The sequence below is a fragment of the Peromyscus maniculatus genome, chromosome 16 (genome assembly GCF_049852395.1).
Source record: "Peromyscus maniculatus bairdii isolate BWxNUB_F1_BW_parent chromosome 16, HU_Pman_BW_mat_3.1, whole genome shotgun sequence".
NCBI lineage: Eukaryota > Metazoa > Chordata > Mammalia > Rodentia > Cricetidae > Peromyscus > Peromyscus maniculatus.
The window spans coordinates 36377654-36449426 of NC_134867.1; the positions used below are offsets into that span (position 1 = coordinate 36377654).

The 71773-nt window shown below is 42.0% G+C and overlaps 2 protein-coding genes and 3 non-coding genes across 6 annotated transcripts; 4 read left to right on the plus strand and 1 right to left on the minus strand.

The window, feature by feature from the left end:
- Positions 1-968: 968 nt before the first annotated feature.
- On the minus strand, positions 969-33212 carry LOC143268881 (MFS-type transporter SLC18B1). Of its 2 annotated transcripts, XM_076552624.1 has the most exons (14): positions 32829-33212; positions 31520-31659; positions 25157-25252; positions 24749-24822; positions 22574-22721; positions 18622-18778; positions 10941-11077; positions 9130-9231; positions 6567-6658; positions 4905-5000; positions 3574-3648; positions 2547-2640; positions 2393-2445; positions 969-1965 (listed from the first exon to the last, which is right to left on the minus strand). In XM_076552624.1, exons 1-14 carry the CDS (start codon positions 32866-32868, stop codon positions 1899-1901), a joined length of 1371 nt encoding a protein of 456 aa, XP_076408739.1. In that variant the 5' UTR covers positions 32869-33212; the 3' UTR covers positions 969-1898. The 2 variants fall into 2 exon arrangements, with proteins under 2 accessions (XP_076408739.1, XP_076408740.1); XM_076552625.1 differs by lacking the exon at positions 32829-33212 and having other exon boundaries at positions 25157-25248; positions 31520-31641.
- Positions 33213-47463: 14251 nt separating this feature from the next.
- Positions 47464-49822, plus strand: Rps12 (ribosomal protein S12). Its single transcript, XM_006986678.4, has 6 exons — positions 47464-47550; positions 47685-47735; positions 47840-47956; positions 48902-49004; positions 49309-49410; positions 49734-49822. The coding sequence occupies exons 2-6, from the start codon at positions 47722-47724 to the stop codon at positions 49794-49796; spliced, it is 399 nt and encodes a 132-aa protein (XP_006986740.1). The 5' UTR covers positions 47464-47550; positions 47685-47721; the 3' UTR covers positions 49797-49822.
- On the plus strand, positions 48227-48300 carry LOC121823323 (small nucleolar RNA SNORD101). The gene has a single exon (XR_006064733.1). It is a non-coding gene; the product is annotated as a small nucleolar RNA SNORD101 (small nucleolar RNA).
- LOC121823337 (small nucleolar RNA SNORD100) lies at positions 49165-49239 on the plus strand. Its single transcript, XR_006064747.1, has one exon. It is a non-coding gene; the product is annotated as a small nucleolar RNA SNORD100 (small nucleolar RNA).
- LOC121823328 (small nucleolar RNA SNORA33) lies at positions 49512-49646 on the plus strand. The gene has a single exon (XR_006064738.1). It is a non-coding gene; the product is annotated as a small nucleolar RNA SNORA33 (small nucleolar RNA).
- Positions 49823-71773: the final 21951 nt, after the last annotated feature.

The following is a 71773-nucleotide window of genomic DNA, read 5'->3' on the forward strand; positions in this document are numbered from 1 at the left end:
ACACACACCTCATTTATTATTTTCTCCATTTACATTTTACATCTTGACCAACTAGTCTCTTCTGTGAAACTTTTTTTCTGGGAATAGAAATCTAATATACTTAACATATTCACTTTTTTCTTTCTTGTTTTAGACATGGTCTCACTATTTAGTCCTGGCTGACCTGGAACTCACAGGTACTCACCTGCCTCTGTCCTCAAGTGCTAAGATTAAAGGCTTGCACCATATGTCTGGTTTGACACATTACCTTTTAATACCATTATATTAAGGAAATTACTTAAACTTTACTTCCCAGTAGTCCACAAGGACGATACCAGCTAAGTCTCCTAGCAGTGGTGGAGAGAGTGCCTGAACTAGCCTTCTCCTGAAATCAGATTGGTGATTACCCTAATTGTCATCAGAGATACTCTATCCAGGAACTGATGGAAGCAGGTACAGAGATCCACAGCCAAGCACCTGGCTGAGCGCCGAGAGTCTTGCTGAAGAAAGGGAAGAGGTATTGTATGAACTGGGGTGGGGGTGGGGGTCATGACAGGGAACCCACAGACAGCTGACCTGAGCTCTTGGGAGCTCATGGACTCTGGACCAACAGTTAGGGAGCCTGCATGGGACTGAACGAGGCCCTCTGCATGTGTGTGACAGTTGTGTAGCTTGGTCTGTTTGTGGGGTCCCTAGCAGTGGGACCAGTTTCTGTCCCTGGTGCATGAGCTGGCTTTTTGAAACCTACTTCTTATGGTGGGATGCCTCACTCAGGCTCAAGGCAGAAGGAAGGAGCTTAGTTCAGCCTCAACTTGATATGCCATGCTTTGTTGACTCCCATGGGAAGCCTTACCCTTTCTGAGGAATGGATGGTAGAAAAGAAGTAGAGAGGAGGGAATGGGGAAGAGGAGGGAGGGGAAACCGTGGTTAGTATGTAAAATAAATTTAAAAAACGTTAAAAAGAGTGTTTTGAATGAATGCAATGGATAGACAGAAAAAAAAAAATCTTTTATTCTATGCAAAAAGAAATGTAACTACTACAATAAGAAAATGAATCAGGAGGTATAAAGTTGATGTTCTCACTTCAAGTAACAGCAAGGATTTTACGTGAAGCTAGAGGGAGTATCCTTCCAACATGCAGCACACACTCATAGCTGCCGTTGGGGAAGGCAGAGGGCCTGCCCTGCCTAGATGGAACATATCTTCCAAGAGTATGAAAAGTAGTAAACCCAATAAACAAACACAAATTGTGGGACTAAAACAAAGAGATACTAAGATTGGAAATGAATAATGGTATGGCAAATAATATTTATAAATACAAATCATAACTAAAAATGTCACAAAATAGAAACTGCAGGTATCATTATTTTGTGTGTGTGTGTGCCTTCCACAGAAATGTTTTTAGAAAACCTGAAAGCCAAAGAATGTTCTACAGTTTTTATGTGGCAGGCAGGAATTTTGTCTTTTTAATGGATATAAAAATCTCAGTGCAGAGAAAGCACGTCTTTCAAAACTGATTTCATAAAATTATACATTCTGTTGTATATGTTCAATGTATATTAAGGAGCTTCATTTCTTCACATGTTAATTTTAAGAAGTGCATCTGTAGAATTGAAGAACTTAGAATGAAAAACGAACTCAAGAATAAGAAAGCCAAAGAGAGTCAATAATAGCACCCTGAGGGGCAAGGCGGGTCATTTAGAAACACCAGCTTCTGCTGGTTTTCCCTTTCTCATAGATGTTCCGAACTACAGTAAGCACAGCCCGGTGCAGGGTCATCTAAAAGCAGCTTGACACTTCCAGGGTTCAAGTCCAGGATGCAAGGACTTCTGCCTGGCACACAGAAAGCTCCTCCAGCAGCTGCTGTCATGGCTCGAGGCACCTGTCTCCCAGTCTGCATCAATCCAGAGCTTGCGAGCCTAGGTTTCATTGGGCAAGAGCCCAGCTTCTTCCTCCTCTGTGTCAATGATGTTCTGAGCTTTAGACCTACAGTGAGGTTAAAAAACAAAAACAAACAAACAAACAAAAAAAGCCAGACAGTACTGATCATCTTAAAAAAAACTAAACACAGCTAGGTGTGGTGGCACACACCTTTAATCTCAGCACTCAGTGGGCAGGGGCAGGCAGATTTCTGAGTTCAAGGCCAACTTAGTCTACAGAGCTAGTTCTAGGACAGCCAGGGCTACACAAAGAAACTATCTCAAACTCTACCGCACCTTAGAAAAAAGAAAACTAAACCTCAGTACCTACATCTCCACCCAAGCACCTCCTTGGATCTACATGCCTGTCAACCAACAAGGCTTATGTTCCCCAGAAATCTAATAGCAAGAAGGGATGGAAAATAATATTCCTCTTCTACTTTCATGAGATAGCCTTTTTTTAAGGGGAAAGGAGTCCGGAAAGCTGATCATACCTTCTTCTCGTCTTTGAGTGCTCCCAGAGATAAAATAAGCCCATCGCAAGTCCCTTTAACACAACAAAATGCACTGTTAAAGCAAGTCCTCCATGACAAGTATCTCCAAAGTGTAAGGAAATGGAAGAAACCCCACAAATCCAGGATTACTCACACTTATCAGAGCCCATAGGCCTTGTATAGCGGCTGCCCACTCAAAACCAATTTTCTCATACAGAAATCCGCCCAGCATTGGTCCCATGAAAGCACTAACCATGGAAAGAAAAATGGGTAAGTATCTAACAGTGCAAAAACTACTTTATAAGGATGTGTGACATACCAGTCACTGGTCTTCCTTAAACTAAAACAATAAAGGCTAAATAGATAGGGAGATTCTCAGGCATAAGTAAGAGTTCTAGGCCTGGGTGTGGCTCATTGGTAGAGCACTTGCCCACAATGTGGAGGGTGGAGTTTAATCCCCAGATCCAGTGCTGAGATGGGAGAGAGAAGAAGAGAAAGAAAGAATTATGATTATTAGAAAGTTGTAAACAGTGGAATTACAGCTGTGAAGTAGGTGACCTACATAACAATAAAAACAGTAGCACGTGTTTAAAATAATCTATTTTGTGGGTGGGGTGCACGCAACAGCATCATAAGAAAGTCAGAGGACAACCCTGTGGAACAGGTTCCCTTTTTCTTTCTATCTTTCTGTAGGATCACAGGATTGAACTCAGGTCTCCAGGCTTGTGTGGCAAGTGTTTTACCTGCTCAGCCATCTCACTGGCCCACTATTCTTTCTATTCTTAATATCTGAATCAGTTCAGCACATAGGTATTCACTTTGTATGTGTTATATTGCTACTATACAGTGCATTGTCTGATCTATTAGGAAGTAAATAAACAAGCAAACAAGCGAGCAAGTGAATCAATAAAGGAATGCATTTTAAAAGTCTGAGACATGCTTCAGTTAAAGGAATTTTTAAGTATTGCTCAAAGCAAGGACCATGAAGGTACCTTAGCTTGGTATGACATCTACTGACATTCTAGATTTTGGAATCACAGGTTGTGAATTAGAATTCTTGCTCTGCCCTAAATGAGCTTTTGCCTTAGATAATCTCATGGACCTTTTTAGTGTTTTCAATTTTCCATCTGTAACATGGAGAGAGAACATTCCATCTCTCAGGTGCAAATGAATTCACTTACCCAACTGACCACATGGCGCCAGTAAGACCAGATACGAGTCCCAGCGTACTTATTCCCTCTTCAAACCCATTTTCACTGCAGGGAAACATGGACAGATGCATCATGAAAAGGAGAACTTGTGTGGGAAAGTTGTGTGACAGATACATTAAGATAAACCACATATAATCTGAAGAAACTAAATATAAGAGCATTCCATTCTAAAGTAAGAACTCATCTGGGAGCTGGAGATGTAGCTGGATGGTAGAGTGTAGGCTGTCATGCCCAAGGCCTTGGACTGAAACACCAGCACAAAACAAATATCAACCCTACACAAAGATTGTAGGCAACTGAAGAAGGCTGGGAGTGGGAGAGGTACACTTCCCCAGGGAAGAGTACACCAATTGTTTGTCCAGTGCCAAATGGTCAGCCCTGAAAACATACATACATGAAACATTATACTGACTGTACCGGGTATATATATTAGGAATATATATATATATTTATATTTATACAAATGCACATATGCATGCAACAACAACGAAGAAAGAGAACATGAATTGGAGAGTGTAGAGGGGTATATGGGAGGGTTTGGAGAGAGTAAAGGAAGGGTAAAATGTAATTATAATCTCAAAAATTAAAAACAAATAGATAAAATATGTAAATCAAATTTGAAGGCATTTTCATAAAATAACCTGATTTTACTACATCTATCTGTATAATAGCAAGAATCATCACTCATTTGCATTAAATGCTAATTAAGTACATAATTAACTAAGAAATTCTTAAAATAGGATGAAGAGAACAAGGGCTGCTCTAAGAAAACAGAACCAGCTCTTTGTCCTCTGAGTGTCATTGAGAAACCCCAGCACAGTCAAGACCTTAGTGTTCATGAACATGCCATACACAAAGGAACAATGGTCAAGCGACAGATGGCTGGTCATCCTGTGCTCTTGTATGATTCTCTATGCACAGGGGCAAATCTGAAACTTCTTCATTTGGTTCTGGACTTTTAAAACTATTCAACACACACACACACACACACACACACCACCTGAGACATACAAGAAGCCAAGCACCTCCCTGTAATCTATTTTACCTTTTAGTATGTTAATGTCACTATGTTATTTTCAGTATGGTTCCACTATTACTTATATGATTCATGTCACAATATTTGTATGATCTGAGATCATGAAGATTTACTATTGGGCAAATATCCAATCCTCTTGGGTCTGAACAAGTGAGGTGAGACTGATTGCCTATCTCCCACTCCCCACCCCTTCCAATCCCACCCCACCCCACACCCACTACCACACCCATCACTGTGGAGCTTGTCAAACCACTGAGAAACTTACTATGCACAACTAAGGGTCTCCGGGAAAGTTGGGATGATACTCATTCCAGCAGAGATGCCATTTACCACTAACACCAGCACCATGAGCCAGAGCTGACTGCAGAGGAATTGAGAAGAAACGAAAGCGTTAGTATTTTAAGAGACACAAACTTAAAACCGAGGGCAGGGTGGCAGAGAAGTTATCTTCACAGATAGTTCACTTGTTTCGATCCCATTTCCATCTTGTCCCATTCCATTCAGTGAGAGCTCGGGTTAGCACCTTCCACCTCTGCAGCAAAAGCATCTCTTGGGTCATCTACAATCACTTTTGTTCCCTCGTTTCACACACACATGTTTAGTCATACATATTACACATCTGCAACCAGCCGGCCCTCCACCATAACAAAATCATACATATTACATATCTGTAACCATAATTAAATTCTCTCAACATCAATGCTGTTGATCATCTAATCATTTCATCTTGAAATTCAATTAAACAATGACAAAGAGGAGAGGGGGCAAAAGAAGAGACTAGAAACTAACAGATATTCTATGTTGGGCTCTAACTAAATATCTGTCAGACATTATGCATGTAATTCTTTTTTGTTGTTGTTTTTGTACCAGGCTGGCCTTGAACTCACAAAGATCCACCTGCTTCTGCCTCCTGAGTGCTGGGATTAAAGGCAAGCGCCACCATGCCTAGCTTGCCATGTATGTATTAGCTTTAGTTTCTTTTAAAATTAAATTTATTTATTTTGGAGGGGAGATATGCCACAGTGTGTGTGTGGGGAGGGGGGATGGATGAATGGACAACACACATAAATCAGTTCTCTCCTTCTACCATGTAGCTCCTGGAGTTAATTCCTGGAGTTCTAACTCAAGTTTCCAGGCTTGGCAGCAAGTATCTTAGTGGGCTGATCATATTGCTGGCCCTGGTTTCTTTTTATAGACAAGAAAGTGTAGGATCTTGGAAGTTAAGTGATTCATTCAAGTTCCACTACCAGTGATAGAACCAAAATTGAAACCCAGATCCAAAAGACTCCAAAATCACCCTCTTCTCATGATGCCCGGTTTTACCCTAGAAGTATGGGGGTGGGGGGGAGTCCAAGAAGCTCACTTTGTTTCAATAAATAAATTATAGCAAATAAATTCTAATGAGCAACTACTACATGCTAAGGATGACCCAGAAACAATATAAGACTTGGTCACCCTCTCAATAAATGAGAAGAAAGAATCAGAAAACCACAATTGTATTCTCTAAGTATCAAGCAAAGGTTGTTATCAATAAATGTTATTTTGAAAATCATTCCAAGCACCTGTGCAGTTGAAACACAGGAGAAGACATGGTACTGTGGTGCAAGCCTATAATCCTAGCACTTGAGAGGTAGAGTCAGGAGGATTGTGAGTTCAAAGCTAGCCTCAGCTAACAGAACAAAACAAAACAAATACCTTATAGATGAGAATCAACATTTTTCTCATTTGATAAAGATTTCATGTGTTAAGATTTGTAAACTACTGTGAGCTTCTAGTGAATAAAGCATTGTCAGTCACACAAACAGTTCAATACAATCCTAAGTCAAAGTTAACATTTAAATAGCAATGCTTGCAGTACTAAGTCACTTAAAAAAATTAAACAATTACTAGTACTATTTCTCCAAAAACACGGAACAAGACAAGTTACCTTTTAATGTGCAAAATGGGGACAGGTCCTAAGAGCATGTAGCACCCAGCTGTGATTAAGTTTCCAAAAATCAGAAACCATTTCCTGAGATTCTGGTAAAGAGAAAGAGTTCAAAGCTTAAACCAAAGGACCCTCTGTAATCAAACAATATAAAAAATTCATTAGAGTAATGACATCCAAAACCCCAAACACACTGAAGCAAATGAAACTTCACATTTAAGAGAGAACAGGCAGATGAAAAATGTAAAGGAAAGGAGGATATTTTGCAAGATGGTGGGATGAGCAGGGAGTTTCCCCGGGAAGGGGGTACATTACAGAATCTTGGCACATCATGAACTATTCCAAACATGCAAGAATTTAAAAAGCAGTCACGCCAAGCAACTTGCTAATGTGTCATAATACCTAGATAAAACACATTATTTAAAAGTACCTGTGGCAGAGTGAATGAACGACTTCCCTCCCCACCAAGCCCCAGGTTCATATGCTATTCTAGTGCCTAATCTGATGGTGCGTGGAGGTCAGCTTTGGAGAGGTGATGTAGTAGTGAAGGAGGAATCCTCATGACTGGGATCCACCCTCTCACAGGAGAAGTCTCTGAGAGCATTTCCCACTCTTCCACGTGGGGTTTCTGTGAGTCAGAAGTGGCCTTCAACACCAAGCAGGAGCCTGGATCTTGCAAAACTGTGAGAACTAAGTATCCCTTGTTTATGTGTGCTCCAGGTCTTTGATATTTTGTTATGGAAGTCTGAACAGCCTAAGATGGTATCTAATAAAAGTAGCCCTTCTAAACTGCTTAACTCAGGCTATGTCTTTCTTTTTAAAGGAAGGAGCAATGTCTTGCTTGCTATATAGCCCTGGCTGGTACTGAACTAATGATCTCTTAGTCCTCTGGCCTTCCAGGTGCTAGGGTGACTAACATTTGCCACCATACCTGGCTTAAGTGTGGTGATATTTTGTTCCCCAAAATATTGTGTACCCTAATAAACTTATCTGGGGTCAGAGAACAGAAAAGCCACTAGATACTTAGGATAGGCAGTGGTAGCACACACCTTTAATCCTAGCATTCCAGAGTCAGAAATCCACCTGTTCAAGGATACAGCCAAGCATGGTGACTCACGCCTTTAATCCCAGGGAGTGATAGTAGAAGGCAGAAAGGTATATAAGGCGTGAGGACCAGAAACTAGAAGTATTTGGCTGGTTAAGCTTTTAGGTTTTGAGCAGCACAGTTAAATTGAGACCCATTTTGGATGAGGACTCAGAGGCCTCTAGTCTGAGGAAACAAGACCAGCTGAGGATCTGGCGTGGTGAGGTAGCTGTGGCTTGTTCTGGTTCTCTGATCTTCCAGTTCACCCCAATACCTGGCTCAGGTTTGATTTTATTAATAAGAACTTTTAAGATTCATGCTACACTTAAGATTATGTCTTAACACTTAGCTCCAAACATTGTTTAAGATGTTAGCTATCTGGGGTCTGGAGAGATGGCTCAGTGGTTAAGAGTTCTCTCAATATTGTCCTAAGTCAAAGTCACTGTTTAAATATTAACACTTACAATACTAAGGCCATACTAGTCCTCTTCTAAGGACCCAAGTTTGGTTCCCAGCACCTGTGTCAGGGGGCTCACAAACGCTAGAAGTCCAGGTCCAGGAGATCCAATGCTCTCTTCTGGTCTCTGAGGTCACCCATATACGTGTGGCATACACATACACAGACACATAAGTTTACACACAAACAAAAATGAAGGTAAATCTTTAAAAAAGTGAAACCATTAGCTTTTTGTTACTTGGGTTACTAAGTGATTGCCCCATAACATATACATCTTATGAATATATATGCAAAGCTAATGAGAGAAAAATGCAAAATCTAAGCACTAAAGCTGCAGAAGCAGCCACGGAAATGGGAGGTCTAGTTAATGGTGATATTTCTGCTGATCAGTCATGCAGACTGAATGGGTTAGGCCAAACTGAAAGAGAACAGAAGAGATTCGTTTCAAGATGGGTACAGAATGGTTGATGAACACTTGCAGGGTCATTTTTTTCGTAGCCTCTTTCTTAGTCAATTTCCCTCTATTAGGTTTGCGATCTGATCAAGTCCAAGAACTTGCAAGAGCCTTAGACTCTGCTCTTGTGACTGGGATCAGGCTTTCTGTTTTATTTTGCGTTGTCTGGGTCATTAAGGAAGTTTTAGAAGGTATAATACAAACCAGGTTTGGCATATCAACAACAGACTGTGATCCTGACTCTGGGAAGATTCTGGGAAGCAAGGGGACTGAGTTACAGATCAGCCTGGTCTATACAGTGAGGCTCAGTCTTAAAAAAACAAACAAACAAACAAAAACCAAAAACATGGTGCAATAGTTTCCAGTAGATTTAGCACCAGACTCTTCTTCACATGAAATACTAAACTTGAGTCTGCTGAGAGGAACAACTGAGGCTGAGAGTTACTGGACTTTCTCTACCAGGCCAAATGAAAGTGTCCCCTTTAAGGAAGGGACCTTTAAAATTCTGGAGAAGTGACTACAGATCTAAACATGCAAAAGAAACTCAAATATAAGTCAGGATACATACAGGCATCCTATCACAGAAGAGACCAAACAGTGGTGACGAAATGGTGTAGGATAGAGCTAGACCCAGGAAGACCAGTCCCACGTATCCAGCTGGCAAATTGAACTGGAAAAGAGATTCCATGTTAGAGCAGCATGTGAAGTCCCTCTTTAATATAAACACACCCATTTCTGTCCTTCTCTTCCTCAGCTCTATTCACAGAAGTCTATCAGTTACACCCAAGTATCTGTATTGTTTAGCTGTCCATAGCTGTGACTAAGACACCCAAGAGAACAATATAAAGGAGTGGATTATTTATTTTGGCTCATGGTTTCAGAGCATCATGGTAGGTATTTATTTGTTGACATTATTTCCTGGGCATGAGAAAATACGAGGTACAATGGAACCCACTATAAGAGTTTTTATCAGGGAAGAGAAAGAGTGGAAGTGGGTAGGCATACTGAAAAAAAGTGTGTGGGGGGGGGGTGGGGACGGGGGTGAGAGAGAGAGAGAGAGAGAGAGGGGTACATGCCACCTCTGGTGAGAGGGAGAGAGAGTGGGAGCAGGTCAAGCCTGCTTTTATATATCACCTAGTGCTTGCATAAATGAGCTTACGTAGCTACGCCATGCATGTGCATAGATTATGTGATCACGATGCATGTAGATTACGTGACCACACTTTACGTGGATTATGTAGGATGTAAGCTTGACTACTGACAGCGCATGGGCGGTCATGTGACTCCAGAAGTGGCTAAGAATAACAGTAGGGAGGGTGTGGGAGAGCAGAGAGCTTACAGGATAGCAGCCAGGAAGCAGAGAGAGAGGATGCCTGTGTTAACTGGCTTTCTCCATTCTTCCCTTTTTTCATCCCAGCCCCAGCCTCTGAGATGGTACTGCCCACAGTCAGGGCATTCCCGGCTTAGTCAGTGCTAAGTAAACTCAGTGTACCCAGAGGTACACTTTACTAATTTCCTAGGCACTTTCCCATCCAATCAAGTTAACCATCAAGATTAGCTTTCCTAGAATTCCTCCTAACTTTGTCTTACTTTGTACTGGGAATGGGTAAATACTTTTTTTAAGAGGGGAAAAAAATTCCAACCACTTATTGGACATCTTAGAAGTTTGGTATTGTAGCATTTGATAGTAAACATATAATTTTATTTCTACAAATTGCATTTTCATATACAGTGTTTCACAATTTTATGTATACAACGATTCATACACAGAGCTTGTTAAGTGATCATCTTGGATCTTAGCCCCAGGTTTGGTGTTGGTGGGGGTGGGGCATGCAGGAGGGTGGTGTGTCACAGGGAAAAGCAAATTAGCTAGTATGAATTCAACATTTATGTTTCAGCAGTGGAGACTCTTGGTTCCTTTCTCCTATTCTGTAGTATAGAACATAGTCATCATATTATAACAAATAGCTAAAAGTTAAGTGGACCCAGAGGACATTGGGGAGAGAAGGATATCTCACATCAAAAGACCTAGTGAGTACTCCTAATGCCTCATTACAACTCACAGAAGAAGAGAAAATGTATCATAGTTAAGCAACATGGGAGATGCCCTCGTAGACATGGAATGCCGTGAGCAAGGTCTTGGGTAGGAGGAGACATTAGAGGAAGATTCTTTCTTTCTTCCTAGTGGATCAGACCCCCAGATCACAGAGTCATACCCTAGCTCAAAGGAATATCACTGAGGGAAAATATAGTTTACCAGAGAACGCAGCTGCCTGTTTACCTCCTTCTCCCAGCTGAAGGTCTTCCCCTAAAGGAAGAGCCCAAGGGCACCATAATCATGGCCACCTGTACAAAGCAGAGCTCCAGCAGGCTGCTTACCTTCTCCAAGATGAAGAGAGAGAGGATTGGCTCGAGGAAGCCGAAGCAAGAGCTGAGGGAGATGATGACGAAGGCTATGAGACCGACCTTGGGTAATGAGACAAGTTTCCAGAAGGAGTGTTCACCTGGATCCGACTCTGTGGGTTAAAGATAAAAACAGAAATACACCATTGCAATCCTTATCTCTTAGCTTTATCGTTTAACTTACTTTGAGAGGCAAAGCTGTTAAGACTGTCTGGTAGTAGAAATAGCTGCACCTCTGAATTGTCTGGAATTAAATATTATCATCTACCCTAACCCTCTTCAGCTGTAGAAGCCACAACTGATTTCATTTAAAGGACTGACTTTTATCCTGGCATCTCTATACTTGTAGGGTAGGAGGGTCAGGAATTCAAGGTCATCCTCAGCTCCACGGTGAGTGTGAAGTCGTCCTGGGCTACATAAGACTCATCTCAAAAAACAAACAGCAAAATCCCCAATTAAAAAACAATCCTTGAGCTTTCAAATACAGATCCTTAAGTTTTCAAATACAATGAGAAGCAACTGGAGTCAGGGTGTGCAGGGAAGTTTTTAAGTTACAGTCTGGAAGTAAGGTCATCTGAAGGGGATAGTGCAAGACACCCCTGCAGAAAAAGAGCCGTCCAAGCTTCGCCCAGTCTGTGTGTGTATGCTTAAGGAGGGACTCACCTTTGTTTTGTAAAACAAGACATAGTTATTTTTCTGAGGTCAAAATAAACGCTACATTGAGGGACTGGAAGGATGTGTTACTGAATCTTGTGTGAACTACTTTTATCATTTAAGATTAGTACTTCCATTCTCCTAACAGTCAGTAATCCCTGTTCATGCCTCTCTGAATAGCAGGCATGGCTACCTGCAAGCCTCTGGGCATAGTGACTGCTTTATTCTCTCTTTAGGAAGTTTTCAACACTGACCTCAGGTCCTGGGAAGACCAGGAAGTGCTCTAAACCATGCCGTCATCTCTCCGGCTCCCCAGGCATATTATTTAAGAAAGAGATCATTGTGGAAAAGTATGTGGTGACTGTGTGGTTCTTAAAATACGCTTAGGAGCCTGAGAAATCACTGGGGAGTCCACAAAGAGAACAGCTCAGACACTTGGCGCAGAGTCCTGTCACCCGCCTCTCAGGAGCTTAGTTAGAATTGGTTACTGTGATCCGGTACAGAGACAACACTGGCTGTGAACACGGAACTTCACTGAGGGTCGGGATCAGCCCTCACAGACCCCCACTTTGCCCACCCACAGCATTCATCATCATCATTCACAACGACCATGCATATGCAAAGTGCAAAAATTCAAAGTGTTAGTATTCTGACCCGCCCCTTGGAGACCCGCCCAGCTTCCTGATGCAAAGTCCCCTTTAAAAAAAGAACTGCCTCTCCCTCCCTTTCTCCCCTCCTCCCCATTCCCATGAGGTGTGCACCCTTGACTCCTCACCTCCCGCCCCCTTTCCCTGTCTTTCTCATCTCTCTATTATAATAAACTTATTTCCACCGGGATGCATTGCCTGGGGTATGAGTGACTGCCGCTGCATCTGCCCCGTGTGTTTCCCTGCGTGCGTGGGATACCCTGGCCCAGCCAGCCGGGGTCGCCCTCGGGCAATATCATAACACAAAGACTGTACGAACTTATGCTGTTTTTGTAATATTCTCAAGAAATTTTCAGAATATAGAGATTTAGTCAAGACTATCAGCCTGTTACTCCAAAGCACAACCCTAAATTCAGCTCCTAAACTGCAGTATGTATTTCAACTTAGAGCGAGATCAAGTGCCCCCTGGTGGCACAACGGAGATATTGCCAGCAGGGAGTCAAACCAGGTGTGGGTTTTGACCTGTATTAAATTTGAATTGAAAATTGCAAAAGATGGGCTGGAGAGATGACTCAACAAGCAAGAGGACTTCTCTTCAAGAGAACCGGAGTTCAGTTTCCAACACCCACATATGGTGTCTCACAATCACCTGTAGCTCTGGCTCCAGGAGATCCCAGGCCTCTGGTCTCTGTGGGTATCTGCGCTTACATGCACATACTAATAACACCCACACACATAATTCAAAATGATGATAATAATAACAATGAAGTGTGGTGCATGCCATTAATCCCAGCACTGTAAAAGTAGAGGAAATCAGATCTCTGAGTTCCAGGCAAGCTTGGTCTACAGAAAGAGTTCCAGGATAGCCAGGGATACACACACACACACACACACACACACACACACACACACACACACACACATCTTGAAAACCAAAAAAGTTAAAAAAGCCTCAACAACTAATAAAAATTAAAATTAAAGTAATTTTTAACTATAAAAGATTTTAGTTTTAGTCTATTACATTTCTTGTGCATACAAAATGCATTATCTGCCAGGTAGTGGTGGCGCACGCCTTTTAATCCCAGCAATTAGGAGGCAGAAGCAGGAGGACCTCTGGGAGTTCGAGGCCAGCCTGGTCTACAAAGCAAGTTCCTAGGACAGCCAAGACTTCACAGAGAAACTCTGTCTCAAAAAACCAAACCAAACCAAACCAAAACAAAACAAAACAAAATTATCTGTTAACCATATATGGCTCAGTGGTTAGGAACACTGGCTGTTCTTGCTGAAGACGTGGGTTCAGTTCCCAGCAGCCACGTGGCAGCTCACACCCATCTCTAACTCCAGTTTTGGGGGATATGGTGCCCCTTTTTTGACCTCTGTGGGCACTGGCAGGAGACATGCACTTAGGGGTTCCCTGCAGGTGTCATACAGGGAAGCTCACCATACAAAGAGAGAAGAATGACGACCCAGTGCAGACTGGCTTCATCAGCCTGGATCAGACTTCAGGGAGTCTAAGAACAGGCAGTTTATTCACCATAAGTCCAGCGTCATTTGGAAAAGAAAAGGTTTCCTGGTGGAATGCAATCCCCCGTGCACAGGAAGTGTAATTACATTGAAACTCAAGGCAGGGTACATGTCATTTCTTCCAAGAAGATAGGTTCCAGAGGTACACTGCGTGTACTAGCTTAAGGTTCTAAGGGTCTAGCCTGGTCTTGGTCCTATAAATAGCACAGAAATCGTTTGGGCTATTAGCCACCTTTGGTCCTGGTTGTAGGAGCTTGGGGGAGCTTCCGTTTGTGAGGGTCATTTAGAGTATTAGCCACCTCCTCCTGGTTGTAAGAGCTTGATATGGCCTGCCCCAACAGATAATGCAGATCACCAGACTGTTAATCACTCCCAATTCTCTTCTCAGATTTCTGGATGGAAGAACAGGTTTTTCAGCTTTCCCCTTGGAAAGACCATCCTGTATGCTTAACATTCCTGGGTTCTCTGGAGATTCCTTGGCTCAAGGACCTTTGTGCTATGCTCCCAACAATGCACATGGTACACACACACACACACACACACACACACACACAAAAAAAAAAAAAAAAAAACTCTGATATACATAAAATAAGTAAACTTAAAAAATAGTTATGTTTAAAATAAAAGAATGTATAAAAACACTTATGAAAAGGAGCTCTTCATTGGTTTAAGTGAAAACTCTGTATAGAACATAGAAAAATCTCAGACTGTTCCCAAGGTACTTGGGTATCCTCATGTTTCCTCCAAATCCTGGTGGGGGGCTCTTCTCCTTGGAGAGATAGAACTGGCTGGTTACCAACACCTGCCCTGAACGGTGTCAGAGACAGGGGTGTGTGGGGGTCCCTGAAAAGAGTGGAACACGTGGTGCCACCTGATGATACCTTGTCCTGTAAAGGAGAGGTCTGGGGAAGCTATTCAGAAAGGATGACAGAGACAGCACAGGCCGAGTCAGCAGAGGAGATGGAAGTGTGCGGAGTCCACACACCACGTGACCGCTCTACTTAAACCCAGCAATTGCTCCAGTGGCTTCCAGGTGCCTTGCTTGTTTCGTGGATATAAAGATGGTATTTTGAGTTTGCCTGCAATCCCATCGTATTGCAGGCAGAGACAGGAGGGCCAGCCTGGCCTACAACGTGAGTTCCGGGGGCTACATAGCAAGATCCTGTCTCAGAAAACAAAATTTTTAATTTCCAGGTAAAAATGTTGTTTATCAGTAGTGAATGACACTGATATTGCACATATGTGTGCACGTGTACATAGTAGAAAGAGTGAATCCGAGTATTTAACAAATGCATTACACCTTACCTCACATACTTGTCATTTTTTGACAATGAGAACATTTATAATCTACTCCCGTAGCAATTTTCAAGTACAACAGCTTTGCTTTCTGTGATTTCATTTCTGTACTGCCAGCAATAATAAATACAATAATAAACAAAGCTGGGCCGTGGTGGCACATGCCTTTAATGCCAGCAGAGACAGGTGAATCACTAAGTTTGAGGCCAGACTGGTCAAGGATGGCCAGGGCTACATAGAGAAACCCTGTCTCAAAAATACCAAAATAATAGTAATAATTAAATAAATAAATAGAAAGTTCTAGAAACAAAGAATTTCTCAGCTTTAAATAACTTAAATTATAGTAGTTCTAATTGTTTTATACTTTTATTATTATTGCTGATCTCTTTTTATAAATTATTTATTTTATGTGTATGAGGTGTTTGCCTGTGAGTATGTCTGTGCCATGTGGCTGTCGTTTGTTCCTGGTGCTGTGGAGGCCAGAAGACAATGCTCTATCCTGGGACCGGAGCTACAGATGGTTGTGACCCACCATGTGGGTGTTCAGACTTGAACCCTGGTCCTCCGCAAGAGCAGCCAGGACTCTTAACTACTGAGCCATCACTCCAGCCCCCTATTATTAGTCTCTTAATTGTATCTAATTTTAAATTAAACTTTATCATAGGAATGTGTGCATACATAAAAACGTAGTGGGGGGGGGGCTTGGTGTTCTCTCTGATTCCAGGTACAGGTACCAGTCTTGCAGCATGTGGGACACAGGGAAGGTGGGACTTACTGCATGACACATCGATCTGTCACCAAGATGGAAAGCAGACCTCTTCAGGTTCTCAGACTTAGGGTTTTAATGAGAGGAGTGATGTGCACACGACTGTTAGCGTATAACAGCAGGCAGAAACAGGAGCGTGGATAGAAGAATGAGCAACAGGGCCTCCTGACACCCAACACCAGACATTGGCCATGGATGTGGAAGAAATCGGCAGAGTGCATAGAACACACAGTCCCCCAATATGTCAAAAGGAAATTTGGTTACTTTCCTAGATGTTGTCTGCATTAAAACTTTCAATAACTTAAAGAGTATTCTTCTTTTTGTTTTTGTTTTTCGAGACAGGGTTTCTCTGTGTAGCTTTGCGCCTTTCCTGGAAATCACTCTGTAGACCAGGCTGGCCTTGAACTCACAGAGATTTGCCTGCCTCTGCCTCCCGAGTGCTGGGATTAAAGGTGTGTATCACCACCACCACCACCACCACCACCACCACCACCACCACCACCACCCGGGTTTAAAGAATATTCTTAAATAGGAATACTCAATCCGAATTATAGGCCTAATATTATTGACCTTAGGGATTTTTTTTTCAATTCCAGTTTTAAATAGCCTGTCTTAGCTGTCTTTTCCCATTTCCTAGAGTAATAAAGAATTAACAATTTTTTTCTTCTGACCTGTTTCTTTTCTTTTTTTTTTTAAATTAAACTTGTTTATCTTATATGTGTGACTGTTTTGCCTGTATGTATGTATGCAAACCACATGCATGATTGGTGCTTGAGGAGGTCAGAAGAGGGCACTGGATCCCCTGGAACTGTAGTCATAGATGCTTGCGAGTCACCATGTGAGTCCTGGGAACTGAACCCAGGTCCTCTGCAGAAGCAGCCAGTGCTCTTAACCACTGAGCCATCTCTCCAGGACTGTGGCTGACTACTTCTTAATTCTCTGTCCAATATCCATCATACCAGGACACAGCCTAGGATGCTAAACCAAGGAAAAACCAGTTCCTTACACGTGCAGAGGCGATCAGCACCACCTTGTGGTTCACTGTGGTATTGTCTCTCTTTGGCTCTTTTTCTCCCTGGTTGCCCAGCTCTCTTGCAACCTCTCCAGCTCAGTTATACAAGATTGATGAACCCTTCTGAAAAACGGTGCTTACAACGACCATAACCCTGGTGGTAATTTTTATCTGGACAAAGGGAACTACAAATGAGCCTTAAGTACCAGTACGTACTTAATGGTGACACGGTGTTCTTGCCTTGGTCAACCCTGCTCTGGTTGACTCTTACCAGCATGTGGCACCCTGACAACAATATATATGCCCTGTCACAGAGAAGGTTGATTTATACGGGAAGGGAAGCTTTGGACCCAGATTGATTCTCATCACTGCTACCAGAGACCTGTGTCCCTGTAACTGTTACTGCTACATGGACATGTGGAAGGCCCACTGGGAAGGAAGAACTGGCCTTGCCCTCCTATATTGAATGTTTTTTGACAGAATGACACGTTGTCTCACTGTGCCCCCGATGGCCTAGAATTCTCTGTGTGCACAAAATTGTCCTAGAGTTGAGGGTGGTAGAAGCAGAGGATTTCTGTGAGCTCAAGGCCAGCCTGGTCTACATAGTGAGTTCCAGGACAGCCAGGGCTGTTGTGGAATATTCCTTTACACTGTGTGAAGATGTGTCACTGTGGTTGGTTTAATAAAAAGCAGAACAGCCAATAGCTAGGCAGGATTTCCGGGCACAGAGGACACTGGGGAAAAGAAGGGCAGAGATGCAGAGCAAACAGGATGTGATATATGGAGGTGAGGTAATAAAGCCACAAGACAAAAAGTAAATTAATAGACACAGGCTAGCTTAAGATATAAGAGCTAGTTAGAAACAGGCCTAAGCTATTGGCTGAAGTTTCATAATTAATAGTCTCCATGTTTTTTTTTTGTTTGTTTGTTTGTTTGTTTTTTTGTGAGCTGGAGGCCCAAAGAAATGTCTGTCTACACAGGGCTATGCAGAGAGACATCAAAAGAAAGAAAGGGAGAGAGAGAGAGAGAGAGAGAGAGAGAGAGAGAGAGAGAGAGAGAGAGAAGGAGGAGGAGGAGGAGGAGGAGGAGGAGGAGGAGGAGGAGGAGGAGAAGAAGAAGAAGAAGAAGAAGAAGAAGAAGAAGAAGAAGAAGAAGAAGAAGAAAAGGAAGGAAGGAAGGAAGGAAGGAAGGAAGGAAGGAAGGAAGGAAGGAAGGAAGGAAGGAAGAGAGAAAAACAATGGTGGTCTAGAATTTGTGGGAATCTTCTCTTGTTTTCACAGCTTTGCAGACAAACTGTGTTGCCCACAGGATTTCTGGTGAAAACTTAGTTCAGCCCAATGATAATGGCTCGTGAGCACAAATTAAGTATTTGTTTCTCCTAAACCTGGAAATTTTTGTGGTATGCTTTTTTATTTTATGTATTTAAGAGAGGGCCTCATGCATCTCAGGCTGGCCTCAAACTCACTACGTAGCTGAGGATGCTTTAAAGGCATGCACCACCATAATCTGCTTATGTGAAGTTGGAGGTCAAACCTAGGGCTTCATGAATGCTAGAAAAGCACTCTACTGATTGAGCTATATTCCTAGTCCTTTGTAAGCAAAAATCATCATCAACTAATTACCGACATTTTAGGAAACAGAACCAGCTTTTGAGGGGACTACAAAGAGGTGTTACATAATATACATGGTAAATGTATCATTTACAAAGACATAAAAGTAAAGGTAAAATTCTAGAATGAGTATGAAATTTGAACTTACCATAACTGGGCAAAATACAGAGGTTGAGTGGTATCATCAATAGAACTATGCACCCCAGAAGAATAAAAGGCACCTCATAGCCAAAGGACTGATACAAAAAGCCACCTAAAGGGGGACCTACTATCAGCCCCAGTCCAGAAAAAACCTCAAGGCTTCCCTAAAAGTGAAAAAACAACAGAAATTTAATGTATTATAGTTGAAGAATTATGAATATCAGGCATAACAGCACACATCTTTAATTTCAGCACTTGGGAAACAGAGGCAGGTAGATCTCTGTGAGTTCCAGGCCAGCCAGGGTGATATCTTGTCTCAAAATGCCTGGTACTGTAAACCTAGCCTACCTGTAGCTGGAGAGATCGTGGACAGTAGAGGAGACCCTACTAACTGCCATTTTCCCAAACAAGTATAATTAGTAACCACAGTCAAAATATGTATCCTTCTATCCACAGGTAAGTGTAGCTCCTACCCTTTACCACATTCAAAATATGTATCCTTCTATCCACAGGTAAGTGTAGCTCCTACCCTTTACCACATTCAAAATATGTATCCTTCTATCCACAGGTAAGTGTAGCTCCTACCCTTTACCACATTCAAAATATTTATCCTTATATCCACAGGTAAGCATAGATCCCACCCTTTACCACATTCAAAATATGTATCCTTCTATCCACAGTTAAGTGTAGCTCCCACCCTTTATTAAAGAAGCTTCTTTCTGCAGCTGCTGGAGACCATCACAGAAACCTACAACTGGTCATGATGCAAAGCGCAACCGACCTCAGGTGCAGACTGACACATCTGCATCCCAAGCCCGATAACTCCCAGGGAACACCAAGGAATTAGGGGCAGAAAGACTGTAGGAGCCAGAGAGAGGCCCAGGATGTCTGCTGTGAGATAGTGTCCTCTACACATGAAAGGGAAGCTGCATCCATGAAATCTCGATAATACAGTCACCAAAACAAGACAAGAAATGACTACACCGACTGACGTGCCACATGGATGAGGAAATTTTCCAAAGCTTTATCCCCAGATGAAGACCTATAGGCAAGCAATGGCTCCTGAGAAAGCTAGAATCAGTTTTGTCCAGGGGTGAGGCTCCTTTTAGACAGCCTAAGCCAACTTAGTGGTCAGACCTGAACACATACACATAAAAGCGACTAAATGGACTCAGTTGGTTGATGCTGTATTTATGCACGTGCACACACACACACACACACACACACACACACACACACACACACACGCCAGTAATTTAAGAGGGCAGCAGGGTGGAAATTATATAAATATTGGACTCATGTGTGAAATTCTCAAAAGACTTAAATAAAAAATGAATTATGAGATTACTACTTGAAAAAAAAGATTGTATCACAATTTACACACACATGCTTGTTTATACATTGACATGGTAGCACTGTTTGCGATGTTAAGCTAGGCATGGTGACAGACACCTGCAATCCCAGCACCCAGGAGAAGAAGATGCAGGAAGCAAGACCAGGAGTTCAAGGTCAACATTTGAGAGTTCTAGTCAGCTTGAGCTATGAGAGACCCTGTTCTAAACAAACTAACTAACTAACTAACAAAAACATGCAGATGATTTACATACTCACTAACAATTTAGATAAAGTAGGTTACATCTATACAGTGGAATTTCACACAGTCAGTGAAGAAAGAATAAGAATGTTTCTTATAAATAGATACAGAAGATGTCAAGTGTGAACTTGTCAGTATAATCAACCATTTGTTAAATGGTGTGAGGAATATGCCATCACACATGTAAAGAAAAGAAGGGGGAATCATGTTGTCACTCCATAGGCGTATGCACATGTGTGTACACATAGATATGTCATGTTGGGAAGAAGCCTGAGATGTTGGCTGCCCGCTTGGAGCAGCTAGGGCTCTGGGTGCCTGGACAGCAGATGTGTACATAAGTCAGAATAGCAATGGTATAAGTCAAACATTTACTACATTCTATATTCCATTTTATAACTTTTGAAGTTTATTCTGCATAAAATTAACTGGAGGTAAACAAGGCAGTCCTAGGGAAAGAATTTTACTGTTAAGGAAATCGTACCATTTTAAATCTTTTTTTTTTTTTTTTTTTTTGGTTTTTCGAGACAGGGTTTCTCTGTGTAGCTTTGCGCCTTTCCTGGAACTCACTCAGTAGTCCAGGCTGGTCTCGAACTCACAATGATCCACCTGGCTTTGCCTCCCAAGTGCTGGGATTAAAGGCGTGCACCACCACCTCCCGGCTTCCATTTTAAATCTTTAAATACACCCATGGCTTACAATCTCACTGTCTTAAGATCCACAGAGGACATAGAGCCATCATGATTAACTAATGTGTGGGATGTGTTGGCTTCGGCTGCAACTTTATGCAGAAGATTGAGAGGGCAAGTCTACTTTCTCCTGCCCGATCTCAAATGGTGACTGCCTCCACAACAGGAATTTCCTGAACAGCACTGTCCAGGGTATTCTACAGAACACCAGCTCTTTAAAAGGGCAACAAGTTGTATATGGAAAAAACTGGCCCATGGCCAAGCTGACACATTCAGTAAAGTCAAAATTAGATGGCACCCTCAGATAAGACACAAGTGCTTTGACCATTGTCAAGACGACCTCTGAGACATATCTGGGGAAAGTGGAGGAAAGATGCTCATGAGGTAACCATCTATCACGAGGGGAAACTTGTAGAGTAGAGGAAAGCTATGAGCCATTCAGCCAGGCCCTACTCACAGGATCACAGGGGGACAGCAAAATGCTACTCAGAAGAGTGTAAAGTGATTTTTAAAAAAATCGAGAGATGGTTCAGTAGTTAAGAACACTTGCTCTTTCACAGAGGACCTGGGCTTTGTTACAGCACCCATATGGTGGCTTACAACCATCATAACTCCAGTTCCAGGGGATCTGATCCCCTCTTCTGATCTCTGTAGGCCCTGGGCACATATGTGGTATATATATATATATATATATATATATATATATATATATATATGTATGTATGTATATATATATAGGCATAAAACAATAATACACATAAAAAAGAAAACAAATCTTTAAAAATGATTTTAAGGGTGATTTTAAAAAAAAATGGTTGGGATCGTGTTTACTCATCAAGTGCCCATGCAGACACAGAAAGAGCACCTAAGAGACACTCAAGGTCACTGCTTTTTTGTTTTTTTCTTTGGATAAGGGTCTCACTGTGTAGCAGTGTCTGATCTGGCACTTGCTGTGTGGACCAGTCTGACTCAGACTCACAGAGATCCACCTGCCTCTGCTTCCTGAGTACTGGGATTAAAGCCATGAGCCACCATTCCAGGCTTCTTCACCTTCTTTTTAAACCCTCTCCTCCTGAGGTAGAGTTGTCACAGAGAGTTGTTGTGTGATATTTTGTTCTCATTCTGACAATAAAGTTTGCTCTGAATCAGAGGGTGGAGCTAGCTACTAGCTGACCAAAATTAACTACAGAGGTTTTGGAGGACTCAGGACAGATAGAAAGATGGGAAGTAGTAGGGCGGGATTTAGAGAGGGTCTTGGCCTTTTGGATGTAGGAACAAAAGAGATACGAGGTCACTGGTCACTTTTCTGCCGCTTCGCTGATTATTCAGGTTCTTACCCCATATCTGACTCCCGAGTTTTTATTGATAAAGAATAATTAAACATTTCAGACAGTCGTCATTTCTTTGTTTTTGTTTTTCAGACAGTGACTCATTGTGTCACCCATGCTGGCCTCAAACTTTGATGCTCCAGCCTTCACCACCTAAGTAGTGCATTACAGGTGTGTGTCACCACACCCAGCAATGATGTGCTTTTTATTTTCTCACTTTACTGCAGGAAATCGAAATCACAACAAAAGGGGGGACAATACACAAGAGAGTTGGGGAAAGCATGTAAGAACATGTTAAACTAATGTTTTGGCCACATCAAAGGAAAATAAGAAAAAGTTAAAATTACATACCAGCACAGTAGCCACGTTATTTGGGAAGGCCTTTGCGAGGATAGAGGACGATGCTGTTATGGCTGCACCAAAGCCTATGGCATCTACTATTCTCACCAGAAAACACATGACAATAAATATGGGTCCATCTGGAAGTTGGTCCAAGACACTAAAAAGAAATACAACTGTCAAGTGTCAAACTGGTTTTAATTTTTTAATTCGCTCTACTTTTAAAAATAGCTATACTACCTAAAGTTATTAGTTAAAGTCTCTCTAGAAATCTTTTAAAGAGTTGTGTTGTGCCAGGCGGTGGTGGCGCACGCCTTTAATTCCAGCACTCGGGAGGCAGAGCCAGGCGGATCTCTGTGAGTTCGAGGCCAGCCTGGGCTACCAAGTGAGTTCCAGGAAAGGGGCAAAGCTACACAGAGAAACCCTGTCTCGAAAAACCAAAAAAAAAAAAAAAAAAAAAAAAAAAAGAGTTGTGTTGTGATACTTTCTATAGGGAATTGCTGTTTTTAATTTTTGTTATAATTCAAGTCATCATAATAATAGCTTAGCTATCCCCTTCTGTTGTTATAACTGATTTCTGAGATGATAATACTAAGGAGGTCTCTTTGGAATATAGTGGTCCCCTGAACCCAGAGAATAGTGTGATGGTAGAATCTGCCTTAGGTATCAAAATCAGAAGATGCTCAAGTCCCTGACACAAAACATGTTACTGCTATAACTGATGCTCATCTTACCAAATGCATCTCTACTTTTAATTATCTACTTCTTTACTATGGTGCTGTGTTGAACTCAAGGCTTCACCCATAGTAGTGGGCAAGTACTCTCTTTGGTGCAGAGCTATGCTTACAGCCCTTAAGTTACTTTCTGGATACTTTTGATACCTGGTACAATGTAAATGCTATGTAAACAGTTGTTACACTGTTATTAGGTAATAGCAAGAATAGTGAGATGAAAGAGCAAAGGAAATGCTTTTAATCTCAGCATTCAGAGGCAGAGGCAGGTAGATTTCTATGAGTTCAAGGCCAGCCAGGTCTACATAGCAACTTCCAGGCCACTCATGGCTCCATCGTTATACCCTGTCTCAAAAACAACAAAAGAAAAGGAAGGTTCTAGGAGCTTGTGAAGGAACATTGCACCAGAAGAGGAGAGAAAAGCAGGAAGCTAAGAACGATTTCTGATAATGCTATTTCATCACCTGTAGCCAGGTGTCTTTGAGTTGATCCTGTAAGAAATAGATTGTCTTTCCTGTTTAAGCAAAGAGTTTCTATGACTCAGAAGACTATTATGTTCCCGTCATGAGCAACCACAGGAGTGCTGGTGGATGCACTCAGGAGCCACTGTTATATTTTTCTGTATTGCTGTTTTGAGATAGGGTCTTCCTGCATAACCCAGGCTGGCCTCGAACTGAAGGTCCTTCTCCTTTGCCTCCCCATGCCAGGATTACAGATGGGGAGCACCATGTCTGGTTCAGCAGACAGTTTAGTAGATGGTCTTGGAGAACTCTCTTCTTTTTTTTTTTTGTTTTTCGAGACAGGGTTTCTCTGCCTCTGTAGTTTTGCGCCTTTCCTGGAGCTCACTTGGTAGCCCAGGCTGGCCTCGAACTCACAGAGATCCGCCTGCCTCTGCCTCCCGAGTGCTGGGATTAAAGGCGTGCGCCACCACCGCCCGGCCAGAACTCTCTTCTTAAGACCAATGATGTTTCTGTTTGCTGTTCACCACCTTCCTCCACCATTAGTCACATGCCATTCATCTGACAATATAGGAGTGACTGATACTGATGGGTTTAAAAAGCCATTAATTTCTGTGCAGTAGTGGCCCATGTCATTAATCCCAGCACTAAGGAGGAAGAGGCAGATGGATCTCTGTGATCTCTGTGAGTTTGACACCAGCCTGGTCTACACGAAGAAACCCTGTCTCTAAAAACAAAACCAAACAAAGAAGAGCCATTAATGGGCTAGTGACAAGGCTCGGTGGGTAAGGGGCTTGCAGCATATACCTGGCAACCTGAGTTCAATACCTGGAATCCATGTAAAGGTGGAGCAAAAGGAATGATGTACTGCACTGTCCTCCACGTGGACAGAGCCTCCATCATACAAATATAATCACAAGACAATTTTATGAAAAACTTCAAAGCCAATACACTATGATATCCGCCCATGTTTCCAAACATATTAGAAAGCTACTTACCCAAAGAGAATTGTAACTCCTCCTGAGATAAACATTCCGGATATAAACATGAATTTGGCTCCAATTTGTACAAGCTATAATGAAAGTCAAAGGAGAGCAATAAATGGATTTGCTCCAACATGTCTACATTCCCATAAACAAACCCACTGTATCAGAATATATACAATTGCAGGAAAGCATGTGTCGTTAATATCATATTAAAATAATCATTTAAAAGAACTGTGTTACAAACAGTTTATAAGCATGGGAGGGACTAACTAATCAACCACAATGATAGAGCTGTAGCATAATTTATAAAAATGGAATGGTATCATTTCCATGTCCATAGACATTCTAGATTAGTAAGTTATAGTAACGCACCACACGATTTTTGAAAACTAAAATATGCAGATGAGTGCCAATACTTACATATTTTCCAAACACTAAAGATGCCAGCAACTCAAATAAAGCATAGCATCCGAAGATCATCCCAGTCATGGTGTTGCTGGCCCCCTTCTTTTCTGCCTTAGAAGAAGAAGAAATGGGAACAAAATTGGAGAGACAAGACAGCATTGGTAGGAAGACAAGAGGAGGAGGTCAGAACATGACCTTGTGACTTCCATGTATGTATAGCAATTTCCAAGATTTGGGAAGGCGTTACAATGTCCATATAATGGACATTCTCTTTGTAAAATTAACTTAGCAAGTAGCACATTCCTTGTAACATTTTTATACATGCCTAATTTTGATTGTCCCTGCTCCTACTCTATCTCCCTGCTCAAACCTTCCTATTTCTGGTATTTAAAACTTTTATTTTAAAATAATGAGGGTAAGGAAAGACAGGAAAGTCAATGGTAAAATCTAGACCCTGATGTGAAATAATTCACTTAGTATGCCTTTAAAGAATTCCCTTTATCTGGATAAAAGTCAGTATTACAGAATTTTAAAACACACACACACACACACACACACACACACACACACACACACACACACATACACAAAATGCTTCGGATGAGGAAATCTGGACTCTGTCTCAGTCATGGGGCTCAGGAAACAGTTGATGTAGACAGACTTCCTTTTTAGTAGCACTTCGAGTTACAAAATTGCACTCCACCAAAAACAGAAACAAAACAAATCATGTGCCAGTTGTCAGTTCTAGAAGAAAATATACAAATCCAAAAAAAAAAAAAAAAAAAAAAACACCTCAAGAAGAGGAAATGCCATGAACTGGCAAGGGAATCATACGAAAGCCTAACCAGTCTTCTCCACGGCTTCTGCCATGCTTAATCTGGGAAGAGTTTTCCTTCTGATGGGCAGTGCAGACAAAGGATGCTCCCCACCATCCACACTGTCCTGACACCCGAGCATATTTTACTCTCTACATGCTGGAATTATTAATGTTTATAGCCTGTCCCACCAGGGACCTCTGAACTTTGCTATAGACAATACAGCACTTATTCTGAATCTACTTTTGTGTGTGTGCCTGAGTGTAAGTATGTGCCCCCACGTGTGTGCAGGAGTTTGTGGAGGCATGGATCCCCTGGGACTGGAGTGTCAGGCAGTTGTGAACCACTGTGTGGGTGCTGGGAACTGAACTCGTGTCCTTTGCAAGAGCAGTGAGAGTTCTGAACCACTGAGACATTTCTCCAGACCTAAAACCCCTTTTCAAACTGCAAGTATGGCTGCCCTGTGAGTCCCAGTGAGGTGGTGGCCAGAGACTGAGCTCTATGCTGCCCCCTCTAGCATCCTGAGAAGTTCTTTTCAGAGACCCCTACTCAGCTGAACCTAAGATTCTTTTTATTTATTTATTTATTTATTTATTTATTTATTTATTTATTTATTTATTTTTATGGTTCCTCGAGGCAGGGTTTAATGTAGCCCAGGTGGGCCTAAGACTTGCTATGTAGATGAGGCTGGTTTTGACTTCCTCCTGGTCCTCCTGCCTCTGGCTCCTAAGTGCTGAGATTACAAGCATGTACAATCACACTTGTGTATGTGATGCCAGGGATCAAAGACAGGGCTTTATGTGCGCTAGACAAACACTCTACCAACTGAGCGGTGTCCCCAGCCTGCAGCCAATACTCTTTACTTCACTACAAAGAAGAACTTCAAGACAGGTCAATATGGACTAACATTGAAGCTTCTTATGAGGTACAGATGGAGTTTATTGTATTTTAAGTAGATTTAAGCATTGATATTGGAGAGAGAAAAAAGGGATAGGACCAAGGGGTAGAGAGAGGCACTTATGAAATGGTAGTACACACCCAAATGTGGGTGTGTGCTTCTCAAGAGAGGAGCACCCTACTGTCTTTACAATAGCCATGCAAATATTCCCTTAATTCTCCCTATCTTGCCTCACATCCTAACATTGGGCTGTCGTTATATCCATTTAAGGGTTAAAAGATGCATTTAGCTGAGCATGTGTTGCACACCTTTAATTCTAGCTCCTGGGAGGCTGAGGCAGAGGGATCTCGGTGATTTTGAGGCCAGCCTGGTGTACTAGGCCATCGGGAGCTACATAGTGAGATCTTGTATCCCCCCACCCCCCCACCCCCACCAAAAAATAAAAATAAAAAACCAAAAGAACAATTTTTAAGGAACTTAAGACAACTTATGCAACTTAGGTGTGGGATGGTCTTTCTATATGTCGTGAATATGTGTTGCTATGATTGGTTAGTAAAGAAGCTGCTCTAGCCTATGATGAGTCAGGTTATAGCCAGGCAGGAAATCCAAAAGAAAGACAGGAAGAAGAATGGCAGAGGTAGGAGAGACACCAGCCTGCAGTCGAAGGAGCAACATGCCAGCAGACCACTAACACCATGGCCACATGGCAATACATAGATTAATAGAAATGGGTTAATTTAAGATTATAGAGATAGCTAGCAAGAAACGTAAGTCATTGGCCATACAGTTTGTAATTAATATAAGCCCCTGAGTGATTATTTTATAAGCGGCTGTGGGACTGCAGGGCTGGGTGGGACTAGAAAAACCTTCCGGCTACACAACTTGGTTTGAAGTAGAGCATGAAACCTGACCCTCACGTGGCTATCCTGTCCCCTGAGAGTCAGCAGTCACCTTTTACATACCTTCTTTTCTGTGACAGGCTGTTTGTTACCCATGAATATTCATGGTCAGAAGAGTGCTTTCCATGCATCCTTTCACCCGAGCATCAAACAACTGTACACAGATGCACGTACCTGAAAACCCTCCAGAATGCATCCTTGGACCTGGGGAGATGGATGAGCAGGTAAGAGCAACTGTTGCTCTTGCTTGGCTCACAACCATCCATAACTTCAGTCCCAGGGAACCTACCTTCTTCTGACCTCTGAGGGTACGGCATGTACGAGGTACACACACATACATGCACAAAATAAAATAAATAAGTCCTAAAAAATTAATATATGTACACATTTTAAAACTGTATTCTCTACAATTGCATTTCTTTTCCTTTTTCCCTCTAACTACAGGTTGTGTGTCCGTGCATGTGAGTACACAAGCATGTGACTGTACAGGTGCATTCAAATAGGAGCACACACGGAGGCTAGAGCAGGACACTGGTGTCTTATGTACTGCTCTCCTCATTGCCTGCAGACAGGGTCTCTCACTGAACCAGCTTTGCATCCCACTGAACTAAGCTGACCAGTGAGCCCTTGAGATCCATCTGTCTCTGCCCCCTAGTGTTGGGTTACAAGTCATGTACAGCCTATGCCTGGCTTTTCGTGTGGGTGCTGGAGAATTAAACTCAGGTTCTCACACTTGCAGAGCATGTTCTTACCTACCGAGTCATCTCAGCCCCTCCAGGCACGATTTTAAGAAAAACAACTCCTCCATCCCTTCCCATGTAAGCTATGTGAGAGTTACGAGCCAGGAACTGGGACACATAACAAATGCTATGTATCCATCTTATTGTAATGTTGTGATACACATATTTTGTTTTTTTTAAAAGATACTGTTATTGCACTTACTCACTGTGTGTTTATGACGGAGGCAGGGGGCATGCATGTACCACGGCACACATGTAGAAGTCAGAAGACAACTCTCAGAGTCAGTTCTCTCCTTCTGCCATATGAGTTCAGGGGGATGAACTCAGTGCCTTTACCCACTGAGCCATCCTACCAGCGTGTGTGTGTGTGTGTGTGTGTGTGTGTGAGAGAGAGAGGGGGGGGGGAGGAAGAAGAAGAAGAAGAAGAAGAAGAAGAAGAAGAAGAAGAAGAAGAAGAAGAAGAAGAAGAAGAAGAAGAAGAATTAGTTCTTGGCTTGTAACTCATCTAGCTTGTCTGACAGGTTACAAGATATTTCTCATTCCAGATGGGTTCTCATATCCTGAGGGGAGAAATATTATGAAAAGAACAAAAGAACCTGGACTGTCAGGCCTGACCAAATCTCTACACCCAGTCTTTAAATGATCATGTCCACAAAACCCCGAAGGCACAGGGCTCATTGAGTGTCTACAGAGCTGAAAATGTGAATGTTCCTAACGGGCAACATGTCACCCAGTGCATTGCCTCATGTGTGTTCTTTATAGTAAAACCCATACCCTTAAGTGTTTACCTTAGTTCTGTGGCCAATTAAGCAAATCAATTGAATCCAAGGAAGGGTATGTGTAAACCTTAACTTAAGCTCCAGGTTAGACAACATGGGATCTGCACCTGGGATTTGAAGGCAGGGAGCAGTCCTGGGACTGAGAAATCTCCAGAAGACAGAGTCACAGTTGTCCTGGATTAGAGGACACCACCGTGTCTGCTGCTGAAGAGTTACTTGCTTGCTGGAGAAAAAGGAGACATCACTATGCCTTTTGAGGCCACAGAGGTAATCTGTGTTGTGAATGCACAGCAAAAGAAATTGAATTTCTGTTTGTTTTTCCCTCCTGTGCTGGCTATTTTTATACCAAATTGACACATACTAGAGTCAACTGGAGAGGAGGGAGTCTCAATTGAAAAAAATGCCTTCATAAGATCCAGCTGTAAGGCATTTTCTTAATTAGTGATTGATGGGTCAGGGCCCAGTCCATGGTAAGAGGGGCCGCCCCTACTAGGTTCTACAAGAAAGCAGGCCAAGCAAAGCATGAGGAGCAAGCCAGTAAGCAGCACCCCTCCACGGCCTCTGCATCAGCTCCTGCCCCCAGGTTTCTGCCCTATTTGAGTTCCTCTCCTGACGTCCTTCAATGATAAACAGTGATATGGAAGTGTAAGCCAAATAAGCCCTTTCTTCCCCAACTTGTCTTTTGGTCATGGTGTTTCATCACGGCAATAGAAACCCTAATTAAGATACCTTCTATAACCTTAGAGCAGTGGTTCTCAACCTGTGGGTCACAACCCCTTGGGCAGAAGTGGCACACCAAATATCTTGCACATCAGTATTTACATTATGATTCATGATAACAGTTATAAGGAGGAACAAAAATAATTGTATGGTTGGGGGTCACCACAACATGAGAAACTTTATAAAAGGGTTATAATATTAGGGAGGTTGAGAACAACTGCTTTAAAGGATCCCATCAGTATTTTCTCACAAAACCCAAATCTGACCAACCACTCTGATGCCCTCCCAGCAATCAAGTCCTGGGTATACATCCCAGGGTTCTTGCATTCCAGCCAAAGCTTGCCCCTCAGAGCCTCAGCCTTCTATCAAGGTCTCACTGTGCCCTAAGTGTAAGCCCCAGTGAGCTGTGTCCTGTTCTGTAAGAATATGCCATTCACTCTGCTCTTCCCATGACCACATCTGCAACAATCTTCAGAGACAGTCTCACTATATGACCATGTCTGCCTGGAACTCACTTATAGACCAAGCTGGTCTCAAAACTCCTAGAATCTGCTGCTTACCTGTGCTTTCTGAGTACTCTGATTAAAGGCATGAGCTACAAACTTGCTACAGACAACCTGATTCTAAAATATATATTAATCCCAACACCAGAAGACAGAGTTCTAGCCTTCTGGAAGCATTGGTATCTTAGTCATTTGGTGAATCTCCTTTTTCAGTCATAGACGCCAAGGAAAGATTAATCAAACTACATGGAAAATAAATAACACTTAGGAAGTCAAGTAAATTTGGGGAGAATTATCCAGCAGGAAGATGTTCTTTTTGTTTTGTTTTGTTTTGTTTCCTTATTAAACATTAAGAAATACTCTCTTAGTGGAGGAGGAGGGCTGGGGAGATGAGTCTAGGTAATGTACCTGCTGTGTAACCAGGAAGACCCGAACTGAATCCCCAGCACCCACATAGAAAGCTGAGCTTGTTGACACACATCTGTAATACTAACCCCAGGGAGGAGGAGGCAGGAGGATCCCAGAGGCTTGCTGGCTAGTCAGTCTAGCTGAACTGGCGAGCTCCAAGTACAGTAAAAGACCATGTCACAAAGAAGATGCCTGATACTGACCTCTGGCCTCTGTGCACAGATAGACTAATGTCCCCCTCCCCACGTACACACAATACACACACCACCATACAAAACACACCAATATTATCTATACTGTAGGCACATTTTTATATTTTATTTTGAAACATTTTAATTATGTGTATGCATATGTGTCTGTATGGAGATATTTACATGTGAGAACTGATGTCCACAGAGGCCAGAGGCACCAGAGTCCTCTGGAGCTAGAGTTGGATGGTTATGAACTTCTTGATATGGGGGCTGGGAACTTAACTCGGGTCATCTGGAAAAGCAGAGCACGATCTTGACTGCTGAGCACCCCCACTGGCCCCATATTCTCACATTTTATATCCTCTAAGATTACATAACTGAAGGGCTTTCTAAAGATTAGTCTATGCAGATACAAAATGTTTTACCTCCTTGGGGAAAAACGGTCCAAGGATGGAATAGGCCATCATGCACCCCAAGTTTAAGGAAGCTGCCGACACCAGTACACAAAGCTGTTCTCTTGAAAGTCTCCTGGATGTCTCTCCTGGACTTCCTCCACAGCCATCATCTTAAATGAAAACATACTGCTGTTACAGGAGTGTAAGTGGGATTCTGGGTAAAACACACAAGGGACATTTACTGTGGAGTTAGAAGACTCTAAAAAACACTTGTTGAGCTAAAAGGCTATTCTAAATAGAGCAGTTTGTAGCCGCTGTGACCCAACACAAAACAATCCTGGAATATCACTGCAAATTGAAACTTTGTTTTCATGCATAGACTCTTGTATCAGAATTTCAGTACAGAAAATACTAAGCCTTCGGATCTACCTTGACTTACAATGAGATGGACCAACCTGCCCACTCTTTCAAAAATCCCTACAATGATGAGCTCCAGGGTGCTTTATCCAGGGCATCAGGCTCTAAAGAATGACATCTCATTTTCTCAAGCTCCTGGTTTCACATGCTACCTAGATTCAGTCAGGGCTTAAATGTTTAAACGGGTAATGCGAGGTCTTTACCAGAGTCATGTTGGCTCATTACCAGTCATTCAATTGGTAAACTTAACATTCTGGAAACACAAGACTCACAAACACTTAAATGAAGTCATAATCAAGTCATCGTCAATACTAATTACTAGTCTTTTGAATCAATTGCTCATTAAGTATTTGTTTCCATATTTAAACTTCAAAGAACCAATCAAGTGACTCAGTTTCAAAGGTCCAAGCAGATTCCTTAGCCATTTTTAAATTGAATGATTCTGAGGGGGAACAAAAGAGAAGAAAATGCATTTGATCTGCTGATTTTTCCAGAGGTAGCTACTGTGGGCCAGGAGGAAAAATCCTGTGCATTAAGTTGAGGAAGTCTTAAGAATCCTTTGAAATATGCCCGAGCTGAAGAAGGAAAATGAGAAAAAAATGGAAAGTAAGGAGAACGCCAGCAAATACCCAGAGACCAAAGAAAACAGTTTAGGCCTGATGATATGGTGTTAATTTGAAGGGATTCTGAAAGCCCCTACTTAAAAAGCATAGCTTTGGGAAGTACCTATACCCAGTCCTCAAACCAGAGAAAAGAAATGCTGGCCTGGACCCCATAGTCAAGTCAGGCCCCGCCCTAGTTGAAGGGCTCAGGAAAAAAAAATAAACAACAACCAAAAAAGCAAAAGTAAGCCTACTGGATCCTAGTTAAAGAGACAGGCCCGAAGCAAGCAGCAGCGCGCGACTGCACGGATCACAGTCACCTCCTGTCCCCGCAGGAGCCTGGGACTCCGCTGTGTCCATGAGCCGCTGCTTCGGTTCGCCGGCGACTCGGGGTTCAACCGCCGCGGACTGGATGCGCAGACAGCAGACGCTCAACCGGGCCTGAACTCCACATTCCCGGTCCAGAGGCGGAGATCCACGCCGGCTGCGTGAAATCCTTCCAGATCCCGGGAGCCCGGGACCCAAGGGCGCGAGGGCGGGCAGGGGCGGAGCTGGGGTCCCCGCCCGGGCAGATCGCTGACTCAGCTGCTGGGTTCCGAATAAAAAGGAGAAAAATCAGATCTTGTGCTCTTTAGAGAAAACTAGGCTCGTGCCTAAAGGGTGGAAATGGCAGTGTGTGTGATCGCTGAAGGACAGACACTAAAGAAACGGAAGTGAACAAAACTGTGTAACACCTGCAGAAAAAGGCTTGCAAGAAGGTTAAGGAATGGGCAGTGGTGGAGCATATCTGTAATCCCAGCACTCCTGGGCTGGCAGAGGGCGGATCTCTGTAAATTCGGGGCCAGCATGGTCTACAGAGCGAGATCCAGGACAGGCACCAAAACTACACAGAAAATCCCTGTCTCAAAATTTGCCCCCTCCCCTCTAAAAAAAGAAATATAAGAAGCGCCAGCAAGCCTGGCTGTGGGAACTTTCAGTGGATGCAGGTGTCTGCTTTACAAACTCTTTGCTCTCTTGCTGTGTCTTTCTTTCGAGGACAAGGTCCGGTTTTTTTTTTTTTTTTCATCTCCACAACTCGGGTCTTAAGGCTTGTATGAACTAGTTGCCTGGTTGTGCGTCTTAGAGATAAGAGGTACAAGCACATGTTCCTTTTCTCGCCACTTAAAGTATCCAACACAAATCTAGCTTCCACTTTGTCTTTTCCTTGTTTCTTATTTGGGAAGGGCTTAAGTTTGGAAATCTGGGCCAAGGCGAAGAGTCACACTCCTGCAGTTGATGGGATTTTAATTTGAATGAACCTCTTAAACAGCACGCCTACCCACTAGCAGATATGATAGACATGATTAATGTGTTACTACGTGCTACCAGTTCTACAATAAAGTCGTTAGGAAAGGACTGTACTTTGACCTAGCGAGAGAGGGTTATTGTGTGGGTCTGTGTGTATGTTCCAAAGGAGGCTGTTGGATCCCCTGGAGATGGAGTTAAAGATGGTCATGAGCCACCTCCACACAGGCGCTAGGAATTGAACTTGAGTCCTTTGGATGGACAATAAGTGTTCTTAACCACGGAGCCATTTCTCCAGTCCCGCCAATGCCACTGAAGTGTGTTCTCATTCCGACCTAACCTCTACCCACAGATTTTCCTCCAATTGTTTCGTTTATGATCTTTCTTCTTTCTTTTATAAAATTCAATTTCTGTACCGATATTAATTGCAGGTGTTGGGTCACCCAAACTGGTCCTGTCATTTATTTTTCTTCCTCCCCTCCCCTCCCCTCCCCTCCCCTCCCCTCCCCTCCCCTCCCCTCCCCTCCCCTCCCCTCCCCTCCCCTCCCCTCCCCTCCCCTCCCCTCCCCTCCCCTCCCCTTTTCTCCTCTTCTCCTCTGCTCTCCTTCTCTTCTCTTCTCTCACTCTCTCTCTCTCTGATTCTCTCTTTTGGAACTTTTCTTAAATTTATCTTAGCAACCTTTCAGCTAATTTTCTCATATCTATTGACATCCATTTTTCTCTAATTTCCCTCTCACATCAGCACCCATTCTTACATACAGTGTGTGTATCTTTTTTAAATTATATCCTTGGACCTGCAAGATAGCTGAGAAGGTAAGTGTACTTACTGTCTAGCACTACCACCCAAGTTCCACCCCTGGGATCCACATGGTAGGTGAGCACCAAATCCCCGATATTGTCCTCTGACCTGCACGTGAGTGCTGTGGCACTTGTGTCCCCCTCAAATGTGTCTACCTATCCCTGGTTCTTAGGGTCTGGACCAGGTGATTCCAAGTTCTTGCTCTTTGATTTGAGAGTTAAATAAAACTCTTAGCTTAGCAACCTGAATTGGCTTGGATTTTACACACACTTTTCTTTGAGTAATGCACCTGGCATTGTTTGGGAATCTGGGACCTCCCTGTGCATTAAGCTGCACATATCCTCCTCTCTCAACAATGGGATTATGGGGGTATTGTGTTCCCCAAAATATTGTGCACCCTAATAAACTTATCTGGGGTCACAGACAGAACAGCCACTAGATACAAAGGCTAGAAAATGGTGGCACTCACACCTTTAATCCTAGCATTCCAGAGACAGAAATCCCTCTGGATCTCTATGAGTTCAAGGCCACATTGGAAACAGCCAGGCATGGTGACTCATGCCTATAATCCCAGAAAGTGAGCCTTTAATCCCAGGGAATGGTGGTAGAAAGCAGAAAGGTTTATAAGTCATGAGGAGCAGACACTAGAAGTATTTGGCTGGTTAAGTATTTGGCTGGTTAAGCATTTAGCTGGTTAAGCTTTCAGGCTTCAAGCCTCAGTTCAGCTGAGAAAGAGCCACTGGGAAAAGGACACAGAAGCTTCCATTTTGAGGAAACAAGACCAGCTGAGGATCCAGCGAGGTGAGGTAGCTGTGGCTTGTTCTGGTTCTCTGATCTTCCAGTGTTCACCTGGCTCAGGTTTGATTTTATAATAAGAACTTTTAAGATTCATGCTACATGGAATAAGTTTCTTCTTGCTTTCCCAACCATCAAAGTTAGACATATTCCAATCTTTTGTATTCAGTTTATATAGGGGACTGATCTAGGGTGAACTAGTTTTGGATATGTACATGAGGCAAGCTTACGTTTTCAAGAGAACTTTTAGGTGGAAATCTACTTGCCACTTTGTGCCTTTGTATAATTGTGTGTACCTGACTGAAATATATGCGCTGGAGAGATGGCTTAGTAGTTAAGAGCACTGGCTATTCTTCTAGAGGACCTGGGCTCCATTCCTAGAACCCCCATGGTGGCTTACATCTAGCTATAACTGTAGCTGAAAGTTTTCCTATGTCCAGCCGGGTCCTGCAGCCACTCAGACCCCAGTAAACACATAGAGGCTTATATCAATTACAAATTGCACGGCCAATGGCTCAGGCTTCTCTCTAGCTAGCTCTTACATCTTAAATTAACCCATTTCTATAAATCTATACTTTGTCATGTGTCTTGTGGCTTACTGGTACTTTACATCTTGCTTCTCCTGGTGGCAGCTAGCAGCGTCTCCTCTGCTCTCTTTCTCCTTCCTCCTCTCTAGTTAGAATGTCCCGCCTAAACTTATTCTGTCTCACCATTGGCCAAACAGCTTTATTTATCAACCAATCAGAGCAACACACATTCACAGCATACAGAATGGTATCACCCATCATATAAATCCAGTTCAAGGGTATCTAACTCCCTCTTCTGGTTTCTGCATGGACATGGTGCACAGACATATACGCTGGCAACATTTATACATATAAATAAATAAATTTATAATTTTTATAATAATAAAAAATAAATAAAATTAGATGCATTATGGGGAGGGATATATATAAAGTAGAAAATTCATTCTATGACTAAATCTATCAATCAAAATAGAGACTCCACCCTCACTGTAATATGTACCAGCCCAGATTCTCTTCTTTAATTCCATAAAAAGAAACCCCAAACAATAATCAGGACCCTTGAGTATCTTGACTCATGTAGCCTGCTTTTCTTCTCCTATTACTTTGCTTTAAAGATAATTTCCTCACTGCTTTATAATCTGTGTGGACTTTTGATTCATTCTTGAATAAGAGACCAAGAATCTGGGGATATCCAGCCTTGGCCCCCCGAACACCTGTACGAAGCATGCTGAACACCACAGCTGACCAGCACTGCACACTGTAGTGGCCACTGCTTCCCCTGGGGTTGTTACAGGAAATTTCAGCTCTATGCTGTTGCCTAGAACCTCAAGAAGGCAAATTGCTGGTCAGAAAAAAATCCAAATTCCAAGTTCAATTTCTGTTGAGTGAATACTGCTTTCATACCATCTTTGAAAGAGGAAATACTGAGTGGGAGGGCATGCATGCATGTACCATGGTGTGCATGTTGGGGTCAGAGGACAACCTTTGGGAGTCACTTGTCTCCTTCCACCATGTGGGTCCCACCTCCTATGATGTATGTCATCACCTTGGCTTGTAAGTGCCTTTGTCTCCAGAGCCATCTTGTCAACCCTTTCACACCATCCTAAAGCTAACGTAATTATAAGTTATGATCCATCTTTACTTTATTTAATTTTCTGTGGTGGTTATAACAAATTGCTACAAACTTTTTAGTAAAAAGAAAACAAGGGCTGGAGAGATGGCTCAGCGGTTAAGAGCACTGGCTGCTCTTCCAGAGGTCCTGAGTTCATTTCCCAGTACCCACATGTGGCTCATAACCGTCTGTAATGAGATCTGGTGCCCTCTTCTGGCCTGCAGGGACACATGCAGGCAGAACACTGTATACATAGCAAATATTAAAAAGAAAAAGAAAAAAATTTAAAAAAAAAAAAAAACCAAAAACAAATAAACCTCACTTTCTATAGGGCAGAGGCCTAACCTCGGGTTCAGTGAGGTGGAATTAACGTGTCAGCACACTCCCTTCTAGTCTCAACATGTAGAAAATAGAATTTTATTAGATGGTGTTTCTGAATATTTTATGAAAATGCTATCATTTCATTAACATGGTAAATGACAGTGGTCAGTTATCTACTGTTAATATGATGCTGCATGCTTGGGACAAATCTAATTTGGTCAGGATGCATTCTCCTTTGTATACTTGTTTATTATACCATTTAGTTCTATCAGAGTTTCTAGTTCTGGTGTATACATTCACAACACACACACACACACACACACACACACACACACACACACACACACACGCACACACACACAAGTGATTCTTCTGGCTTTCGTACAAAGTTACTTTTGCCTGTGCACCATATCATTAGTACTATTCCTGAGCTATATTTATCTAGTAATAGCAGTCATGACAGTTTCCTGAAATTGTTAGTTATATGGTAGTCCTTTTCTGTCCTTTCACTTTTAGGGTACTTCTTTATGTTTAAAGTGAACAGGGGCTGGCGAGACGGCACAGTGGATGAAGGTGCTTGACATTAAGCCTGATTGACAGGAGTTCAATCCCCAGGAACCACACAGTAGGAGAGAATTCACTCCCTCAGGCTATCCTTAGACCTGTACTCAAAACCCAAAGGGCCTGTGCCCACATACAAAAACACACACAATAAATACATGTAATAAAACATTTTTTAGCCGGGCGGTGGTGGCTCACACCTTTAATCCCAGCACTTGGGAGGCAGAGCCAGGTGGATCTCTGTGAGTTCGAGGCCAGCCTGGGCTACCGAGTGAGTTCCAGGAAAGGCACAAAGCTACATAGAGAAACCCTGTCTCGAAAAACCAAAAAATAAAAAATAAAAATAAAAAAACATTTTTTAAAGAAAAGGAATTATCTTATAAACAGAATAGAATTTAGAAAAATTCACCCTGATTGTCTTGACTTTTAATGAAATCAGATAATCTATTTATATTTAAAGTTAGCACTGACATGACAGAGCTTAAGTTCTCCATTTCACCATCTCTTGTGTGTCATTTCTGCCTCCCAGTACTGGGATGACAAGTGTGCTCCATCCCAGTTGGTTTCTTCTGTGTGCAACTGAACTCAGGTCCTCGTTCTTGTGTGACAGGCCTTCACTGACTAAGCTGTCTCCTGTTGCACAAATCCTAAATGGTCTTAATACAAAAACCCAGAGCCAGAGATTGACGCAAATGCTGAAAGATTAGAGAGACAAAGAAACAAGTCATGGTCACCTCTTACCTCGCCAACTACACTAATCCTCTGTCTGAATGTGCCTGAGTCCTCAGCTGGAAGGCCTAATTCCTGTCTCCTCCCACCTTATTTATATTCCTTTCTCTGCCCAGCCATATCACTTCTTGTCTCAACCTTCCTAGTGCTGGGATTAAAGGTGTGTGACTCCCAAGTACTGGAATTAAAGGTGTGTACCACCACTGCCTGGCTGTTTCTCTTTTAAATGGGATTAATCTTGTGTAATCCAGGGTGGCTTTGAACTCACAGAGATCCAGACGGATCTCTGCCTCCCGACTGCTAGGATTGAAGGTGTGTGCCACTACAGCCTGACCTCTGTGGCTAACTCTGTGGCTGGCTCTGTCCTCTGATCCTCAGGCAAGTTTTATTAGAGTACAACAAAATATCCCCCACGGTCTCCCAAAGCATTGTTTGGTAGGGGCAGGGAATTGCCTGGGCATCACCATACCCAGTTTTAACGTTCCTGGTCTACTTAGTGGTGATATTACATCACTTCCCGAACAACTCTGCCATTTTACACATGGCCCTCATTATGAACCTTGAAACTTTATGAGTCACTTTACCCAGGACCCACCTCCTCTTCCTCCATTCTTTGGGCTCCAGTTGTCCTGTGTATCATACCTACCAAGACATAAAGTCCGTTATGTGATACTACAGTATTTGTCTTAAAAGATCATTTTCTTTTTTAAAACAAAAGATAAATCTTTTTTATGTGCATTGGTGTTTTGCCTGTATGTATATGTATGTGAGGGTGTTGGGTCCCCTGGAATTGGAGTTATAGACAGTTTTGAGCTGCCATGTGGGTACTGGGAATTGAACTCAGGTCTTCTGGAAGAGTAGCCAGTGCTTTTTTTTTTTTTTTTTTTTTTTTTTTTTTTTTTTTTTTTTTTGGTTTTTTCGAGACAGGGTTTCTCTGTGTAGCTTTGCGCCTTTCCTGGAGCTCACTTGGTAGCCCAGGCTGGCCTCGAACTCACAAAGATCCGCCTGGCTCTGCCTCCCGAGTGCTGGGATTAAAGGCGTGCGCCACCACGCCCGGCACGTAGCCAGTGCTTTTAATGAATGAGCTATTTCTCCAGCCCCTCTCCTGCCCCCATTTTCTTAACTGTGAGGAAAAAGAACTTGTTACATGTACCTTCCTACTTACCATTTCCAATGCTTGTCATTCTGGAACTTTCTATCCCATGTTACTTCCCTCCAACATGAATTATTTTCCTATATCATTTCAAGTATGAGTCATCTGGTGGAGAATTCTTTCTGTTAGTTTCTTTCTGGATGACTTCATTTCTGAAGGGTCTTTGTTGAGTATAGAGATATACATAGAAAGCTGTCTCTTGGCCCTTGCAAAATGTGAATCTATTGCCATTTGGTCCCTTTCATTTCTTCAAAGAAATTAATGGAATTTTGTGTTTGTATTATTGTTCTCTTGTATGTAATACACCCATCCCACTCTTATTTAGCTGCTCTTAAAATGTTCTCTTTATCTTTGGGTTTCAATAGCTTACTTTTATGTGCCTAGGGGACATAAATACAAGTGTGTGTTTCTATCATTCTGAGGGAATTGGTACTTCTTTAATCTATAAACTTAAGTTCTCATCAAAGTTGGTATGCTTTTATACAATATTCATTCAAATACCACTACCTCATTCTATTGGCTCCTGGCCCCTCCACTACATAGACCATACATTAAACCTCTACCTTTATGCATAAAGATAAAAGTAGTCGGAACCATTCCTCTCTCCCAGTCTGCATACTCATCCGTATTTATTTTATTTTATTTTTTGCTTGCATTCTCATTTTTCCCCAAATTCTATCAGCTTCTGGTCATGTTCCTCAGTATAATCAGGCAATTGTTTGGTTTTGTTTTGTTTGAACATTTTCAGGGTTATATTTGTCATCTGCAGGACAGGTAGGTCCACAGAACTTGCTACTAATAGCAATGTATTGTTTTAATAATCTAAGCACCTATGAGGGTTAGGATGATAAGTTCCCACCTAGATAATTATTTTAAGATTTTTTTCAAGACGTCCTAAGATTTCCAGGATGATTTTACACTAATGAACCTCAGACCTGACTGGTCATCAAGACTTTTCTGAGATATCTAGTAGCTTTCTAATACGTTATTCATTTATCTGTTTATTTACACACACATATATATATATACGTGTATATATATATACATATATATATTTTTTTCTCCTGTTGGTCATAAACTACTCTCACATGTGAAAAGAATTATAACTAATATAGTATTTTTTGCCCTTCCATTCTTCTCTCCCTGTAGCATGAATCTTTCAGAGTCTTATTAATAAAATCAAACCTGAGGCCAGTTATTGGGGTGTATGGTGGAAGGTAAGAGAAGCAGAACAAGCCACAGCCAACCTCACCTTGCCAGTTCCTCAGCTGATCCTGTTTCCTCAGACTGGATACCTCTGAGTCCTCATCCAGAATGGGTCTCAGCTGAACTGCTGCTCGAAAGCCTGAAAGCTTAACCAGCCAAAATGCTTCTAGTTTCTGGTCTTCATGCCTTATATATCTTTCTGCCTTCTTCCATCACTCCCTGGGATTAAAGGCTCACTTCTTAGGATTAAAGGTGTGTGTTACCATGCCTGGCTGTTTCCAATGTGGCCTTGAACTCACAGAGATCCAGAGGGATTTCTGCCTCTGGAATACTAGGATTAAAGGTGTGTGCTACCACTGCCTATCCTCTGTTTCATCATCCTGAGCACCCTGGTTTATTCCAATAGGCATTTGGTTATTTAATTGCTCTGAGTAGGGGGTTTCCTCTATGACTTCAGGAAAGGTCTGAACTGGATTTGCTGTGGGGGCCTGCCTGAGGCCCCTCTGGGAGTTTTCTGAAGACCTAGGCAAAGTATTACCTTGCCTGTCCCTTATTGATCTACATTCCTTGGTCCAGTGTTTTCCCTTACCACACCTCCTCCTCACTCTGTCCCTCCCTCTCACTCTCTCCCTCCTTCCTTCCTTTCTTTCTTTTGAGACAGGGTCTCTTTCTCTCTCTCTCTCTCTCTCTCTCTCTCTCTCTCTCTCTCTCTCTCTCTCTCTCTCTCTCTCTCTCTCTCTCTCTCTCTAGCCCTGGCTGTCCCAGAACTCACTACGCAGACCAGGCTGGCCTAGAATTCATAGAGATTCTCCTGCTCTGCCTCCCAAGTGCTGGGATGAACCACGCATGCCACCTCCCCTAGCATTTTTCACATTTACTACAAAGACCATGGTTTCTTTGCCTAGCATCGAAAAGATGAAGCCTGGAGTTTACAAATACAGAGATCTTCTGCAATCTGGGCACACAAGGACGAGGCTGGCACTAGCACCAGCTAAGAGACATCAGAACATGAATAGCAGACAGCATATGTGTGCAACACTTACTAAGTTAAAACTGACACAACCAGAAGAATCCCTAAGGGTGCGTCATTCAGTTCCTTACTTCACTCTGTTGAAACACCTGGGGACCGGGATTTTGTTTGTTTGAGACAGGGTCTCCAATTCTACCGTTCATTCCCTACCTCTCCATAAGAGTTTACAATTACATACATCTATGCTATGTGTCTGGCTTTTACCAGAGTCCTGAGGATTTGAACTCAGTTCCTCACACTTGCACAGCAAACACTTTTACTCATAGGGCCATCTTCCAAGACCTCTCTATTTTCTAATATTTTTTTTCCAGTCCAAATCAAAGATGTTTCCTCCTGCTTAATCAATTTTACATCCCTTTCTTCTTTGACACTGGTAAAAGGTGAGCTGTGTTTCCTAAAAATTCACATTGAAAGTCCTAACCCTTAAGCACCTCAGATAAACCTTGATTTTTGAATAGGGTTTATAATTAAGATGAGGTTACCTGGAGCAAGGCAGACCTCCTAATCTGACTGGTATTCTTTTTTTTTTTTTTTTTTTTTTTTTTGGTTTTTCGAGACAGGGTTTCTCTGCGTAGCTTTGCGCCTTTCCTGGAGCTCACTTGGTAGCCCAGGCTGGCCTCGAACTCACAGAGATCCACCTGGCTCTGCCTCCCGAGTGCTGGGATTAAAGGCGTGCGCCACCACCGCCCGGCCTGACTGGTATTCTTACAAAAAGAAAAATTTCAGACACAAAGATAGACACACACACACAGGAAGAATGTGACGTGAGGAGGGTTGGGTCTTTGCTAAGACAGTCAAGGAACCAGACTAACAATGTCCAGGAGCCAGGAAGGAGACATGCAGCTGACTCTCACAGTCTTAGAATGGAGTTAGGGTATGAGGTAATGCATTTGTGTGTTTTCAAACATTAAGTATATGGTTTCTTTTGTTATGTGTGCTCTAGCAAACCACATCTATATTTAGATGATTCTGAAATCTAGATTCCTGCTGCTCTTTTCTAATTGCTGTTGTTTTTGCTCTGTACTCTTTTTGGGGGCTCACTATCCAGTTCTCAAATAAGTCTCACAGGGAGGTTATTATTTCTTATAAATGCCCAGCCTTAGCTTGGCTTGTTTCTTGCCAGCTTTTCTTAACTTTAAATATCCTGTCTACCTTCTACCCCTGGTCTTTTTCCTTTTTTTTTACTTTTGTATATCTTACTTTCACTCTTACTTTGTGGCTGGATGGCAGTGTGACTGTGTGGCTATGTGGTTGTGTGGTTGTCCCCTAGCATTCTCCTCTCCTTGTTCTCTTGCTTTCTTCTTTCCCCCAGATTTCTCCTTCTATCTATTCTCTCTGCCTGCCAGCCCTGTCTATTTCCCTCTCCTGCCTCACTATTGGCCATTCAGCTCTTTATTAGACCATCAGGTGTTTTAGACAGACAAAATAACACAGCTTCAGAGTTAAACAAATGCAACCTAAAAGAATGCAACTCATCTTTGCATCATTAAACAAATGTTCTATAACACAAACAAATGTAACATATCTTAAAATTATATTGTACAACAACTTGCAATGTTTTTCCATCTATGTAAATTTTTAGCACAGTGAGACTGGAGCAGCTCTATTACTGTCAAATTGTGATCTGAAGAGGAATCCTTGAACCACCAATGATCCCCCCTCACATTTAGGTATCATTTAAATGGCTAAGGCATTCAGTGCAAAAGCCTTGGAGTCCACTGTCATGAAAGGCCAGCTTCCTGTCAGTCTGTCCCTGACCTGGGGAACAGAGAAACTTTCTCTGTCTTGATTTCATTTTAAAAAAGTTCATCATCATCATTGTATCATTATTTTTAGTTTTTGAGAAAAGGTCTCATTATGTAGCCCAGACTGGCCTCAAATTTTGTGAGGCTGAAACTCTTGATTCTTCTGTCACAACCTTTGACATTCTACAATTTTAGGCCTGCAACATGATGCTCTCACCTTATTTAATAATACTAATACTGACACTATCACTCAGGGTCTCATTCAAATTTTATTTCTGTTGCTGTGATACATACCTTGACCAAAAGCTACTTAGGGGAGAGAAGGCCTTACTTGGCTTACAATTCCAGGTTTCAGTGCATCATTGAAGGGAGTCAAGGAGGAACTCAAGTACAGTAGTTCATAGAAAAGAAGAGAAAGCATCTAATTCACAGTTCAGGAACCCTGCTCAGGGAATTGTACCACCCACAGTGGGCCCAGTCTTTCCACATCAATTAACAATCAAGACAGTCTCCCAGAGGCCAACCTCATCTAAGCAATTTCTCAATGGGGGCTTTCTTCTCATGTGATTCTAAGTTGTGGGACCTTAGCACTCAAAACCATACAGCATAGGTCTCTATGACAAGGGATGAAATAAAGAAGCCAACATATTAGGTGCTATTTATGAAATGCTAAACAAAACTTCATATCATTAGTCATTCCTATTCTTACTATAGTATGAATGTGAATATGTTACTAGGGTCTGAACCAGGCCAGGCACACACTCTTCTATTGTGTTATATTATAGCCCCAGCCTCATTTTCTTTTTAAAATTATTTTAAATTAATTAATCAATCTTGTTTTGCTTTTGTTTTTTTGACACAAGTTTTCTATATATAACAGCCCTAGATGTCCTGGAACTCAATTTGTAAGCCAGGCTGGCCATGAACTCAGAGATCCACCTGCCTCTGCATCCCAAGTGCTGGGAATTATTATTATTTTTAAAAATAACACGTTTATTTTATTGATACTTTGGGAGAATTTGATGTATCATCACTGTATTACAACCATCTTTCTTCATCAATAGTAAGAGGTTTATTCTCATGGCACTGTTGATGTACAGGCTCCTTTTGTATGCTTAGCAAAAGCTCTATTCAAGAGGGTGTGGTTGTACATGCCTTTAATCCCAGCACTCAGGAGGAGAGACAGAGGTGGATCTCTGTGATTTCAAAGCCAGCCTAGTCTACAAAGCAAGTTCCAAGACAACCAGGCCTGTTACACAGAGAAACCTTGTATCAAAAAAACCCCAAGATTGATTAATTAATTAATTATAAATATTATATAAGTATAAAGAATTAATTATAATATAAATATATTTTTTATGTTTTGTTTGTCAAGACAGGGTTTCTTTGTGAAACAGTCCTGGCTGTCCTGGAACTCACTCTGTAGACCAGGCTGGCCTCATACTCAGAGTTCCACCCGCCTCTGCCTCATGAATACTGGAATTAAAGGCATGTGCACGTACTGCTCGGTTTGGTATATATTTGTGTAAATGCTAGAATATGCTGGGTAAGAGCCACTAACCTCTACATACATTTTCTGCCACCTTTGCCAATATCTAAAATCAGGAGTCTAGCTTTAAAGAGTATAAAGTAGGAGAATCTATATTTAAAACAAAAATCTTCATCACAAGTGTGCCCATTAATTATATAGAATGACTATATAACTAGGATTTAAAAGGGGGAGTTTCAGTTGCTACAGGCTTCCTGCTGACTGAAAGGCATTTATTAGGGTGGACTATTAGGACAGAGAGCCACCACCATCAAAGGTCTGGAGAGAAATCAAGTCTGAACTGGTTTGTACAGCGCGGGGGGAACAGCACTAAAATTTCAGCACTAAGCTAAAAGCACTTAACTATTTTTTTCTTAGTATAAACACATGCCTCATTTATTGTTTTCTACATTTACATTTTCCATCTTTATCAAGTAGTGTCTTCTGGGAAACAAAATCTAATATGCTTAACACATTCACTTTATTTTTGGAATTAGACATAGTCTGACTATTTAGTCCTGGAACTCACAGGTACGTACCTGCCTCTGTCCTCAAGTGGTAAGATTAAAGGCTTGCACCATATGTCTGGTTTGACACATTACCTTTTAATACCTTTATACGAAGGAAATTACTTAAACTCTACTTACCACATTCTTCCCCGACTATGTAATGTTTCAAACTCTCTTCCCAAAGAGTCAAAAGACACGTATGCCTTCCACTTTGCACTCTCCTGTATTTAGCTGCCCGGGACTCTAGTTCAAGCACTTTTCACAAAAATGCTGCCATAAACCCAAAGTCATCATCTCCACCCCACAACACCACAGCATTTGATATTTTAATCTTTGGCTAAAATACTAGCATTATCTTTAAAAGTGCAGACATTTTTAAGTATCAGCAAATTATCTTTTGTTTGTTTGTTTTTCGAGTAGTTTTTGTTCTCTGTGTAGTTTTGGTTCCTTGTCCTGGATCTCGCTCTGTAGACCAGGCTGCCCCGGATCTCTCAGAAATCTGCCTGGCTCTGCCTCCTGAGTGCTGGGATTAAAGTCGTGCGCCGCCACCGCCCAGCCAGATTATCATTTTTAAAGAAAAAATAAAATAAACCCTGACAGAAAATATGCGCCGAGAAACCGACCACCCGCTATCAAATAACTTTTCCTTTTTTTTTTTTTAAATTACAGAGGTAAGAAAGCAAACGTAAGGCTTGAAAGGCGAAACTCAAACGTTTAATAGAAAAGCTAAGAAAGAAGGAACTCCACCCATTTTCTGAAATTCCCATGAAACTCGTGAGCCTGACCATGATCACCGTATGCACGGGGTTGGCCATTGGAAGCTCGTGACTGGCTTGGGCATAGCGTCAGGGAGGGAAGCTGTCTTGTGTATGTGCTTTGGAGGTGGAAGAACCGGCGATTCCTTCAACATTAAAGTGTTTTTGTGGACGCGGGCGGGAACCGGCTTTTCGGTCCTGGGATTCCATCCATGCCCGGTGGCCAAGTCCTGGGTGGACTGCGGGGGTTTTCAAATGCCAGGATTCCCCCCCTCCCGCTACAACACGCGGCTTAGGTCGTGACAGACCCACAGTGGGAGTGCATGCAGCATGCACCTCAGGGATGCCAGTGTCTGTGAAGCTGCGACCCGGGACCACCTAGGATCCGAAGCTAAATGTGCGATCAGAACCGGCTGCTCTCGGGACCAGCTGGGGCTGGCGGCAACGCCTCCCGAAACACGCGGCCGGGGAAGTGGGATCTGCGAGGCAGCCCACAGACTGCCCCATTCGCAGAAACTCAGAGCGGCTTGGAAACCGAGGGCCCACACGTGTCCTCCGGAGAGCGGCTCAGCCTCACCGAACAGCGTCGCCCACTGGAAACGACCCAGAAACGCTTCTGAAACCAACTCAGCAACGCGGCGGAGGAAGGCGCAGCACGTTCGGCCCTTCTCGCATTCCGTAGAAGGGGCTGGGAGGGGGGGGTCCTCCGCGGGCCACGCCCCCGGGGGCGCAGGCTGTCCGCCGTCCTGCCTGTCGCGCGTTCCTAAAACCTGGCTCGGAGGAAAAGCCCCGCCGCGTCGCGACCGCGGAGGCTCCTGAAGCCGGAAGTAGAAACTCCTAAAAGTCCGGCACCCGCGGCAGCCACCTTGCGAGTGGGCGGAGAACGCACATGCGCGCAGGCGTCCGGCAGAGCGCTTAAATACCGTCATGCGGCCGCCGGCGGCCTTTTCCCCTGCCGCCGCCGAGTTGCGCGGAGGCGGAGGCTCGGGGTGAGTGGAGATGCAGCGCGGGCTCCGAGCGCCGCCTGCTCGGCTGGCGTGGGTGGTGGTCAATGCGTGAGACGTGTCTGAGCTCCACCGGAACCGTTTTCTTTATTTTTCACCGCTGGTTTTTGTCTTTTCAGTGCGCTCAAGATTCGGCCTCACCCGTAATCCACCGCCATGGCCGAGGAAGGGTGAGCGGATGGGCGCAGGTTTGGGGCGTGGGCTGGGCTGGGCTGGGCTGCTCTCCGGGCCCCTGCCGCGGGTTCTAACGCGCTTCCGATCGCCTCTCACTCAGCATTGCTGCTGGAGGTGTAATGGACGTCAACACTGCGCTGCAAGAGGTGCTGAAGACCGCCCTCATCCACGATGGCCTCGCACGTGGCATCCGCGAAGCTGCCAAAGCCTTAGACAAGTACGTGTCTCGGTCTCAGTAACTGTGGGTTGTGGCAGCCGGAACAAAGCCTGCTGCAGCCAAGGGAAGAGAGCGTGGCGTGGCGTGACGTGACGTTCATGCGGTTAGCACAGAAAGTTCTCAGTGGCAGCCGTTCGACAGGAAACCTAGGAAAAGGTATCAACTCAGATCTCTCTGGCCCACTTGAGATGTGTGGGTTGCTGTGTGGACTGGGGGCGAGCCGTAGTTTGGCGTTTTTTTTTTTTTTTTTTTTTTTTTTTAAACTACAGTGTTTGAATGATGACTTTTGATTGTCGGATACCCCTTCACCCCCTTCATGGGTGAGACATAACAGTCTGACAAACCTGTAGCTCACGGAGGGGGAGGGGGCACTCAGTTTTGCTAAAAGACAAGACGGGGAGTTTCAGCTATTTTGCCAGTTAACGTGTTAAATTCAGTAGAGGTACTGCAGCAGCATCTGGGAAATACACCAGCAGTTCGTGTCTATTTTCATTGTGGTCCTTAAGCTTCTGCATGCATGCTGCCTATCTTTCAGCTTGAGGAAAAGTCTGGTCAATTTAACTGTTGAATGCTTTAGTGTATAAACTAGTACTTGAATCCTGGTGGGCACCGAAGATCTGCCTGTGGATCGTGAACAGTGCTTACCGTACAGTACTGCCTTGACACCATCCACTTTAGAATTGAAACTGTGCAAGTGTCACAACGTGAAAGAGGTCATAGTTTCCTTCGGCCATAGCTTCCCCTAACAAATGGTGTCTGAGGGATGCATAGCTAAAGACAGGTCAATGTTTGTACAGGTGAATTAGCTGAAGATAAACTCTGTACTTAGGAACAGTTAGATTAACGTGTGCTGACCGTGGGTGTTGCTAGTGTAGCTAGGGAGGATGCACAGACCTGAAACTTAGCCTTAAAGCTGTGGGTTCACCTGTACACTTTGCATTCTAGGCGCCAAGCCCATCTCTGTGTGCTCGCATCCAATTGTGATGAGCCTATGTATGTCAAGTTGGTGGAGGCACTTTGTGCTGAACACCAAATCAACCTAATTAAGGTAAGTAGTGTTTTCTTCCTGAACTTGAGGAGATGCCTTAGTGATGGTATTGAGTCGCAGGTTGAGATAAATAGTATCTGGACCTTGATTAAAGCTTCTGTACATCCAGAACCACGTGGTAGGTTTGATACTACTGGGGAACTGTATTGCTAGCTGGTGAGCTGTACATGATGACAACTGGCTCCCTCTACTGAACTGCAGTGAGGAAACTGCCATGTCACCCTTCTGACACAGCCACCTTTGGGCTTGATCTCTAGTGTTGAGTAGCTTTAATGCCTGCTAATAATAGTTTGTGTTTTTGTAGGTTGATGACAACAAGAAGCTAGGGGAATGGGTAGGCCTCTGTAAAATCGATCGAGAGGGGAAACCACGGAAAGTGGTTGGCTGCAGTTGTGTGGTGGTTAAGGTAAGTCTGGTTTTCATCGTTTGAAATGCGGAGAGCCCTTTAATGGGAGAAAATTAGCAGACTTGGCTTAATGATTGCTGCTTAAAGATAAACCATAATTTGAGCCAGCCAATTAATCTGCTTATCTCAATGTGCTTCTGCAGAAATTTTGAGAAGGCTGGCAATAGTGATGCCATGTTACGAGCCTTAAAGACAGCTGAATGAAGTCTTTAAGGTCCCTGAAAATGGCTACAGTGTTAAAATGCTGGGAAGCATTAAAGTCTGAATTAGGTAGCTTAAAAGAACTTAATATTGAAAAGTAATTTGCATCTAATTTTTTTAAGGACTATGGCAAAGAATCTCAGGCCAAGGATGTCATCGAGGAGTACTTCAAGTGCAAGAAATGAATAAATAAAAATTTTGCCTCATTTTTCTCCTGGTTTTTTGTTTGCGGCTATAAAATGGGGTTGCTGTTTGTAAAGATGGGTGTTGACAAATTAGACACATGCTTTAAAAATGAACTTTGATCTTAGTTTGAGAAATGAGGGAGTCAGGCTTCAAGATCTAAACCTAAAATGGGGCCTGCTGTGTCCAGAGCTCCTCACTGGAGAAAGGTGTGGCTTAGCACATGGGAACCCAGGGCTAGAGAGACCTGCTTCAAAAATGGCTGGCTATGTGCTATGACAGCTTGAGAGTGAAATTCTAGTGAGCAGACACAGGTTCTAAAGGCTCTTTTCCTCTTTGTAGAATTGACTGGCTGCTAAGTTGGGATGAATCCTGAGAAAAGAGATTAGAGGAAATGAAGGGATAGATGGTTAGGGTTTGGAAGATTTGGGACGAAGGCCCCCCATGGCAAAAACTTAAAAGTAACAGTAGTTTACATCCCTGATGTGTCTAAGGATCACTTTTTCTAGTGTCCTCATAAAGTACTGCAACCTGAAAGATTTAGAAACCAGCAAGAGTCCTAAAGGATTCTTTCCGGATTATTTGCATGAGTCTTGGGTCTTAATCATGCTCAGCATTTAGTGACAATTGTCATAAGGTAAATTTGCAAATTTGCTTCCAAAGTGCCTTGTTTTTAGGAAGGCACTTGATTCTGGCCTTGTGTATCTGTGAGGCTGTAACCTTCAATCTTAAGGGAAGAAAGACCTTCAGAAGGAATTAGACCAACTGCCAATGAAAATAATACCTGTAATTACATGTCATCACAGCTAGTACTGTTGGAGGCTGGATAAGCAATGTTCCTAAGATTGTGATGCTAACAATTAGACTGGGACGACTGCTTTTTAATCTTTTTTAGTCCTGGCAGGCCTGGAACTCATGCTGTCCTGCTAGCCCACAGTGAACATTCTGAAGGTAGGAAAAGGGCTTGTAAGGTTTCAGTTAATGTGGCTGGTTTTGTTTTTGCTTTAATCAAAATTTTATTTTTGTAGTAGCATTTAATGGGAGGCATCACAGTCTTCCCATGCAAACCAGACTTGGCCTCTACCTTCCAGATGGTGGGTTTACATGTGCCATACCTGGCTGAAAACTTAATTTCCTTGGCTTGTATAGCAGAGAACAACTTGGAAGATTGTGATCTAATGTGGGATTTAGGAATCCACTCAGGTCACACTTGGCAGTAAGCACATTAACCTGCTGAGCCATTTCAGTCCTCCTCTCTCCCATTTGGGGCAAAATAATTGTGTGGTTGAGTATTGCCACTTAGATAAAACATATTAGCAGATTGAAGTCATTTGGCTAAGGCTGTGGCCAGATGTGAGACCTGTCAGGGCAGAAGCGGGGAGGGCAAGGTAAACTGGAGTACTAAATTCTAAGAAAAGATGCTGAAGATTCAGGAATCCCGGCCTTAGGATAAGAGGAAAATATTCAAGCTTTAAAAATCTTGAAATAGAGCAGGGCGTGGTGGCGCACGCCTTTAATCCCAGCACTCGGGAGGCAGAGGCAGGCGGATCTTTGTGAGTTCGAGGCCAGCCTGGGCTACCAAGTGAGCTCCAGGAAAGGCGCAAAGCTACACAGAGAAACCCTGTCTCGAAAAAACCAAAAAAAAAAAAAAAAAAAAAAAAAAAAAAATTCTTGAAATAAAGCTAAATAGGGCTTGGGGGTATATGTCAATGAGTGCTTCCCTTCCCTGCACAAGGCCTTGCCCTGGGTTTTGTATCCAGCACAGGCGCAAAGGGGAAGTTACCAGAATGTTCTAGTTCCTATGTCAGTTTCAATTGTTCAAAAGTAGGACTTTATAGGTTAAATTTATTAGTAAGTGCCAATTAACAGATTTTTGTTTCAAAATATACTAGTGTTGCTTAATTGCACTGTCTTATGATACACAAATTATAGGCACTCTCTTATATTGAGAGGGTCATAATGTAGCAGGCCTGAAACTCAAAGCCAGAGCTCTTGCCTCTGCCTTCTGAGGGCTAGGATTAAAATAAAAGGCATGTGTCACCATGCTTGGTTTAAACATTGGTGGTTTTTTGTTTTTGAGACAGGATTTCTATGTGTAGCACTGGCTGTCTTGGAACTTTGTAGACTTTAGATTGGCCTCAACTCAACCTCGAGTGCTGGATTAAGATGTGCACCACCATCCAGTTTTAAACACTTGATTTTTAGTGCTTGGAATAAGCTAGAGGTGGAAGCAATTTGGCTTTTCCCCACATACGCATTCTGAATTTCCCTTATCCCAAGTCAAAAGAAAGTGACTCCTATCAGATTCCTCTGACCAGATACTAAAACCTTTGAGATTTTTTCTTTTAAAGATCTATATTCATGCCTTGAGGCATCAACAGATATTAGTTGGGTAGTGTATAGTTTTGTTTTTTTTCTGAATGAATAGTCTTTAGTATTTGAAAGCATTGCAACAGAGCTGGAGGGATGGCTCAGGGGTTAGGAACACTCGTTTTTCTTGGGGGGGCGGGGCGGACCGCTGATTGCCAGCACCTACATGGTGGCTCACAGCCACCCATATTTCTTATTCTAGGGTGCTTGATACCCTCTCTGACTCGGAAGGCACCAGGCATACAGGTGATGTACAGATAGATACGTGAAGGTGAAACATGCATAGAGATGAACACATCTAAAAAATTTGGAACAGGTTTTAAAATGAAGAAAATGAACTTATAGTTAGGTGCTACCTGTACTACCTTTTTTTTTTTTTTTGTCACTTATATCATGGACATTCCTGCAATCAGTGTGTAGTACATCTTTTCTGTAGTTTACCTTAGTGTATGTATGTGTGGTATATGACTGTATGGGGTATGTATATGGGTGTGTGCACTAGGAGGCCAGAGTAGGATGTTTAGCATCCTAACATCTTGCTCTCTGCTTACTCTTGAGATAGGGTCTTTTGCTGAACCTGGAACTAGGCTGGTAACATGTAGTCCCCAGTGATCGATTCCCTTGTCTCTGACTCATCACAGGTGTACAGGCAGTCACTCAGCTTTTTAAGTGGGTACTGAGGATTCGAACTCAAGTTCTGCTTGCATATTGAGTACTCAACTCTTTTCCTGGCCCTGTCTTTGTCCTAAAGAAGCAAGTGTATTGAGGACTTAAACTAATTGTAGCCCTAGATTATTTTAGCCTTTGTTGCAGAATCCACACTCAGTTGCTCATAAAGTCTTGGAGGTGAGCGTTTTTGTCATGTACTTTGGTAGACTGTCAACTGGGATTACTGTAATTGTGTATATGTGGAGGGCACGGAGGAGCAAGTCCAGGGCCTTGCATGCTAGGTGTGATGGTTAGTGTTGTCAAATTGACTTTAGGAGATGGGCCTCTGCATGCCTGTGGGATATTATCTTGGTTGCATTTATTGAGCTGGGAAGACCTGGCTTCTCTGGGATTCTGGGCTGTATAAACAGAGAAAGGGAGCCGAGTGAAATACATGTTTGTTGCAAACGTCTGATTTTCAACTGTAAATGAGATGTGACCAACTGCTTCAAGCCCCTGCTGCCAACTTGACTCTCCTGCCATGATGAACTGTGAGCCAGCATCTAAGTCTCTCTTCAGTTGCTTTTGTCAGAGGATTTCATCACAGCAACAGGAAATGAAGCTAGGACACTTAAGCAGGAACTCGGCTACCCAACTGCATCCCCAGTCCCACTACAACTAGAATATTGAAACTACAGCATATTCTTGGAGGAAAAAAGGCTTCTATGTGGAATATATGTTTAGTTAAGATTATCCCCCTTTCACTGTATTAGGTTCCTGTTTGGTATGTTCCGTAAGTTACAAAAGGTTCCAGAGGAGTACTGTTAAAGGAATGGTCAAGCCATGTGCTTGGAGATTACCATCTCCACATAGCAGCTCCCTGCAAGCATCAGTTACTCTTACACAGTCTCTGATGCCCAGAATAGAGCTCAAGATGGCAGGCAATAGGTACTTGGTTGTTAATTAGATGAGTAAGTTTGGCTTGTTAATTTATGTACAGCCTTTTCTAAGGCAATTGCTCAGTCTCTTTTTGACCCTTTATTTTCTCATGTTCCTTTCTGGCAACAAAAGTCAGTTTCAGCTTGGGCCTCTTTCAGGTTAGTATGGTGCCGAGCTGTCTCAGTTTCTCTTCTTTCCAACTCCACTCTAGGGAGCAGGGCAGAGAAATATATCCTATCACAATACGGGGTACATGGCTCTAGGAGTCTGAAAAAAAAAAAAAACATTTTAAAAGTTATTTTGAGACTTGGGAATAGTAAAAAGCATGTGAATTCAGGGAAACTTTTTACACTGCAATAATTTCTTTTTGAAGCCTTTTTATTGAGACATGCCAACAGCACAGTATTGGGCGAGTGATGTGAATTAAACATTACACATATGTAGTATTTGTCTTCTTATTTCCTGTCTCTCAGCTCAACCACCCCTCACTAAAATTTACAAATGGACGTAAAAACCCTGTTTATACCTGGTTGACTTGTTAGAGAAATACTGAGTAAAAGGCCTGTGATACTTCACATTGCTGTCACCAGGTTAAAAGGAGTGAAATGTGTGTAAAAATAAATAACATCTATAGGGGGAAAATAAACTGTTAACATACAAAAGGGCACAAGTTAAAAACCCCATCTTCTTTCCTAGACTTATTGCTGTGTCAACTTAGGAATTGCAGGGCGGATGTTTTGCTGAATGGGTCCATGTGGCTTGCTGGGAGGTACCACACATGGGCCATAAAACGTTGTGGTTATGCCGCTGTTTCACAAGGGAACACAGATGATCCTTAAGAAGAAATCAGTGATTTTAAGATCTCTTTCTTAAAGAGGCTGTGGTTTGAAATAAAATCATCAGTCAAAATATTCTAAATTTTGTCATGTATACTTAACACTGAGTCATAGTGTTTTGGTGTGTGATTTTTTTTTTGTTTATTTGCAACATTTTAAATAATTTTTAAATTTATTTACTTTTATGTGCATGGGTATTTTTCCTGCATGTATATCTGTGCACTATGTGCATGCTTGGAGCCCATCGAGTCCAGAAGAAGACATTGGATCCCCTGGAACTGGAGTTACATATAGTTGTGAGCCGCCATGTGGATTCTAACACATGGTTATGAGCTGCCATGTGGTTACTAAAAAATTGGGTCCTTTGTAAGAGCAACATGTGCTCTTTTCCACTGAGCAATGTCCCCAGCCCTGCAATTTTTTTTAATAATAGTGAAAAAATATTAAAAATAATTTAGTAAAAAAAAAGCAAGAAGGGGGAAAGGAAATGTTATTATAAATAGTAAAGATTTCCTTTGTTTCTTTACTGATTTCCTTTACTGGAAGACAAGTTCGAAATAAGTACAAGTACACTGAATATCATCAGATAGATTCACTTGTGTGGCACTGAGTAGATCCCCAGTAGTGGCTTTATTCCTCAGCTTACTGAAGTGAAGAAGCTCATAATCATCGCCAGCCCACATATGTGCAGTTACTGTGTTGAGACATTTTCTCAGGGCAGCAAAAATAAAATTCCCTACCTGTGATTGAACTCTCACTGTAAGGCTTGATGATGTGGCATTAGGAGCCGAAGCTGGGAAGAAAATGCATGTACTGATTCGGCTCACTGAACTTGGCTAGACTTGACTCATAGGTGAAAACCTCTCATTAAATCTCAAGCATTCATGATCAATACTTGTCAATTAAAAAGTGTGAAAAGCAAGCTTGGGTGAGAAACATTTCCATTTATTTAAGGAAAATAATTTACATTAATATTTATAATACTTTACCTAATTTAAAAGAAAACATTCCTTTCTGTGAGAAATGAAGACCCCCGACTTCATATTAATAGGATTAGAGACAGTTTATTACCATTTTTGCACTCTCAGGCATCAGACCAGAAGGACGGGTGTGGCAATCTAGCACAGAACAGTTTAAACCCCACACACATGACTCTTCCTCCCTTTCATCATTGAGGGATCAGGAGAGAGAATCTTACATGTCATCTAGATCTCTTTCCCTCTGTCACATTTGTTCTTTTGTACAGTAGAAACTTTGCCTATGTTATATTTACATCCTGTTTAAGGCTTATCAGCTAATGACCTTGCAGTCAAGCTCAGTAACTGTTGACTCTAAATTTCTGGTTTGGGTGGGAGGGGTGGCCTAGCTGAGTTTGGGTGTGTGTGTGGGATAGCTAGACTACCAGGCATCAGCAGGGGTCCAGTGGATTTTGTTCATTTGTAGATGAGCCAAAGCTGGCTGGAGGTTCCTTTGAAAATGAACCATCGGATGTTATTTATTACTTACACTTTCAACATATAAGTGACATGGATGTAAAAGCACGGTACAATTGAGCAGGGGGGTCTTTTTAACTTTCTATGATTCTGAAACTCCAGTTTTATTTCTTGATAATGAGAGCTAAATAATCAGGGAAAAGGTCACATCTTTTATCATGACATTTTGCTGTCTAAGAAATTACCACATTGCTTCATGCTTGATTTAATTTTTTGAAGAGAGTATGTTAGGAAGGGACTCATGTAATCATGGGCTTTATCTGAGACTAACGATTTGATAGAAGAAGTAGATATATCTTTCATGATTGCCTCTCAAAGTCAGCTTTAAGAAAAATGGCACAATTTTTAAGCAATTAAAGCTGGCTATTATAGTAATTTTTATAATTATATGTGATGGCCTTAATGCTGTTACGTGAAGTAAACCTAAAGTAAAACCAAACAGCAACTATAGGCAGTTACTTTCTTGAGAAGAGCTGCCTGGCCTCTATTTTCATTATTGGTATGTGCTATTTTCTGCAAGTAATTATGTGGCCTGACCAAACTGTGACATTACCATTTCTTGGGAAAGACGCTTGCTCTTGCTTCAAATTTTAGGTCTAAGTTTTTCCCATTACAGACTGCCTGCAGTTAGAACTCTACGTTTTTAAATAATTTTTTATTTAATATTCAAACTATAATGATGCTTACATAATTTGTTTTGAAACAGCCTGGTTTCCCAAGCTGGCCCTGAATTAATAACGATCTTGCCTCGGACACTTGAGTACAGAATTCACGTGTGTACTACCACATCTAATCATCAAATGTTCCATTTTCATTTTTTTCTTATCAAAACTTAAATAGATTGTGTGTGTGTGTGTGTGTGTGTGTGTGTGTGTGTGTGTGTGTGTGTATAGGGGGGTTGTACACATTCCATGGGCCTTGATAGTGGACAGAGGACAACCTAAGGGAGTTGGTTTTGTGCTTCTACCATGTGGATGATGGGATTGAACCAATAGTGCATTTACCTGCTGGACCATTCTGTCTACCCTGTATTCAGTTTTAAAAGAACTTAATGAACTGTTTTATTTCCTTTAACGTTCAGATCAGGAACACAGGAGTAATCCAGTTTCTTTGCATCCTCTCTGCCATATGGTGTTGCCATTTTTTTACTATAGCCTTCCTTATAGATGTGCATGATAGCTCATGGTATCAATTTATTTGATTTGCACAAAAGGCATGTACAAATTTGGGAGGACATTTTTGCAAAGATAAAGTGTATACACAAATTTATTTGAAATATTGGGCAATACTCTTCTGAACTGTACTCAATACATATTATCCAAGCCAAAATAGTGGGCAAGAATGGTGAAGTGTCGAAATTCAGGACCGTGACAGAGAACCTTGCTGGGCCCTCAGTAGGGGAGCAATACAGGTGAGCTAACAGCATCCAGGACTTTCAGGAAAAAGAGGAACGGAGTCTGTCTGCTCAGAAGGGTAATTTGAAGGAAACCTGTCACATTCTTGCCCTGCTTATGCAGCGTAGTACTGAGGTGGAGGCCAGAGGCAAGGGCATTGGTAGTAGATGTATGATGATTGTTAGCACTGCTTTACAAGAAATGCCCAGGGGCCAGGGAAGTAGCTCGGTTGGGAAAGTGTTCACTATGATGGCTTGAGGAACTTGAACTTGATCCCGATGAATCCCCATGAAAGAAGGACAACATAGAGTATTCCTGTAAATTCAGCATTGGGGAGACAGACCGGTGAGTCCCTGGGACTCCCTATGGCCAGTCTAGCCTAGTCAGTGAGTTCAGGCCAAATGAGAGATCCTTTCTCAAACAAGAATGTGGCAGTATCCAAGGGTGCTCCCTAAGGGTGACCTATGGCCTCCATGCATCATGCTACACACACACACACACATACACACACACACACACACACACACACACACACATACAGTCACACACAATAATACACAAGAATCACTGAAGACCTCACTCATCCACAATAGCCTAGGGCATGGAATCTTAGAAATTGCCAATACTTTACACAAGGGCCAAGGCTATTTATGGAGTGTTCTTCCATCTAATTGTGATGTCCATATGTATGTCAAGTTGGGGGAGGCACTATGTCAAATCAATTTAGGTTGATAACTAAAGGAAAGGGGATGGGTAGGAGTCTGCAAAACTGGTTGAGAAAGGCAACTATGTAAAGTGGTTGATTATAGTTGTGTAGTAATTAAGGACCATAGCAAATTCTTACTTTGCCTTGTCATTTAAATCAATTCCAATTTTCATGAGGCATTGTAAATAACCTTTGTTTTTTGAGGCATGGTTTCTTTGTGTAGCCTCTGCCTCCTGAGTGCTGGAATTAAAGGCATGCACCACAACACCCATCCCATTATAAATAAATTTAAGTGTGGAATGTTGTAGGTGATTGGTAGTGGAGTCTGATATTTTCAGATATATTATTCACTTAGGTATCCATTTGTTCCTGTGCTATCAGTAGAATGTTCCTAATAATAAATGAATTTAGTCCAACTTCAAAAGTTCTCATGTCTTTATTTTATAAATAATGTGTGTGTGTGTGTGTGTGTGTGTTTGCATGTGAATGCAGATGCCTTCAGAGGCTAGAAGATAGTGTTGGATTGCCCTGGAAGTAGAATTACAGGCAGTTGTGGGTACTGGGAACTGAACTTGGGTTCCCTGTAAGAGCAGTATGTGCTCTTAAGTGCTGAGCCACCTCTCCAGTCCCGGTTGTATAAATCTCATCATTCCCCTGTTCAAAAGTCTGGTCAGGCTGGGAATGTATCTTAACTGGTGGAGGCCTGCCTTTCTCCAGCTTCAGTTCACAGCACCACATGAGGATGAGACACTGGGACACTTAGACAGTGAAGGCTGGAGGAGCAGAAGTTGAAGGTTATTCTTGGCCGTATAGCAAGTTTGAGGCAGCACGGGATACAGGAGACCCTGTTTCAAAACAGAAACATTCTTTTTTTTTTTTTTTTTTTTTTTTTTTTTTTTTTTTTTTTTTTTGGTTTTTCAAGACAGGGTTTCTCTGTGTAGCTTTGCGCCTTTCCTGGAACTCACTTGGTAGACCAGGCTGGCCTCGAACTCACAGAGATCCGCCTGGCTCTGCCTCCCGAGTGCTGGGATTAAAGGCGTGCGCCACCACCGCCCGGCCAAAAAACAGAAACATTCTTAAGTCCATTCTTTTCTAAGATTCATGACAATTTTTTTTTCTTTTTCTTTCTTTCTTTCTTTCTTTCTTTCTTTTTCTTTCTTTCTTTCTTTCTTTCTTTCTTTCTTTCTTTCTTTCTTTCTTTCTTTCTTTCTTTCTTTCTTTCTTTCTTTTTTCTTTCTTTCTTCCTTCCTTCCTTCCTTCCTTCCTTCCTTCCTTCCTTCCTTCTTTCTTTCTTTCTTTCTTTCTTTTTCTTTCTTTCTTCTTCTTTTTTTTTCTTTTGGTTTTCCGAGACAGGGTTTCTCTGTGTAGCTTTGCGCCTTTTCCTGGAACTCACTTGGTAGTCCTGGCTAGCCTTGAACTCACAAAGATCCTCCTGGCTCTGCCTCCCGAGTGCTGGGATTAAAGGCGTGCACCGCCACCGCCCGGCTGATACCCATTTTTTTTAGTTAGTTACCTTCGCTGTGATGAAATATCTGACAGAAGCAACTTACGGGAAGAGGGGTTCATTTTGGCTCACAGTTTTAAAGTACATGGTCCATCATGGTGGTCAAGGCTTGGCGGCACAGGTTCTATCTGTGGTGACATTGCTGTTACATTATTGCTGTTACATTTCAGCATGTTAGGAAGCAGAAATGATTGGAATATGATCAGAAAAATATTCAGGAGAACACTGCTGTTCCCCCCCCCGCCGAGACAGGGTTTCTCTGTGTAGTTTTGGTGCCTGTCCTGGATCTCTCTCTGTAACCCAGGCTGGCCTCGAACTCACAGAGATCCGCCTGCCTCTGCCTCCCGAGTGCTGGGATTAAAGGCGTGCACCACCACCGCCGGCAACAGTGCTGTTTTTGCAGGAGTTCAGATTGCGAAAGTTATGGAGTCAGTGAGACTTTCATCAAGGTCCCAGCCAAAAACAAACAAACAAACAAACAACAAAAAAAATCAGTGAGACCAGGCAACATGTAACAGGGTCATATTCCTTGTGTGGAGCTTCTGCATGGGTCATGGGCCATGCATGACACTGTGAAAAGTGGAACCAAAGTTTGATGGAGGCCTTAGGACTTTTGAAATGCCAGAAATGTAGGATGTCTACTGAGGACAGCTGCAGAAACTGAATAAAGCTGGCTCAAGCAGGAAGCCACATATGCAGCAGGGATCAGGGACATCAGGGTGGGATTACCAAAGCCTGTTGGGGCCTGAGATGGATGGTATCACGGCAAACCCTGAGTGCTAGACACTGACCTACAGAGTTTGATATCCACCCTGCTGGGTTTAGATAAAGATTCTAAAGCATCTCTAGAATAATTACAGTTTAAAAACATCAAATTTAAAACAAAATTGTCACGACACTGTCATATTTAATAATTTAAAAAGTTTTTATTAATTCTTTTGATAATAATGTTATTACATTCTACGGAGTGAACAGAAGATGGCAGCATTGTTTCAGCAGTTAACATTTCGACCCTGCAAAGGGCTGGGAGCTGCCTGGCGGAGTCACAGCAGCAGGTGCTGTTGTGTGCAAAGACTCGGGAGTGCTCCTGTTTCCTGTGTAAGGCATGCCGGAAGAAAACGCGAAGGAAGTCTGCTCAGTGCCTCTGCAGCCTGCACACATTAATGTATACTTTCCAGCGTAATAGAACCTCCTCTGTAAAAATGAAATGGGTCAGATGGTGAGGTTTTTATGAGATCTAGAAAGCTGTGCATGGGTAACAAGGAGCTTCTCTCTACAGCTGTGGGGGTTTAATCTCGATTCTTCTGGTCTGGTAATTTTCTAAGACGAATAGATGTTTGTCTTTATTTCTCAAAACTTTAAGGAGATGTGAGTGATGTGTAAGGACTTGGATCTCAGGAGAGTCGACATGCAAATATGGTATGAAGTATAAATGGACATTTGTTTCAATGGTTCGTGCCAGAGAACAGCAATAGGCTAGGTAATCCCCTGATCATTTTAGCAGCCTGTTTTGTACCTCTTTTTGTGGAGTCAACATGTATACACACTCAACGTTACTCTATATATTCATTGAGATACTTTGAAAGTGCATGCGTAAATAAGTACGTATGTGTTATGTGTAGAGAATTTGTAACCTTTCCTAGTTTATGTCATTAAGTTTAACCAGTTGTTGGGAAGAGTTTCTGGAAAATAAAATTTATTGACTAAGAAAGAGAAGAAAATGAAGGCCCACACAGATATTTTATTGATGCCCGTATTAAAAAAAGAGGCCAGTTTTGAGTTAAATTGAAAGGTCATCATTTTAAAACTCTATGTTCTTAGGCTTATAAGAGATTCCATAGTTAATGATGCTTACCACCATGTCTGAAGACTTGAGTTTGATTCCTAGAACCCACATAGTAGAAGGAAAAACCCACTTCTGCAAGTGCCTTATCCCACAAACAAACACACACACACACACACACACACACACACACACACACACACACAAACAAACAAACAAGCAAACTGAAGAAAATCTATGTTCTTAGAAGGCTGCCTTGTATATGCTAGGCAAGACCTTTCCTGCCAAACTGCATCCCTAGCTAGAAGTCTTGTTTCAATGGTGTGTCTCCAAACTTTACCTTTAAAAGATGAATTTATATTACTCATTTAAATTAATATTTAAACTTTAATTTCCTCATGTCTACATATAATTTGATCTGGGCAATGATTGCTTTTCAAAATTCTATTTTGAGAAAGCAACCCTTTATAATGACATACATTTGACTGTGTGTACTAAACAGAACATTTTATTAATATGTTAACTCACTTTCCATTGAAAGCAGAAACTATCACATACATAAATACAGCTTTTATGGGTTCACTAGAGTCCTAAAGGTGAGCTTGAAATGTAGTCTACTACTTGGTGACTTATATCACTGTCAGAATTAATATGTAAGAAATAATGAGTTGAGTGTGAGCTTGAATAAATGAAAACCACGGATGTTTAATAATGCAGTTAGAGGTTTATTCTGAGCTCCATAAATAGTGTGGGGACATATATGATCTTAAAACCTATTACTTCACTGCTTCTTTTACATATGCCAGGTCTACCCAGCAGCTAATTGTCGCAAAGCCACTGGTAACAATTTCCATGTCTTCCGAGGTAATGAGGACCTTAAATTGGACTATTGCGTAAGAGATTTTTGGTGTATTTTGGGGGCTCATCACTGGGTTTCAGGCCCATTAGTAGAAACTTCTTACGTTGTCCACATCAATCCATTGGAAAAGTGGTAACTTGGAGAGGGAAATAAAATGTGTTGTATTTCTATCTTTCCCTGTGTCTGTCTGTCTGTCTAGCTGCTTTTCAGCACACATTGGCTTTATAGGCAAAGGGGGCTTAGATATGAATCCTAGTTTTTATCTAAGATGGGAATGATAATAGTTGTCTTACAATGTTCTGTGAGAGTTAGCTGGGATGATGATATGAAATGTTTGGGGTAGTTTCTGAAGCATATATGGTGGTGGTTATCATGATGGTACAGAATTATTGTAGCAGATATATATGTATATATGATATTTTAAAATAATATCATTGGGTTACATTTTATTTGACAAAGCATAAACTATATAAAGGTAGTTTTCAGATCTGTTAATACTCAGATATCCCTAAAGGAATAAGTTACAACTTTTATTTACACAGTGCTTGAGCCGATAGATTTGTGTAACCTTCTCAGGAAAGGTTTATAAATAGCTTTCATAGGCATGGACTTTATTAGGGTCCCAGTCCTGAGGGGTCCATAGAAGCTAGTCCAAAGATTATTTAGAAAGATTATAGGAAACTGCTGTGCCTCATGAGAGTTTGTGCCTGTTCAGACTCCTGCCCTTGGCCTAGCTCTCGACTATGACTGTGCGTGTCTGGAGCTAACATGCTTGTTAAAAGCACTGCTTGTAACTGTCAAGGGCTCCGCGACTCTGCACAGCATTGCACAGCACACTACATACACACTGGTGTAACACATGCTTTACGTTTCATTTATCTAGGTTTTTTTTTTTTTTAACTATTTAAAAAAACAAAATAAAGGCTGGCAAGATGGCTCAGTACCACCACCACGACTGAAGATTTTACACCTCTGTTGAAATTCTCCAGTGGATTTCCACTTTCTTGGAATAAAAGGTAGTCCTTATGATGACCTTCAAGACCTTACACTCTCTGCTCTCACTCTCTTCTTTTCTCCCTCTTCCTTCCTTTCTTCACTTTACAGTAACATCAGCCAGGCTTCCTGCTGTTCTTTGACACAAACGCATGCTGTTGCTTCAGGACTTTTGCATGTGTTGTCCTTGCTGCACAAACAAAATTCCTCCCCACCCCACAACTGAATTCGGAACCTCTTGTGTGTGAGGCAAGTCCTCTACCACTGAGCTATGCATGCAGCCCTTCTCCTTAGTTATTAAGTTGTTTCTGTATTCACCGGAATTTTACACCCTGTGTTTAAATTCTTGTGCCTTAATTTACTTGTGAATTACTACATGTGCCTCCGTTGGCAAAAATGTAATTTTCAGTGTAAGAAATGGAGAGAAGTAAGGAGAGTTTTCCTATAGAAGTAATTTTTGAACTGAAATATTAAATAGGAGAGCAGAAATTAAATATTCTAAGAAAAAGAGAATATTCTTTCATGCAAGAAGAAATATGCATGTGCTAACTTCCTCCTATGGGAGGTGAGATCATGTTGAGAACAACAGACTAACAAAGGCCTCATGTTTTCAGACATCCATTGTGATGCCTTAAATCAGGGCCACGAAGAGAAGAGCTCCTGTCCATTGTTCACCGTGGCCACTAAGTGATTAATGTTGGTCTCTCTAGTTTCCAGCCCCCAAATACTAAGTGACGACTTTGATAAGTGCTCTTGGGTCAAGGACCTACTTGGAGGAAGGATAGTAGTGCGCCTGCTTCAGCTTGAGTTACTTCCTCCCTTCTAGCTGAATTCCTGTGGTCAGGGAGGGGGGTATATGAAAAGACATCAGCTGCCATTCAAACTCCACTCCAAAACGGCAGAAAGGTCATTTTTGTGAACAATGATGAGGATTCCCCGCTGATGAGAAGCTCACTCTAACTACTGAAGATGAGAGTTTTCAGTCCAGGAATCAATACATTAGAGAAATAGTCTTCAGGGACTGTTCAGGGGCTATCCAGGCAAGTGACACCATGCTGGAGTTTCTCTTTGGAGTCTACTAAATACCCTGTACAATGTCGTGCTAACTCTGTTGCATTAAAAAAGCTATGTTAGGGCCGGAGAGATGGCTTTGAACACCTGTTGCTCTCCCAGAGGACCAGGGTTTGTTTCCTAGAACCTGCATGGTGGCTTACAAATGTCTGTAAGTCCAGTTCCGGGGGGATCTGGTGCCCCTTTCTGATCTCAGTGGGCACCAGGCACACAAGTGGTGCATAGACCTGTACATGGGCAAAACATCTGTTTACATAAAACAACAAACAAGCCTTTAAAAACTTTATGTTAATGGAGCCTGATAGACCTACCTTACTGGAGGAGATGCCACTGAGTTGGAATTTTTCAGGGATGGTAATAGAGGGAAGGGAGGTAAAGGGGTGGGCTCACTGCCTTTATTGTCTCCAAACTCGCAATAACTTTGGCTCAGGTGTGCCTTGTATTTCCTTATTGCTCCATTAAACCCATTCCCACCACTCTCCAAGTTTGGTGACGGGGGGGGGGGGGGGGGGGGGGACACGACACTGACTGGAATGCAGTGTGCTCATGAGCATTTCTTGTGTTATACCCATGAGAAGTCCCAGTGGGGATGGAAGAAAGAGAAGCTACTGGTTTAATCCAATCCTGTAAGACTGTATACTCTTCACATTGCCCATTACATATGTAGTAACATCTTCATGAGTTGCTTGTCCTTGGAATTCAGTGGTATCCTTTGCTGTTTCTCTCAACACTGACTACTGTTTATTCGTAGACAATTTTTCTAGTAAGCTCTTCTCAGTTACCCAGTTTACTACATTCTCCCTCTTTTGCTAGAGCACAGGCCATTCTGAGTATTGTTTGAAGGAATCAAAGACAGGAGATATTATAGATTGTTTATAGGGTCTGCACAGAGGCACAGAGAGAAATCTGAGGAGATTTACATTTTAATGCAAAATATCCAGCAGAGGACATGAGCGCTTATTGAAACTGGACATCTGCAAATAGTCAGAGAATAAAGTAACTGGATGTCAAATCATCTACATCCATGATTGATCCACACTGATCTTGAAGATGACAATATGAATTACCATACATTTTGGGGGAAGTTTACAGACTGATGATGCCCTTTCTGTAATACAACGCTCCGGCCAGTCAAAGACTGGGAAGATAATGATAGTAACTCCCTGTTTTTATTTCGTTGGCTTCAATACTTTTGAGCTCCTATAGCTTCCTCACTGTTACATTTATTTGGCATGTCCTGTGGTTCTCTTGCCTGACATTTATTTGTATGACAGGATCAGCAAACAAGTAGCCACCAGTTCACCTGTGTTAAAGAAGTAACTCTGCAGAGGAAAACCTCTGTGGAGAATAAATGAGAAGGTACTTATGCAGCCAGAGGAACCAGTGATAATAATAATAATCAGAAGGAAGAGAAAATAGCCCTGAGACGCCACAGGATCTGGGTAGTGGTTTATCTAACACCTCTCTCTACAATGGTAGAAGAGCTAGGAGAAAAGCTTGACTCACCTGTGACAGGAAGAGTAGTCTGGGCACTCAGGGACTGAGTGTGAGGGGCGCATGGTTTTTATTATTACTATTATTATTGTTATTTGGTTGTTTGGAGACAGGGTTTCTCTGTGTAACAGTCCTGGCTGTCCTGGAACTCACTCTTTAGACCAGGCTGGCCTCGAACTCACAGAGATCTGCCTGCCTCTGCCTCCCAAGTGCTGGGATTAAAGGTGCCACCATCATCCAGCTAACTTTTTTTTTTTAATGTTTGTGTATTGGTCTTGCAGTTGCATTTGCAAGTAAGCAAAATGTGCGTATTTTGAATGTAAGAACAAATGATTGTACTAATTTGTTTTAGTGCCACAACCTAACAGAAGGCTTTTCATACTGAAAATTGAAATAATTAGTTGAAAGAATGAATACAAATCTATTGAAAATTTTTGCACTAGCTATTAGCATGTAAATAAATTGATTCTTTGTTCTAGTGTAATATTTTTATTTAACTTACCTTTCTTTTTGAGACAGAGTTTCTGTGTAGCTTTGGAGCCCATCCTGGAACTCACTCTGTAGACTAAGCTGACCTCGAACTCACAGAGATATGCTTGTCTCTGCCTCCTGAGTACTGGGATTAAAGGTGTGCACCACCACTGCCCTGCCTGACCATTGTTTTGATTGGCTATATTAATTAATAACAGTATTTATTAAACCTGTCAAAGACAAACTGAGTATCTGTTTACTTTGTTAAAAATTATTTTGTGGATTCCAAATACCTTTTGGATCTATCCCCAAAGGAGGTACAAATTTACAATTTTCCCCCCTAAGACAGGGTTTCTCTGTAGCCCTGGCTAGCCTATAACTATCTCTGTAGACCAGCTGACTTCAAACTTAGAGATCTGCTTCCTGAGTGCTAGAATTAAGGGTATGTGTCATTACTGCCTGGCTAATTTATACATTTTAAAATCATTAATATATAGTCATTATGTAAATATAAAAAACAGATGCCCATGTGGTTTGAGTTACTATTTTTTTCTAATTCCTATCCTGGATTTCCTTGACTACTTTGCCCTGAACACAGAACGGTGAAAATGCAGTGTCTCTGTCACACAAACAAGAACCAACCGTGGAGGGCTACCATCATCTTCATATACTAAGGAATTCAGTTTTTTAAAGATTTATTTTAAAATTATGTGGATATATGTGGGCCAGTATGGGAGTTTGTGCATGTGTGAGTGTAGGTACCCATGGAATTCAGAAAAGGGCACTGGACTCCCTGGAGTTGGAGTTATAGGCAGTTGTTGATGAGTCCACCAATGTAGGTGCTGGGAACTGAACTCAGGTCCTCTGCAAGAGCAGTACGTGTTCTTACGTGCTGAGCCATCTCTCCAGCCCACAGAATTAATGTTTAAATAAAATGAGTAGAACTTTATCAGTGCCTATGCAATTGCCTTAGAAGCTAATTTTATGCCATCTGTGGTCATCAGGTCAGAGAGAAGATGAGAACACTTAGGATATATGATAGATTTATATGTTAACTGAGGTTCAACTTGAGGTTTGAGATGAAAAAAACTGGGTTCCAATAGAATCTTTACACAGTGTATAAGAAAGGCTGGCATCTGATACTTCACACATCCCTATTAACCTCTGACATTCTACTCTCATTTTCTCATTGATGTAAGCATTTGGTGAGGCATTAAGGACCTTTCCTTCACACATATTTTGTTTGATTTATAGCATTTGGGACAATGACATTCCTGGTTAGAATATTTTACTGTTGACGCCTAAAAAGCATTGGTGGATTTCCCAAAGGAAAATGTGCATGCGTTCTTTGTTAAACTATTTTTTCAGATTATTTCAGTCTCCAAAATGTGTTTTCACTAATTCATCACACACACTAATAGTGTGATGAATGCAAAAAGGCCATACATAGAATGAACCATTTGGAAATGCTGCTACTGTGTGCTTTTAAACCGCACAGATTACTTTCTGCATGAAGGCATTTCTGTTCTGTGGGTTTCTGAAAGGTGAGCATAAACACTCTGGGAACTTCAGGTTAGAGTTAATCTGAAAAACATGGCAGACAACTTCTTACCCTTGTCTAGCAAGACTTCTCAAACTTTATTTCTTTTTGTTTGTCTGGAAATCATTTTCACTGGTTTTCCTTTGAATATTTACCTGTACTTCCTTAACTAGCAGTCTGTAAACTTTGAATCTGAGTGTCATATCCATCCTGGATTTTCCATGTTCATCCAGTCTTTTTTATGGCCTTCATAATGATCTCCTTCTCTTAAGTACTTAGTGGTGCTGAACCTTAAAAGATAGTTCCATAACCAGATTCATAACCAACATCACCAAGACAGCCCACATCACCAAAACATGTGACATCATCAAGACAGTCTACATCACCAAGACACCTGACATCACCAAGACAGCTTACATCACCCAAGAAAGTCTGTATAACCAAGACACCCTACATCACCAAGACATGTGACATTGTCAAGACAGACTATATCACCAAGACATCCTATATCACCAATACATATGACATCATCAAGACAGCCTCCATTCACCAAGACACCTGACATCACCAAGACATGTGACATCATCAAGACAGTCTATATCACCAAGACAGATGACATCACTAAGATATCCTACATCACCAAGACATATAACATAACCAAGACAGCCTATATCACCAAGACAGTCAACCTTTTGCATTCTGTTTATCACAGTATGACATATGATTGCTGAGTATTTGCAGTTGGGCAAACACAAAACAGAAAGTGCTGAAAATACATAAAAAATAAAATGATGGAGAACCTTACATGAACAATTTTTATTTTGACTATATGTTAAAATAATAGTTTTTGTTTGTTTATCTGTTTTTCAAGATAGGGTTTCTTTGTGTAGCCCTGACTGTCCTGGAACTAGTTCTGTGGGCCAGGTTGACTTTGAATTCCTACAGATTCTCCTGTCTCTGCCTCCTGAATGCTAGAATTAAAGGTATGTGCCACCACTGCCTGGCTAAAATAATAGTATTTTGAACTTATTGGTCAAAATAGAGTATTAAGAAAATAGGGCCAGAGAGGTGGCTCAGCAGTTAAGAGCACTGGTTGATCTTGTAGAAGACTCAAGTTCAACTCCCAGTACCTGCATGGTGGCTCACAACCATCTGTAACTCCAGTTCCAGAAGATCTGATACCTTCTTCTGACCTCAACGGGCACCAAGCATGTGTATGGTGCACATACATCCTTGCAGCCAAAACACATATAAAATAAAATGAGGAAATATAATAAAAAAGAACCTTCTCCTAATTAAAAAAACAAAAAGACAAAGTTCCTGATTAAGTCACAGTCTCTTTGGAGAATAGACCTTAAAAAAAAGAAATTAAAATGTACTACTAAGAAATTTCTTTTTGGATTTGTGCGGAAAAGGAGGTGAGGAGGATCTTGGAGGCAGAGGAGGGTAAACTAATCAGAATGTATTGTATAAAAATCTACTTGCAATAAAAAATAGAAAAAAGAAACTTCTCCATTTGATAATGGGACTATTGAAGATGTGGCTCACATTTGTAACTCACATTGTCTTTGGTTAGGCAATATGTCTCAATACCCATCCCCTAATCTAGTTATCCTTTAGATGTATCCAACAATCTTTCTATTCACTTCCTGGGCCCTAGCCTGGACCTACTGAAGGCACGCTAGCCAGCCTGAGCATCACAAACATGGCTCTGGCAGGACTTACCCTTCTCCCCCATTCCCTGTGCTTTGTTAAAAACTGTTAGATTACATTCCTAAAGCTAGCTACCGAGGTCTACTTTTTTTTTTTTTAAGATTTATTCATTTTGCCGGGCGGTGGTGGTTCACGCCTTTAATCCCAGCACTCGGGAGGCAGAGCCAGGCGGATCTCTGTGAGTTCGAGGCCAGCCTGGACTACCAAGTGAGCTCCAGGAAAGGCGCAAAGCTACGCAGAGAAACCCTGTCTCGGGAAAAAAAAAAAAAAAGATTTATTCATTTATTATGTATACAGTGTTCTGTCTGCATGTATGCCTGTAGACCAGAAGAGGGCACCAGATCTCATTACAGATGGTTGTGAGCCACCATGTGGTTGCTGGGAATTGAACTCAGGACAGAGCAGTAGGTGCTCTTAACCTCTGAGCCATCTCTCCAGTACCCAAGGTCTACTTTTTTATGTCTTAGTTAGGGTTTCTATTTCTGTGAAGAGATACCAGGACCACAGCAACTCTTATAAAGGGAAACATTTATTTGTGGCTTGCCTCCAGTTTCAGAAGTTTAGTCCATTATCATCATGGCAGGAAGCACAGTCGCATTCAGGCAGACATGGTGCTGGAGAGGCAGCTGATAGCTCTACATCTTGATCTGCAGGCAATAGGAAGTAACCTCTTTGTCACCTTGGATGTAGCCTGAGCAAAGGAGACCTCAAAGCCCACCCCCACAGTGATACAGTTCCTCCAACAAGGCCATACCTACTCCAACAAAGCTACACCTTCTAATAGTGCCACTCCCTATGGGGACTGTGGTGGTTTGAAAGAAAATGGCCCTCATTGGCAGTACAGATATCTTATGATCGACCTGTTGATGTCAGGCCAGGGTTTCTCAATCTACTGGCCTGCTGGTGAGTTCTACAGCATCTTTTTTCATAGGCAATGTCTAAAACACATCTTTTACACTTTCTACTCAGGATTTCTTTGTAATAGGACACGATTAAAGTGCCTGAGAAGCAATCTGTTTGTAATAATTCTTAGAGGAGTGTGTAATTTCCCCCTCAACCTACAGTTTTATTTAGTTTTGCAGAAATCACTTTTGTACTGTCCTTTCAACACATTTAAAGTAGGCTTCACAGAAATAACCGTGAGGTTTTGCTTTTGTTTTTATAAAAGTGTATATTCTTTATTAAATTATTACTAAATATTAGTTTAATTAATTAATGTTTGATAGTAATTATAGTGACCACAGACAGACTAGTGAATAAATTTATTAGTTAAACATAAGACTCAACAGATAGTCATGTGTGGTGGCACATGACTTTAATCTCAGCACTCGGAAAGAAGAGGCAGGCAGATCTCTATGAGTTCAAAGCCAGCCTAATCTATATAGTGGGACTTTCAAAAACAAAACATCTCCCCTACCAATAAAACCCCAGCAATCCTTCTAAAATAGTCTTTTGTTCAGAGCATTTAGAGCAGTGATTCTCAACCTTCCTAATGCTGCAACCCTTTAATACAGTTACTCATGTTGTGGAGACCCCCAACCATAAAATTATTTTCCTTGTTACATCATAACTGGAATTTTGCTACTGTTATGAATTGTAATGAAAAAAATCTGATATGTAAGATATCTCATATGTGACCCCAAAGGGGTTGTGACCCCCAGGTTGAGAACCACTGATTTAGAAGACTACAGATGTCAGTCCAAATGCTTAACACAGGAATGGGTAGAAGGTAAATTAATTTGACAAATCAGTTTACTGAAAGTCACTTTGGAACACTTGACGACAAAAAAATGAAATACGGTAACCATAACTGGAACAATTGCTATGTGACCCACACAGCCTCTTTACTATAGTGTCTCCCATTCAGCTCACAAATACCCTTTGAGGTGTAGTTCATAATTAGCTTCATTTTACACGTAAGGAAATTGAGGTTACCAGAGGTTAAGTCACAGAGGGTCACGTAACTTTGTCTTTGGAGATAAAATTCAAAAGCAGATCAGTCTGATTCTAGAACTCAGGATCAGATATTAGCTTCTAAAGTCTAACCTCACTGATGAGAGGGTTAAACTTGTCCCTTGCTGGTGATCTCTATTGGCCTGACATTGATCTATGGGGCTGGGTCAAGGCCATGGACTCTGCAAGGCAAGAGTCGCCATAAACGATAG

What these genes read in the sequence shown, in the direction of transcription:
- LOC143268881 (XM_076552624.1), bottom strand. Translation starts at nt 32,868, where the DNA reads ATGGACACAGCGGAGTCCCAGGCTCCTGCGGGGACAGGAG. An exon ending in CTGTATTTTGCCCAGTTATG is followed by an intron (nt 11,078 to 18,621) that starts GTAAGTTCAAAT and finishes TTTAACCCACAG; the next exon opens with AGTCGGATCCAGGTGAACAC. An exon ending in GAGACCCTTAGTTGTGCATA is followed by an intron (nt 3,649 to 4,904) that starts GTAAGTTTCTCA and finishes GTTTCCCTGCAG; the next exon opens with TGAAAATGGGTTTGAAGAGG.
- Rps12 (XM_006986678.4), top strand. An exon ending in GCTGCCAAAGCCTTAGACAA is followed by an intron (nt 47,957 to 48,901) that starts GTACGTGTCTCG and finishes TTTGCATTCTAG; the next exon opens with GCGCCAAGCCCATCTCTGTG. An exon ending in ACCAAATCAACCTAATTAAG is followed by an intron (nt 49,005 to 49,308) that starts GTAAGTAGTGTT and finishes GTGTTTTTGTAG; the next exon opens with GTTGATGACAACAAGAAGCT.